Here is a 72089-nt window from a genome sequence, read left to right on the forward strand (position 1 = left end):
CTTGCAATCGATAGTGGCGAAATACTTAGTCAACCAATCCATGCCCAACACGACATCAAACTCCCCGAGTTTATGCAAAGCTAGCAAGTCCACGGGCATGATCCAATCTCCAACGCGAACAGGGCAACTGGGGCAAAAGTTCTGAATGTCCAAAGAATGATCGGGTACAACAACTCGTCCCGGGTGCAACAAGGATACAAGTGGGATGCCATGCAACTCGGCAAACAGCCGGTCTATGAATGAATGCGATGCACCGGTATCAAACAAAGCTCTAGCTCGAATACCATAAAGTAAAATGATACCTGCGACCACATTCTCGGCTGCCGCCACTTTCTCAGTCTGGGCCGCGTACATGCGCCCGCTCAGGGCCTGTCGTGACCCCTCCACCTGTCGCTGAACTGGCGGCCGCCCTGCCTGGTGATGCGCAGAAGATGTCCCCTGACTAGGACCTGGCGATGCTGGTGCAGATGCCGAAGATGGCGCTGGCAATGAGCTCCTCGGGAAGTCCGACTGGAAGTGGCCCTCCTGGCCACACAAGAAGCACCTGCCCCGGCTGCGTGAACACTGCCGCGGGTAATGAGGACCGCCACAGATCACGCAGCGGGGTGCCTGGCGACGATCGAGTCCTCATCGCTGAGTAGACTGGCCACGTCCTCGTGACTGGTTCTGACTTCTAGGGTGCCTCGGCGGCCTCCGTGAGTGCGTCTGGCTCGCACCCTCAGCCGCGGGCCTCTTTCCCTTGCCCTTGTCTAGGGCCTCGCGTCGCTCCTGAAGGTCTACCGCTCTAGCCTCCACAATGAGTGCACGGTCCACAACCTCCAGATAGGTTTGGAGGTTGGAGGACTACACCAACCGAAAGATCGAAGGCCGCAATCCACGCTCAAAGATGCGGGCCTTGTCCTCATCGTCCCGGACCACAAAAGGTACACAGTGGAGTAGCCGAGAAAACTCTCTCTCGTACTCGGCCACTCACCACTCGTCCTGGCGCAAGCTACGCAAATTCTGCTCCATCTTCCTCTTGACGCTGGTAGGAAAGTGGTGCGCCAGTAGAAGCTCCTTGAATCGTGTCCAAGTAATTGCCGCCAAGTCGGTGTTGGGGTTGTCCTGGATATCCAGCCACCAACGATAGGCCTCGCCGTCCAGAAAGTGAGTGGCGAGCCAAACTCTGTCCCTCTCCTCGACGAAGGTATCTCGAAACAGCTTCTCCATGTCAGCAACCACTTCTCAACAATCCAGTGGTCGATGTTCTCGCCATCAAACGTCCTCGGGCTGTACCTCCTAAACTCACTGAGGCGATCCATGAGCCGATCCGGCTCGGCTCCCTCGGCCATCACGGGAAATGCCGCCTCCTTCGCTGGTCTCTGAACAGGTAGTGCTGCAGCCACCTCCTCCCGAGGTGCGGTCGCCGGTGCCGGACGTGAAGAACTGGGCGCGGGGGACTGCGCCCTCGGTGTGACGTCCACTACGGGTGCTGGCGGTGTAGGACCTTGGGTCTCCCTCGAAGCTGCTGCCTGCTGAAGTAGGAGGTCCTCAAGATGCTTCATTTGCGCCTCCTGCCGCTGAGCCACCTCAGCCTGTCGCTGCGCCGCTGTCGTCTGCTGCGCCAACAGATCAGTGAGAACCGAAAGCTAGGCCCTCAAGTCACGGACCTCACTAGATCTAGAAGTAGCGGAGGTCTCGACCTCCTCGGGATGTGCCGCATCATCCGCCCCGGCAGACTGGGAGCGTGTAATCGGCATCGTCACTACAGAACATAAAAGTGCAAGTTAGTAACCCACACTATCGAATCCCCGCTCAAAAGATAAAACTCAAATCATGCGAAAGTAAGGAAGTGTCCTTCACTACTAACTCCCGATGTTACGTTGTCGGCCGCCAACGTAACCCTCCGCGAAGTCAGAAGCCATACACTGATCAAACTCTAACTTTTTAGAGTTATAATAAACCGAATCGAAATACTTTCGCTCACAAGTCAATTAGACCTCGTCTCTCACGAGCCTAATTCCTATAGTCCAACCGGCCTAAGGTTCGCTAGGTCCACTAAGACTCAACTCTAGGCTCTAATACCAAATTAATCTGTCACGCCCCGAGACCGGCGAAGGCCCTCCCGGTAGCGCGCCCAGACCAGCCATATGTCTACACATATAAGGCGTCTACAACAAAAGCGGAAGTAAAGCAAGGAGTAGAACAAATAGCATAGTGATAACTAATGATATCAGAGCGAGTAAAGTTCTATCATCTAAATCAGAGTAAAAGAAACATAACTAAACAATAAAAGTAGCCATAAAGTAGTACAATACTGTCTCCTCAAAAGAAAAACAAAGATCCAAAAGAATGGTGGTCTCTATACATAAACGGGTACAACTCACAACCTCTCACAAAATAAAACCACGAGAGGTAGACCACCTATCAAATCGTCCTCGAAGGAAGCTAGCTCGAAGCAACTCCCTTCCCGCGGTCCCTAGCCTCTCCCGGCGTGGAAGGCTCTGAAAGAAAACATAAAACAGAGGGCGTGAGAACTATAATTTATAGTTCCCAGTGGGCAATTACTGACCTCAGCTCATTGCACCACTAGGCCCAAAAGAAAAGGGTAAGTCAAAAGCAATAGCAATAACGAGTAATTTGCATCTATGAAAGTATAATGAAAATGCTAAAATATTACTTGCAATTAAACATGGCATTTATGTAATGCACAATTATCTTGTCATGGAGAATATGTCTCTACTTAGCCATAAATAATGTCATGGTTTGCTTAATGAAATTATGAGGATTATCCTTTATCATAGCAACATTGTTTATATGAATGCAAGTAAGCAATGTCTCCTAGCATACAACATGTATGTATGTATACCCAAAGTCCAAATCTATACTAGAAGCAAGTCCGAGTAATCCAACTACTACTCTCTATTTAGTAGTGATTATAACAAACTCACCCCGTGTCGATTTCCATTTCCCATTAAGGACCTACCAAAGGTAGTCCAGCTTGTGCCGCCTAAGTGCCTGTGGTAGCCCAACATCCCTGCTCTTGGAATGTGTCTGTCCCACTCGACCGCGTAGGCTTATAAATACCGCACGAGCAAACATAAGTCCGTAGGCTAACTCCGGAGTGCCAGCTTGTAGGGAGCGACCCTCACGAGCATGTGCGAATGAGCACAAATGGCAAGCAAGCAAGGTCAAAGTCTCAAGTACTCTACGCTCATGCCTCTCACATAGCAAGGTCACTAGCATCCCAAGGATCTAGTCCAAAGTCTCAAAGTGACGCTCCAACGCACATACTTGCTTAGTGCCTCTTTATGACACTTAAGCATCACAACTAATCATGCCCAATTCATGTTCCATATTTCAATTAAAACAATACTAGCTAGGTTCACTTTGGCCCGGGCCCAATGCCTCTTTATGACATTGGCCCAATCTCTCAAATAGTCTAAGTCCTCAAGACTCTCTAGGCTTCCAAAAATCCCTAATGTCACAAGTGGCAAATAAGCTAAATGCATGAAAGCAAGGTCCATTTTCATAATAGGGATCTTAGTTTCAGTCTCAACCAGAATGCTATATCACACATGCATGCTCTCTACTACATAGAGGCCCAAAATTTTACTATATGCAACATAGGCATTTTAAGCATTCTAAAATTCACAATAAATACATATAACAAGAATATGCATGCTTTTTCATTTTATAACACTTAAATCATCAACAATGAGATTTTCTCATTGTGTGGCTAGGTCAAACCCACCGAACCGTCGCGTGCTCCTTCGATTCGCCGAACGGAGTTGTCCACGAGTCTCAAAATACCCTAAAAGTATTGAGCGAAGAGATACACGGGCATTACGATCAACTATAGGATCAAACATTAACCATCTCAAAAATAGGGTCAAAACTCACCTCTAGTGCAAAATCTCTTCCTAAGCTCCAAAAGAGAGCTAAATCCCTTCCAATCCAACCCAAAGGAAGGCTCTAATCCAAGTGATCAAGCTCCAAAAGCCCTAGATCAAAAAGCCCCAAAATCAACCCTAAAATCTCATTCTAGGGTTCCAACACAAGAAAACCTCAAATCCAAAGTCTAGATGGAGAGAAAGGGCTACCAACCTCTAAGAAGCTTCAATCCAAGCTCAAAGGGTGAAGATCTTCTCTCTTGCAAGCTCCAAGTCCAAGCACCAAGCACCAAGGAAGAAGATAGGGTGAGGAAGATGCTCCAAGTCCACTAGTAGCTCTCAAACTTCTTCTTCTTCCCTCCTTCTTCCCCTTCTCCTTCTTCTTCTTCTTCTCTATCAAGGGTGTAGAGAGAGTTGAGAGAAGAGAAATGGGGAGAAGAGAGAGTGGATGGGTCATATAGACCCTCTATTGTAACAAAATCCAACTAGGTCCCTCAAAATTCTAATATTGCAACAGCCCGGTCTGGGCAGTTTTCGCCCAGAGGGACCAGTCTTTCCCCAGCAGGGACCGGTCTCTCGCTGCGAACCCGAGAAACCAACGTTCGGGAACCGGTCTCTCCCTGCGCGGGACCGGTCTCTCACTGCGTAGACGCGCTCGGGGACCGGTCTCGCCCGCCAGGGACCGGTTGCCTCAGGGCTGCCACAACACTGCTCACTAGGGGGCCGGTCTCTCCTTTCAGGGACCGGTCCCCGAGAGTGAAAACTCTAAGGACTTGTCCAGAATTCAGGTTTTCGAACTTTTTAGGTCGAAAAGCATTCTACAACCCTCCACCAAGTGTGGAAAAGCTCGAAATACATCCAAGCACTCGAACCTCGCAATTGGCAGAGGTCCAGTGTGTTACAGTTTCTCACCCCCCATTTTCCCAGGTGATTCGGGCTTGGAGTTGGTACTTGGGCTCGACGAGAGGACGATCTAGCTAGTCTGGTATAGCGACTGTCACCCTGGTTATTTCATTCCTGCTTTTAGTAGTTTAAATAAATGGTTCAGTTAGATAATCCTCTGATTGCTTGACTGTTGTGAATTGGTTTTAGTTGTGGATGTTTTCGTTATTTATGCTTGTGATTGTGGATCTGAGATTGGAGTTTATGGATTCATGGTTCTAGTTTTATGGTTTTTGGTCCGTGGATTTGCGTATTTTACGGATTTATACATTGTGGATTTCTACCCCTCGAGGTAGCTGGTTTTCAAAATAGAGTTTCCGTGTGGGAAACAGTTTTCAAAAGATTTCGAATGGTTTTCATGAATGAAAGAATTAGATTTTAAAAATAACGCTTCCGGGTGGGGAGCACTTTTAAATAAGATGATTGTTGTACTGTGCATTGCATCATCCAGCGCCTAAGGAGTGCTTAGAGGCATGCATCATCTCTAAGGATTATTAGCTGTATGAAAATGCATATCATGAATTGGTTGTTGATTGGTAATTATAGATTGTAGTTGAGATCCTGTTGTATCGTTGGTACGCCGTGCAAATACAAGAGAGACTCTGTCCGAGAGGACGGAGGAAATTTGTATTTGTGGCGGATCTGTACATCGCCTGGGCCAAGTTGAAAAAAAAAAAAAGGCATGTCTTCCGCAACTCTGTTTTTAAAATGACTTTTAAAATCGGCCCCGGGGCGTGACATGATTGCAGTGCTTCCTTGGACCTATTAGTCGAGCTCTTCCCTTGGGTGGCCGTACCCACTAGAAACCATGGAGTTGGTTCTCACCCCACGTTGTTTTGGGGTGTTACAGGTTCGCACGTGAGCAGCGCGGCGGTGCTAAGCAAGGGCGTAGCTCCATAGATAGCGCCCTACCCCAGAGACCTGAGATAGCGGTACCCCGAGTCGGCATAGCCTAGGGGTATAGGGAAAGGGAAAAGAACACCATATATCAAACTTGTAATATTTATTGTAATAACCTAATTGCATTGGGGAGTTGAATGTAATGTAAAATGAAAGCTGTGATGAATGCTTGTAATAACATAGGATGTGTTATGTTGTTTGATACCTTCCTTATGCAATCTTGCTTGAATACTGTTCCTGGTTGGAACTTCTTATACTTGTATTGATTGCGACACCTAGGACGTATAGGAAAAATTCTGTCCGTTCGGCGGTCTGTCGACGTGCCCGAACTCGACCAAATAGGCAGGGCTCGTGGCGTGACAGACTCTGTCCACAATACAGGAAAAACTCTGTCCGTTCGACGGTCTGTCGACGTGCCCGAATCCGACCAAAGAGGCGGGCTCGGGGCGTGACACAAACGATTCTGTATCTTCAGCGGAGAGTAGGCCGCACCCCAACAAGATTGACTGTCCATGATGGTTAACACCAACGAAAGGAGCAAATGGCATATTGTATTTGTTTGTTAGATATGTCGAGTCGAAAGTAATTACATCTCCGAAACGTTCATACGCCGCTCTACTCCGAGCATCTGCCCAAAAGACATTTCAGAAGTTGAGAATCATCGTCTAGATCTATGGCAAAAAAAAAGTTTTCATTTCTCTCTTACATTTCTCTAAAATAATTACAAATTGCTTCGCCGTCACCGTCACGAAATCATAACCGACGGACTTTTTCAATATAATTACGAGCGTCCTTCTCTCCAAATGTTAAGTTTTCATATTCACCTGCCTCAACAGCGATAGAATTAAAATTTTTATTCAATCTGATTCCAGCACGATCATTAAGATCAAGCCACCTCTTCACGTTTCGATCTATAACTCGATTGCAGGAAAAAAATCGAGATTTATAAGGACTTAGGACATGATTATGCTCAAGTATAATTTTGCTTATTACACAAGATGAATCCGCATTTATTACCATATTTATCCTCGCAAGACAGTTCGTTTTCACTGCCGATGGACGAGGACGAAAATTCGTCAAGCTCCGATGCATTTTTCCATGACGAGAGCATGCGATTATTACATATATATCACTACAACAAAATTGCCTTTTAGCGGCAATTATCTTATAGATTAGCGGCGATTTTAATCACCGCTAATCTCTTTATTGGCAATTATAATAATTGCCACTATAGATGGGGCCGGTAAAGTTTAGCGGCAATTATATTGGAGGCCGATAAAGAGAAAAACAATTGCCACTAAAGATTACTCTATACCGGCAATTAAAAAGGCCACTAAAAGTAAAATACATTTGCCCACAAAATATCTAATATTAATCACAAATGCCAACAAAAATAAGATAAATAGCCACTAAAATTAAAAATATTAAATCATCTTTAAAGTCATACATTCAATTAATCACTATAAAAATTTCAAAAGATAATGCATAGACAATAAAAATTAAAAATCCAACATTTCATGAATATCAAATAAGCTGAATATAAAAGTTTATTACATTCTCAAAAGTGTCGCGAGTAACAAAGATTTTTTGGGGCCACTGAAGATCAAAAAAGTAATTCAACAACATAAACATTACTGAAGCATTTCTATTTCCCTACCCGCAAGGAATCAAAAGGAACAAAGGCAACCGTAAATGACTACCGCCATACTGGAGGCACAGCACCACGAGCAGGACCGCCACGACCAGCTGCTTGAGCCTGCATGGAGACATGACGGGAAATGAGAAAGAGTTCTGAGTACATTCATCCTCTAATCTTCAATGAGCTACTTACAAAGAGAGTAACACAATTAGTACCCGGTTGATATCATTTCCAAATGAAAAGGTCTCATCATTTTGGAGGAACTCTGAAGAGCCTCTGTGTATGTGATGATTAATGTCTTAAAGCAGCAGTTAAAAAAAAAAAAAAAAGCGGAAATTAAGATTGTCCAAGTGCTCCCTCCAAAGACCCTACTTTGGTGAGACAACTTAGTTAATGGCTTCTTGTTTGTACTTAAAACTTTCAGAAGCCTGCTAGTTGACTTTCATTACTTCTCTTTAACACAAAAGTTTAGTTCCCACAAAAGCATAGAGAAGGTCCGACGTCCATAAAAACAAAGTATGGCCTCTAGAATGTGAGCATTTCTATTTGATAACTGGACAACTTACCACATAGAAAAGGCTGAGAGTTGATCTGAAAATAAATACACATGAAATCCAATCCTTCATGATAGGGAGCATAGCTCTTCCAATCAAAATTGACTTGCATTTAGCAGGGCACATACTAAATTGTTCTTACTATATAGTGCTAAGAATCAGATGCAAAAGAGTTCCAAATCTTGCTGATTAAGCCACCATGAGGGGATGAATCATTACAAACTTTGCTCGAAAGATAGCATTATTCAAATAAAATAAGGAATTATTGGGGATGGTCTTTATAACATGCTAATAGTAATGCACCAAATTCAGTTGCTGGTAAAAGTGCTTCTGTTCCATCATGCAAACTCAACTAACCAGGATTATACGACATCATAGGGGATCAAATCATTATTTTCGAATCTAATAAGAAGGATCGAACCACTCAACTAAACCATAGTATCTCTACTGCGATGGTAATTTCGTACAGTTCATTATTCAACTAAAAGTTCTAAACTAGAGACAAAGGAAAAGAGGTCGTTCAAATGCCAGCAACTGCATGAAGAAGCCCAACCTCATTCATGGGGATCTTAGAGGAAGACCATTACCAAGATGAACTCATGAAATTGTGACTCGAATTACTCTTACCTCTTAGTTCTGTGCCTTTTGACAATGCAACTTCAAAGAAATGAAAATTTTTACATGACAAAATAATAAATATATCATGACCAACATGGAAAAAAATTGAAGTTTAAAAAAGCAGTAAGTAGAGATAGGACAAGAATATGGAAGCAAATATTTTGAGTAAAAGCTCAATAATAAGAGACAATGACGACAACCTACACGATTGACATATAAGAATGAAAGACCTACTACATATCATGATAATTTTGCAACTGTATTTACATGGACAATTTATGTAAGCCTTTGAATCTCCAAAAATACTATCAAAACAAAGGCTATCTAGCAAAAGATAGGGGCTTACATTTTCCTTTCAAACTGAATATGTTGAAAAATTATGCATTGATCATAGTAACAGAAAGGAACAATCAATTGAGTAAATAGACTTACCCTAGCGCGCATAGCAACAGCACGCGCGTCCACGGCCGACTCCAATAGCTGAGCCTTTTCCCGGAATCACTAAAAAGTTTAGAGGAGCCCTACGATCTATCTAGATTGTATCAAACACCTAGAGGAGAGGGGTGAATAGGTGTAACGGCCAAAAAGCACAAATCTCAATGCGATAAAAATAAATACGAAAAATAAAAATCACACTAAGATTTACGTGGAAAAACTCCAACTTGGAGTAAAAAACCCACGGGACTAACACGCGAAAAAATAATTTACTAAGAGAAAAGATTACAAGGTGATTACCGACTCCACGGACTTGACCTCTCTTAACCTCCTATGAATCTCGCGCAATCCTCCGGGTTGTCCACGCCCTCACGTTTGAATCCACGAATGCCTCGCACACGTCCGAGTCCACGAACGCTACTCGAATCCACGAGCCCACGATCCGAATCCACCAACCGTATTTAATCACGCCGAATCCACGACGCCATCCATGAAGAATATTATGAATCACGTCGAATCCACGACGCCATCCATGAAGAACATTATGATTGTGGTGATTCTTCGCTTAGAGTATCGATGAAAACTAGGAAAGAAAGCTCCAAGCGAAGAGTAGGTTAAATCGACATATAGATATCAATTTTCAATATCTCGATTTGACCTAAAAGAGGCTAATTTGAAGAAAATAGATTTTAGACGAAATCCTAACCTCCAGGGTTTCTCAAACATGTATTTTCGTGATGCTTAATAAGTTAGAGACCCCTAATACCTTATTTATAGACTTTAGAATCTATTGGAGTCGGATTAGAAAGTTTTCAGATTTTTATATTGTGTACCGGTACAAAAATAACGTATTACCGGTTACACGATAAAGGAACAGAAAACTAATAAAGCCTCAGAACCTGTTACAAGGTCAATATTGTACCGGAACAGATCTGTACCGGTACACTTTCAATATTGTACCAGAACAGATCTGTACCGGTACACTTTCAATGTTGTACCGGTACACAGTGCATTTTCCAGATTTTGCACTGTTTCGGATTTTACAAAGCTCCGAAGCACTTTCTAATCCTCTAAACTTTGATTTTTATGATTCTAATGCCTATAACTAAGTATGTACGAGACAGAAAACTAATAAAGCCTCAGAACCGGTTACAAGGTTAATGTTGTACTGGAACAGATCTGTACCGTACACTTTCAATATTGTACCAGTACACAGTGCATTTTCTTGATTTTGCACTGTTTCGAGTTGTACAAAGCTTCGAAGCACTTTCTACTCCACTAAACTTTGATTTTTATGATTATAATGCCTATAACTAAGTATGAATCACCATAACATGTATTAAAACTTTCCTGAGCATCGTAATTCATATCGTGAGTTATTTCTGAGTTCTTCGAGGCCTTGAATTCTTCGATCTTCGACAATATGTACCTATCACGCCCTCGTCCCGAAACCACTATCAATTTGGCACGGTTCGGGCGCGCCGCACCGAGCCGAACAGACAGGATCTCCCCTGCCCGCCCAAGGCTCAAAAACCTGATCATGTACAAGAACTTGCCCAGGATAATTAAATTCGTACATACACAATCAACAGGGCACAAACAGTGCCAACAACGAAGAGCAAGTAATCCACGAGTAATATAAGTGAAATAAAGAGAGTTTTACTAACTATTACATCGCATTTGCATTCTTTATACAATTACATTCCTTTTTCCAAAATGAATACATGTTCATTCAAAATACATAGCTCTCCAAATCCTCACCTACATGAATCTCTCTCGAATACATCGGTGTACTAATACAAAAAGGAAAGCTACTATTCTACCAATAATCCTTACTGGTCGGGCGCGATGCCCTTGCCATGGCCCTCGCCCGGCAAACCTGTACCTAGCCCTGGAAATAGAGTGGAGTGAGAACTATCTTCCATAGTTCCCAGTGGGCTCGGCCGCCGACTCCGCCGATCTCCCCACTAGGTCCAAGTGGACACAAGTAACACTAGATAGATAGATATATATCAAAGCTGTAAAGACATAATAGGAAAACTATGCTACTATGCCCATAATCATGTGTAATGAATGCATGCATCATATAGTAAAAGTGTACTATCATGCTAACAAATTCGATCCATGTTCGATAAGCAATATTTGATGACAATATTTACTTTCCATTTACCCAATCTGTGGCAAGACCCTTGGGCTTGCCTACGCCTCACATATCCATCTCATAGAGTAAGGGAACTCCATGTGCCCCCGAACCCGGGACTGTCTGCAGACATCAACTCTGTCCTAATCGCCCGACACTCCGGAGTACTCGACGACAATTCCTCTACATGTGAGGATATGGATGGCTTTACCATCCCGAATAACAGACCGTGAGTTTGATCTATCCTCTCCACGTGAGGATACCCTACGAACTAGGGCCAACATTCTCTCGGAACTCATCTATTCCGATATTCATGCATAATTACTTAGTTATACTAAGTTCATTGTTTGCGAGTCATTTACTAGGGAATCCACCTATCCCTAAGTTCACAAACGTCTAGTGTCAAATACACTACATTAATGCCACTCGTTTGTTTACATATCAATTATATGCCACTCTCTATGTCACTATTGTCAAATACACTACATTAATGCCACTCGTTTGTTTACATATCAATTATATGCCACTCTCTATGTCACTATTGTCAAATACACTACATTAATGCCACTCGTTTGTTTACATATCAATTATATGCCACTCTCTATGTCACTAAATAACCATCGAATTCATCTTTTTTCTTTAGCTCTATAGGATCCATGTTCCGACCCAATCCTTACCTATCTATTTTCACCAAGCGTTCCATGTACGCTAGGTTAACATTTAGAAGCATGAGGAAAAGATATTACGATGCAACCCTACAATGCAACATGCAAGAGATGAAAATCATATGTTATTCTAAGACATAATAAAGAGTTCGATTTCTTCGGGATGACACCCCCTACCTTTCGAAGGTTCCCGACGTTGTAGATGTCCTAAGAACACTCCTCGGCACTTGCTTTCTCGATGTCTCGGCCTTCTAGGTCGAAACGAAGCTCAATCGGCCTTATTTTGCCGATAGCTTTCCACCAACTCGACGAATCGCGAATCCGACTTCGCCCTCGCGTTTCATTACCTATCAATTAGGTTTAGATGCCCTCAAATGAGATCAATCTCATACTTTATCAAAAACCCCAATTTGGAGCCCTAGGGTTCACATCTTGCAATACTCCAACAAACCCTAGATTCTAGCTTTAATCCACCATTAATGGTGCTAGAGGTCCATTTGACCTCATTTCAAAAGCCAAAAACCCAAAACCCTAGGTTCTACAAAGCTAGGGTTAGTAGCTTACCTCTAGGTTAGCTCCAACAATGAGGAGAGGAAGAGGAAGATGCTCCAAGCCTCCTTTAGCTTGCTCTCCTTCTTCTCCTTCTCCTTCTTCTTCTCTTTTCCTTCTTCTCCTTCTCCTTTCTTTTCCTTTCTAGAGAGAAAGAGGGAGAGAATATGTAAGTGGGAGGGAAATAAGGGGAAGAGAGAGGGGAATGGTCCCCTATACCCTCTATTGTAACAATATCCACTCTAGCCCCTCCACTTTTGTCTCTGTGCACTGCCCAGACTAAGCAGTTTTCACGCAGAGGGACCGATCCCTGGTCGAGAGGACCGGTCCCTTAGGACCTTCCCAGATTTCACGCGTACGGGAACCGGTCCCTGTCCGAGAGACCGGTCCCTAGGAGACCGGTCCTTGCCTGAGAGACCGGTTCCCGAGAGTGGAATTTTTAGGACTTAGCCAAATTTTCACTTCTCTCGCGAACTTCACCTACGGGGACCGGTCCCTCTGGCCTGAGACCGGTTGCATCAAGCCTCCCCCGCAACCACCAGGTACGGGGACCGGTCCTTTCCTGCCAGGGACCGGTCCCCGAGAGCAGAATCTGTCATGTCACGCCCCGGGGCTGCTGCCAATTTGGCCCGACCCGAGCACGTCAAACAGACGCCGGACGGACAGAGTTTCCCCTATCCGCCCAAGGCTCATCACATGTACATTTTCATCAATAGAGAAAAGCACTAGCGGAAACATACACAAACGGCTTACGCGAGGGTAAGCAATAGCCATCAGTGAAAGAAAGNCCGGTCCCCGAGAGCTCAAAAACTGCAGCTTTGCAGAATTTGATTCTCTAGCTCTCGAAAACCTCCCGTAACTCACTTTTGATCATTTTAACACCTTCGGACTTTCCGAAGTATTCCGTCCTCGCACTTTGGTCAATTTGACTAAAGTTCGATACTTTTATTTTCCGAATTTTCGGTATATTACATGTCAAGTGCAGATTTTTGAACTGTCTGCTCTCGTGGACTCGACTCCAAAGCACTTTTTGTATTTTGGACATCTTTAGCTTCTCCGAAGGATACCCACTCGACAGTTAGTCGATTCTGAACGAAGTCCAACCCTCGAATTTTGAGAATTCACTTCCTTACAGTACCGATCCTTCAAGACTCCGACTCAATTCACGAAACTTGCCAACACACAAGACTTAACAATCTCCCCCTTTGGCAATTTTGTGACAAAACTCAAAAACTCACAAATTACATCATAAAAGAAAACGAAGTTCAATTGTCATCACCAAAACATTGAACTCCTCGCGTGTAATCCATATACAATTTGAAATTCAAAATTACATCAAAACTCCTAAAATAGACTCTATAATTTGCATGCAACTAGGAGTCTTGAAGTCTTGATTTCCTTCAAAACAAATTATCCAAAAATGATGTAGAAAATTTACAATTTTGGATTCTTATACCTTCAATGTCATTGTCCTCGATCACTTCTCACCCTTTGTTCTTGAATTCATCTTCTACTTTGATCAATACCTGCTCATCTATGTTCTCCCCCTTTTTGTCAAAAATTGCCAAAACAAAGCATATAGAGAGAAAACCAACTAGACAGCAGAAAAGTTGTCACGCCCCGCTACCCGCCAATTTGGTCGGGTTCGGGCCACGTCAACAGACGCCGAACGGACAGAGCCTCCCCTGTCCGCCCAAGGCTCTAGCAACAAGTATAATTAAACAAACAACAAAAAGATTTGCAATTATACAAGGCTTGCACGAGGGCAAGCAACAACGGAAGCAAAAGCTCTATACTAAAACATACAACCATACATGATATTTGATTAAATTTAAATCAAATACAAGTAAACTGAAACTATTACATCTTTTAATTCAAAGTTCTTTTACATCATAACCATTCCACCAAAATACATGATTTGTTCTCAACTTATACATCTATAGATCAACAAAATAAAGTTGATACATGTACACAAAAGGAATGACTAAAATGTATAACTCCGGGGCCACTAACTATGGCGCAATACCCTTGCCTCGGTCCTCCGCCGCCCCGCTCGCGCTCGGACCTGTAGGGTTAGTGGTGTGAGAACTACAACGAAGTTCCCAGTGGGTTCGGCAACCGACCTCGCCGACTTACCCACTAGGTCTATTTAGACATAAGTATTTCAAAGGAAAGGAAAGTAGTAAACAAACTAATGCTAATACTATGTCTGCAAAAAAGCTGTCAAAGGATATATAATCAAAACAATATTGAATATGCATGCATGCTTATTTCATAACTTTACTTTGGCTTTTAACCCAATCTTATCGGTTAACCTTGTTAACCCCAATAATCCACAACCCAAAATCCCTTTTGATCGAGGAGGCTCCACGTACTTCCACTCGAGGGACCGTCCTTCGGGGCCACTATCCCCATGGTGACCTACTCTGGAGCGCACCGCTTGAGGGGGAGCTACCTCTCTCAAGCCATGACTTATCGTGAGTATTGATCCAATTCCTGACTTGGGAATGTATAGCCACTAGCCACAATGCCACTATAATTATAGGTTTTCTACCTATTTATTCATGCCACTCTCTAGGTCATTCTTGTCACAATGCCACTCTTTGTTAAACTATGTTTAACAATCACTCTCATAATACCAATCTTGTCTCTATTGTCAATGTCACCCTTGTTTACTATAATCAAAGTCCAACTCTCACATTCATACAACTTTAGGGTTCTACATACACGTTCATTATGGTTCTATCATTCTCTATGTTCAACTATGTTAGAAGCATATAAATGAAGTCAAACCAAGGTTCACATGTAATGAACCCTAATATGCATGAATGACTATATACAAGTATGCTCAAATGAAAAGCAACATAGACATAGAAAGGAATCCAATGATTTCGGAATGCACCCCCCACCTCTAATAGTTGTGAAGGTGTTGCGGTTCGAATCTCGTAATTTTTGGACGCTTATCCCATGTGCTGCGGCGATCTGTTACATAACGAAGCCTAATCAGGCTTTTTATTTAATATCTTTACATAGACACTTCGTTTCGACAAACCGAGTGCACCAACGCGTCGAAAATACCCCCAATTAAATTTCAAAGAGGTCAATTTACCTCGGAATCACCCTAGGGCAAAAGCCCCAAAATCCATGCCCTAACAGTGCCATAATGAGATTTCTCCTAGATTGATCTCATTCCTAAGCAAAAGATAGCTTAGAATCATCTAGGAAGCATTCTAATATCATTACTAAGCCATTTGAACAATTCCTAGGGCATCTATTGTGAACTTTAACAATCCACCATGAGAGCACCTCAAGAAACCATGGATTTTCACGGTGTTCTAGGCTCAACAATGCTTCTAAACACGAAAGAAGCTTAAAACCTTAGGTTTTATAGTGAAAATCCAAACCCTAGAGTTCTACTTGCAAGATAACTCACCTTTGCCCAAGTTCTACCAAGCTCCTTCCTGTAGGAGAGTTTCTAGAACCACCAAAGCCTTCAAATCCACCTTCTCCAAGCTTCCTCTCCTTTTCCTCCAAGCTCTAGGTCAAGCTCTCTAGAGAGAGAAAGAGAGAAATAAGGTGGAGCATTGTTTGCTGCTGTGAAGGGGTGTTTGGGGATATATGGGGTGTGTTACAATTGCAACTAAGCCCCCCAAATATTTCTATTTGCAGCAAACCAAACCTGTGATGCGGATCCAGAGTGTACCGGTACACTTTTTGTCTATTATCAGTTACACGATCGCGCAGAGGCTAACCCGAGAGCAGCTCTCTCTCGGGCAGCGTATTTGTACCGGTACAGATACTCTCTTGTACCGGTACACTTGCTCGAGACTTCAGTCTTTTGCGTCGTTTCGATTCTACTTCGCACCGAACAACGCTAAAACCTTTCTAACTCTTTTAAACTCATCTTTAGCCCTTCCAACCCAGTTGGAATTCTAAATGGAATTTATCCAACCATTTCTCTCGACACTTTAACCAATTTGGTTAAAGTTCGATAATTGCTATCGAGTTTCAATATGTTACATTCTCCACCCCTTAAAATTAGTTTCGTCCGCGAAACTACTTAATTGAAATCTAGATTCATACCTCAATCCAGATTCTCGAAGAGATGGGGATAATGCTCTCTCATTGAGCTCTCGAGCTCCCAAGTAGCTTCCCGATCGCCATGCTCGCACCAACGGACTTTAACATACGAAATTTCACGGTTCCGTAGTTTTCTCACCTTCCGATTAATGACATACGCCGGGAACTCCTCGTAAGTCATATCCTCTTGAAGCTCCATCGGTACATACGAGAGAATATGCTCTGGATCATGAACATACTTGCGGAGATTGGATACATGAAACACGTCATGCACCCTCGCAAGCTTCGGTGGTAATGCTACTCTGTAAGCCACCGCGCCCACGCGCTCCAAAACCTTAAGTATTTGAATAGTCCTCTTCGATTGACCGTCACTTTGAGAATGGAATGCCATACTAAAGTCGAGCCGTGTGCCCAATGCATCTTGCAAGCTCCTCCAAAAATGTGATGTGAATCTCGGGTCCCGATCAGATACAATAGATACCGGATCACGATCTTGAGATCAAACCCTAGGTTTTGATCTCTAAGAATAGCTACGGAGTCGCAGAATTCCTAGGGTTTGGTGTATGTAAAGCTAGGGTTTGATCTCAAATCCTAGGGTTTAGAGATCAAGACCTTGAATCAGGTAGTTCTTTTGCTTATCTTAGAGATCAAACCCTAGGTTTTGGTGTATGTAAAGCTAGGGTACCCAAATTTGGGGCTTTTGCTTGTAAGGGTTTCAAAGTAAAATTGACCCTTTAGAAATCTAATTGGGGACCAAACGAACGCGTTGGTGCACTCGGTTCGTCGAAACGAAAAGTCTATGTAAGGCTATGGGCAAAAAGGCCTAATTTGGCTTCGTTTTGCCACAGGTGAAGAATGAGAGGTCTATAAATCCCAAGAAAATCACCGTAGCACCTAAGGAAGCCTACGAGGTGGGTGGTGCTCTCCAAACTCTTTGAACTTCTTTCTATGTCTAATGTGTCACTCATTGAGCATACATATATATATTGTTGCATGCATAGTAGGGTGATTAAATATGAGAATGTTGTGAATGTTTGCATTTGAGAGTTCAAATTGCATTATGTAATGATAGAAAACCTAAGAACCCTATGTATGCATGAGATGTAAAGTGAAAACCTAGTTGAGGTAAAGAACATAGTGATACGATGAAACATAGATCGAGTGGCATTAGTAAAGGTAAAGAACGATGAAAGCTAGAGTAAAGAACACTAAAGTTAGTGTATGACATCAAAGAGAAAAGTGTGGCATTAAATAATGAAGGCTAGAGTTAGCATCAAGTAAGTCATAAAGAACAATGGCTAGAGTTAGCAATTAATGTGAGGCAAAGAACACTAGAGTTAGTGTATTGACATGGTCAAAGATAAAGAATGCAAAGAACATGAGATTGACATAATGACATTCAACCTTAGAGCTAAGGGTCATTTGTGCATAAACTTCTTAGAGTTAAGGAACAGATTGAACTGAATATTCTTAGAGTTAAGGATTGATCATACTCGCTATAAGTCCTTGCTCGAGGGTGGTCGCTCCCCCTCGGGCGATGCTCTCCGGAGTTTGTCATCACTGGGTTGAGTTACTCAGAGGACGGTCCTAGCAGGAGGAAGCTGAGGGCCCGCAATTGTGGACTTTGAGTTGGTGAGTTAATGAGGCGATACCCCCGGGTTAGCCTTGAGATTGAACGAAAGAACAAGAACAAAGAATAAAGTACAAAGAACAAAGATCATGCATTCTTCATGAGTTATATTGAGCATCTTTATTGATCGCATTGTTCAGGCATATTAGTTGCATTTGTATAGTTGGTTACTTATCTGCTTATTCTTTCTATTATGCCTGAGTTAGACCTAGTAGAAAAGTCGGTGAGATTGGGGCCGAATCCACTGGGAACTTTGTTGTAGTTCTCACCCCACTATTTCTACAGAGCCGGGACCGAGCGAGCCGGCGAGCGACCGCGGAAAAGGTATCGCTCCATAGTCAATGACTACCCGAGTCGGGAGTTTTATACTTTTGCTAGTAATTTACCCTTATATCATCTTTTGTATTTGAAGATGTTTATATGCAAAGAAAAGAAAGAAAAGAATGTAAAGTTTAAAGGCATGTATGTGATCCAAAATGAATCATGATACTTGTGTAGATGTTTAGTTTCCTATTTCTTTCACTCATGGCTGTTGCTTACTCTCTTGTAAGCTGATTTGTATGCTTCTGCATCCGCACTTCCCTTGATCGAAATTGTACAGGTGATGAGCCTTGGGCGGTCAGGAAAAACTCTGTCCGTTCGGCGTCTGTTCGACGTGCTCGGGCCGGCCCAAATTGGTATCGGTCCTGGGGCGTGACAGGTGTGCCACCTGCGGCATGGTCAGGAGAGCGGCCATTGAGGACGATGAAACCGGACGATTCGCAGCGAGCGCCAAGTGGCCATGGATACGCGACTCGAGTTGTGGAGCTTGCCGCTGCTGATGACGTCAGGGCAGGTATGAGTTAATTGAGCAAGCATATGCTTCTACATGATGTTAGTTGATGCATAGCATCCATTTATCATATGGTCAATTACTACTAATTATACATTACATAGTAGGGACCGAGTAGGCGGGTACGTAAAGATACCCGAGCATGCGTATGCGGTGAGAGTATAGTGCCTGCTGGAGCAGGTAGAGAGCCAAATAGCACTAGCAAACTGCTAGTAATGATTCTTGGATAAGAAGTGAGACTCCTGGTAAGGATGAGATGGTGGAGCGACTCTCAAGGCAATGGATAGTAAATTGCGAGAGTTGAGCTATGATACGTGAGGATACCCAAGTACTCCGAGAAGTTTCGGATGTCGTTCCGGTAGATCGAACAGTGAAAGTAGAACCACTATTGAGAAAGCGATTGGTTGGTGGCCAAGTACCGGCACGTTGGCCTAGTAGTACCTCGAAGTGAGGTGGGCGAGTCGTGCTTGTGGCCAGTGCGCTTAGGCAAGATTGCCTAATGTGGGACATAGTGCAGTAGAAGCATACGACGCTTGAGCGTACGACGCTTGAGCGTAGATACTCATAGAGTGCGGTTTTGATTCAGCCGAGTGAGTGTGTTGGCAGTAGCACTTGAGCATTGCTGGGTGTGAAGCGGGCCATGGATCACTCGTAGGGCTGGTGGCTCGCACTACGTGCTTAGGAGCCGATAGTGATGTGTATTGTTCAGATGAGCATGTCGTGTAGGACGACGTTGGCGGGTGTTGCTTGGGGATGACCCGTGCCTGGACCACTTGTGGACTGTGGAGCTTGGGCCCTTCGGGCAGGCGCAGTCAGCTGTGAGTGATAGCGGCCCGGTACCTACGGGTAGGGCAGAGTTTTGGTCAGGACGGTAGTCCGAGCTTAGACCCGGGAACGTGGAATGCCACGTATTAGCGCATGAGATTCATGATGCACCGTGTGTGTAATGACCCAACCCGAGGATTTGACGTGGTTTGGGGTCATGGTTGCTCCTGGTTGGAGTGTGTACGAATTCCCAAGTGAGAATTTCGTCCGGCTGTGATTGGGTCTGCGCTTGCGAGCGAGAGACGTTGCGTGTATCGAGACAGGCTAGGCAGTAGGCCTTCGTAGTATTGGTGGTCTTTAGTCCACCCGTGGAAACCAACGTAAACAGTATCGCTAATAACTCTGTTGATGAGTGGTGATTAGATTCACGAACGGAGTGTTCGTGTGAGTTTGTTGCGAGAACGAATTAATGATGGTCGTGGCAATCAAGGGGAAGGTAAAGTGGTCTCTAGGAGACACTTGGATAATGGATAGCCACGCGGAATTGAGGGTTGAAATTGGTAAGGTGCCGGAGTGTGCCACCTCGTAGTAGAGCAAAAGTCCAATTGGGATTAGAGCACTCGCGATTGGCCGATGCACCAACGATATAGCTTCTATGCAATGCCGGTGATCAAATCGGAGTGAATTCCCCAATTGAGTGTGTAATGCACTTTTGGAGTTATATTGGGCAAATGTGAGTGAATTTGGTCTCACATCCTATGTAGTGGGCCTTGGAATTGGTTCAAAGAGTGGAAAAGTGCATGGGTACCCTCAATAGCTCGGTAAGTCGAGTTGAGGTGTGGTTTGAATTTCGTGGACGAAATTCTTTTAAGGGGAGGAGAATGTAACATACCGAACTTCTAAGTTATGAAATTACAAGGTATGTTAGCTTGGAAAGCCATTTGGATCGTCCCGATAAAGTTCGGGAGCATTCGGGTGCTTCGGGGTGCGTAGGGCGTGAAAACGGAGCCCGAAAAGCTATAATTGGACCTTTGCCAAAAACTAGCAAAGCGTGGATGAAAAGATGGTTTGAACGCGCTCGAAAACATGTTTGGGAGTTCCGGTTCGATTTGAAATGAATCAAAGGCCTAACGAGCGAAAACGAGCGAAAACGGAGAAGAAAGCTGAAAATGTTGAAAATTTGGCTAAGTCTAGGAAAGTGTACCGGTACAGATACGAAAGTGTATCGGTACACTTCTGAAAAATCCGAACAGCAGCTCTCGGGTTTGGTCATACGCGATCGTGTAACCGGTGACAGCCCAAAGTGTACCGGTACACTTTGGGTCTGGCAGCAAAAATGAGTCTGCTGCAAATATGGGATTTTAGGGGGCTTAGTTGCTATTGTTGCAACCTATATTGACCCAAACCCCTCTCCCCTTCAAAGCAGCTGGGAAAATTCCCTCACCTCTCATTTCTTTTCCTCTCTCTCTCTAGAAACTCCCTCTCAAGGTGGGAAAGGAGGAGATTTGAAGGTGGATTTTGAGGTTTAGAGGATCAAGAAGCTCTCCAACAAGAAAAATCTTGGGGATAGCTTGGGCTAAGGTGAGTTTTAATGTAAAATCTCATCTAAGGTTTGGATTTCCACCATAGAATTTAAGGTTTTGAGCTTCTCTCATGTTTAGAAGCATAGTTGAGCCTTGAACACCATGAAATCCATGGATGCTTCAAGCCCTCTCATGGTGAACTTCTAGGGTTAGCCCTAGATGCCCTAGGGATGTTTCGAATGGGTTGAAAATGAGATTAGAGAGCTTCCTAGATGATTCTAAGCTAGCTTTTGCTTAGAGATAAGATCAATCTAAGAGAAATTCTATTATGGCATTGTTAGTGCATAGATTTTGGGGCTTTTGCCCTAGGGTGTTTTCGAGGTAAATTGACCTCTTGAAAATCTAATTGGGGGTATTTCCGACGCGTTGGTGTGCTCGGTTCGTTGAAACGAAGTGTCTACGTAAAGATATTGAGGAAACGGACGTTTTGGCTTCATTACCGCCTGTAGGGCCGAGACGATGTCTAAAAATCACGAGAACGGATCCGGAGCACCGTAGTACAAAACCGTAGACCTTTTATTTCCAGATCGTGGATTGGTGGCCGTTCGGGTGGTCGCGTGAGAGTTCGGGCTGAACCGGGCCGCGGGTGCTGCGGGAGGCTGATTGCAAGTGACTACAAGCAATCGGAGTGCGAATTGAGGTAGGTTGTGCTTACCGAAGCGACTAGGTCGCCTCTATGTCTAAGAGTAATGGTTTCAAATTGATGCATATAATGGTAGCTAATGGTAAATTATATGAATGCAATACAGTGTGCTACAACATATTGGGATGTAACCTAACAAATCTGATAGTTAAGGTTCGTACCAAGGTTACACTTCAATATGTTGCAGCACATATATTACATGATTGAACAAACTCTATATATTTGTGATTGGCAAACTGTACAGTACGTCCGTTTCTACAAAATAGAATTAGGAAACTATAAGTTACAATTATCTGTATGCTAACTAAGTAGCTGCTTTTCAACACCAAATAATTCTACTATCTTCGCAAATTTTGCCTAACAAAATCGTGTAACCCCTTCCTTGGCAGCAAGCACCGATGAAAAAAAATTAAAAGAAGGATTCAATAAACAGATAAGATTGCTTTGAGGAATGAGAAACTCAAATGCATAATCTGCATTGTGTGTACATCATAAGTATCTGCACAAAATACTTATAAAAAATTATATTTTCGTGCATCAAATTGCCAATTTACAAAAAAGGTATGATTCCCTTGACCATTCTTGGGTTTATAGTCTGGTTAAACTTAACATGTGCGCCACTTTTGAAAATTAGTATTTCCCAACAATATTAAAAGATTACTTTATTAGATACTACCCATTAAACAATAAAAGAAAAACTGAAAAATAAAATTTACATATTAAGAATTATTAAAAAATATACTGCACAGTTGTGCAATTTACATTTGATTACAAAATTAGACAGTTGTGCAATTTACATTTGATTACAAAATTAGTTTTTTATTTTCATAACTAACTGATTTAATAATTAATTTAATAATTAGGTAATTAATTCACAAATTTAAATTAAAGAAAAAGTTATTTCTTCTGTACAGATTTTATTATAGAAAGAAATGTATATTTGCATAATTAATCAATTTTATATTTAGATTATGGATTCATTATTTCAAACACTGAATAATTCCCATGCCTTTGTTAATTTTTTTGGCACTAAATAAGTGCGGCATTGGTGCTCTGGCAGCAAGCGAGTGCGCCTATAATGAACTGTATAATTCTCGAGCAGTTCCTTGAAGGCTGCGATAGTTAATGTGAGCGGTATAATCCCCGGGCAAGTCTTATCCCAAAAGAAATTTGAAATGGCACCTGCTGATGCTGCAAAATATAGGAAGAAAAAGAAGCTTTTTCAAAGTATAAATTAAGAATTCAACAAAAAAACCTAAATCAGTGAAGGAAAATTAACGGATACTTAGCGGATCAATAAAAACGTCATGTATGATCTTTTATCACCACAAACCCGAAATATACAAAAGAATAACCATAGATGAATAGGAGGGGTAAAAATGTGTAAAGTAATTTCGGGAAAATACCTAGTTGAAATCTAAGAATGGGACATTCGGTTAAATCGAATCAGGTACGCCCATAAGCGGGTTCGATCCGACGGATATTATGTTATCTAATTGGATTAGGATTAATCTCGCTTTCAAATTGGAAAGCTAATTAGAGATAAATCTAATCATATTAGGATAACAAATAATAACCGATTTGGCATTATCTCTAACGCTATTAGGATCTTAGAATTCCTTATAAATAGACGGGCGATCCCACATGAAACGATACACAAAGTACAAAAAAGAACGGAAAAAGAGAGAGAATAAGAAAATAATAGAGAGAAACCACATCCTCCATTAACCTATTATTCTAGAGGGACTTGAACGGTGGATTTGCGATCGTGCTCGTTTGTAGTTCGATCCACCACGAGTTCGGAGCGCAAGAAGATTTTCAAGGACGATCCAAGGACACGTTAACCAACCTCTATGATCCGGGCTCATCACGTTCTAGCGCGAATCGCTTCCGCAAAAAGGTACGAACCGAAAACTTCCGCTGCGTTCTACAATCTTTTATCACCACAAACCCGAAATATACAAAAGAATAACCATAGATGAATAGGAGGGGTAAAAATGTGTAAAGTAATTTCGGGAAAATACCTAGTTGAAATCTAAGAATGGGACAGCGAGAAATCAGCTTAATTGTTAGGGAAAGCCATCTAATACATTGCATACATACAGTTAACCTAATTTCAAACTAAAGAATTTGAGGAATTTATTGGGTAAAGCGAACTATTTACTTAAACAGTTTTTAAACAAACAATAAATTTGACAGTAGAGGGGAGCCCGTGCAGATGCCAGTACGTCCCACCGTCATCTAATCCAGCATATCGCTTTCTATTTTAGCAATATCCTTGAATTATGGGAGGACAGACAGCAACACCAGCTCAAATCCTCGAACTCTCCATAACCTGCAACAAAACTCGAGGGTTTCCAAGGAGTAGGACGCCATGGTGTGGAACAAAAGAGGCGGAGGTGAAGTCTTGAGGGAAAAATAAGTACATATAAAATACACCCAAAACCCAATGTAAAAAAGGCTAATACAAAACGAAGAATAAATTGAAAGCTAAGAATCTTGGGGAAAAGAGTAAATAAAAAAAGGGAGGGAATGAAGAGCGAAAATAGATATAGTTTGCTCAGACTCATATGGCCATCGTGATATTACCCAACCAACAACGAAGGCTACCAGATTAGTACAGCTCACTGACTTAGAACCCACATGCACACCCGAAAAATTCCTGGAGTGAATAAGGGCAACTGGCTGCCTACGAAGTAAGCCTTCCAAAATGCTCCCATCATCAGCCTAGAACACCCGGCGCACTCGCAACGGCGCAAGCCTTAATTATCGCAACGATCCAACATTAAAGAGGCCAGTTATCATAGCATGGGATAAGAGAGGTCAAGTTAATACAGTTCCAAAACCAAGCTGAGTATTCCAAGGAAAAAAAAACGGGGACCAATTTGCGTAGATGAAAAACAGGAAATGAACAGTGTCAATACTGACCGAAAATCCGAGAAAAGAAATTATGGATGAAAATTTTCGTAGAACTTATGATAACACATTAAACCAATGAGGACAACGCAAGCCCAGAACCTCCCAATGGCAAAGAAAACAAATCCCAAGAAAAGACTACGGAAGAGAACGATGCTGAAGCCCAAACAAATCAAGGTAAAATGTTAATATACATAAGACCGAACGCACAATCTTTAAAAATTTTAAACCACTTGTAAATGGGATTTTGACATACGTAATCGAATCATAATAGAAATGGGATAAAACCATTCATATATATATATATAGAAGGCAACTAAGGAAAACCGAATAGCGAAAATAAATATATTTTGCTCAGACTCCCCCCGATTATTGAACATCATTAGATTGGCGCGCTGAACGCTGGGCACTTAGCACCGGGGATCGAGTCACAACCGAAATGTATACCGAAAGTATTCTCAGCCAAAATAAGAGGAACAGGTTGCCTAGGGAAAAGGCCATCCAAAGTCCCCTTTTTACCAGTGAAGAAGCAGCTCAGCTGGTTAGCTATGAAGCAAGCCACAGAAAGCACGTTCAGGACCAGTGGAGTAGTAGGACATCTTAAATAATTCAACCATCAAGCAAGAAGGCCCAGCGCATCCTCAACTATTGCAAGTAATTCACATTCAAAGGGAAGGTCATCATAGCATAGGACAAAAAGGAATCAAGTGAAACTTTTAAAAATAGAAGGCCTGAACTAAAAGCAAGGAAAGCAAAGTAACCCAAAAGCTGGAAAAATCAACGAAAGCCACGGCAACCCGAACTCAACATATGCAGGACTAAATCAACACATGCCGCATTAAGGATTCAACAAATTGAATTCTTAAACACTCTGGCAAAATCTGATTGTGAATGATAGTAAGCCAAAGCACAAAGGTATAAAGTAAAAGCATTTAATGTCACATTGCAAATTTCAGCACATTGAAGAGGACAAAGTAGAAAAACAGAATCAACTGTAAAGGCTAGCTTGCCACTTTTTTTTTCTCGGATGAGGGCTAGGAGCATAATGACATCCAATATTCCACAAACTGAACCTCGCCGATAGTTTGCTAGAATTCAGATTCATGAATCCCAAAACGGTTGTGTATGTAGAATCGTTGAGGCAGTGTACAGGAATTAATCAAACAGCTCAAATTAATCAAACCGCGGAGCTTATGCATGTTTTAAAAAGCATGACATATCATAGAGGCAGATAGAACCAATCGGCAAAAAGTATAAATGAACCCACGAAAATGCATATTTCATGGACAAACTTGTAGTGGATAAACAGATATAGAAGAACATAGAAAACTTTTGGTAAAAACTTTTTTTTATCGTTAGTAACTAAGGGCATGATTTTAAACCTTGCAACGAAACCAGAGTCTAAATTTCAGGGAGTAAAAAAGTTTGAAACTCCAAGGCGAACGGTAGAAAAGAACGTAACCAGAAACTCTTTACGAATGTTGAGGTGGAGCAACAAAATTAAAGCTATTGAAAACTCCATGCAGTTTTAGAAGAACTCCAAACTTTTAGAGGACAAATGAAAACATAAAACCAAATAGAGGGATTCCCAAGCACACGGCGTATTTTAAGGCCAAAAGTATGCATGAACTAAAGCAACAAAGGCTAGTTTATAGTACATAGTCTATTTTACAAATAAGGACAAAGTTGAAACACGAGAATTGAGAAATTTTCTGTATCTTATTCATCTAAATCCATTCTCTTATATAGAGAGAGGAAAAAGCTTTACATGGAAGTACAGGATTGTATCCTGTTATACAAAGAAATAAATAATACTATCCTAATAAGAAAGTAATATACATAGTAATATATATAACATAAATGGTAATATATATATATTATATATGGTAACATATATAATATATATATGGTATGTAATATATATGGTAACAAAAGTAAAGCATTATAAGTTATGGCCATCAACCCTGGAGTACAAAAAGAGCTGAGGAAACCCCTAGGCACGCAAGGAGAACAAAAAGGGTATGGAGGAAGGCAGCAGCAGCAAGTACGCATAAACTAAAGCAACAAAGTCTAGCTTATAGTACATAGTCTATTTTACAAATAAGGGCAAAGCAAAGCATTATAAGTTAAGGCCATCAACCCCGGAGTACAAAAAGAGCTGAGGAAACCCCTAGGCACATAAGGAAAGCCAAAATGGCACGGAGGTAGGTAGCAGCAGCAAGAAGTAGGTGCAAGCCTGAAGTACAATATGAAGACCAAGGGAGGAGCACAGGGCTAAGAAGCCGACCCTGATTCAGAGGAGTCAGTCGCCATAGCAGCACGGCCCGCGCGAAGGCGATCGATGGTCGCGCGGTATTCGGCAATTGTACGGCTCAGTTTTTGGTTCTCATCTATATACCTAATTCTTTCGGCAACAAATGAAGCGTAACAATCCCTGAGAACACTGTGTTCGCGCTTCAATTTATTTAACTGTCCATGGAAGTCATTAAACTGAACGGTAACATTGTCGTACATGCTTTTATACATTATGCAGTCGTCATAATTTATATCTTTCATGTGAAGATCGAGCTCACACTTCATTCGCTGGATAGCCACGCGAGCTGAATCATCCTTAGCTAGAAGAAAATCAGGGGAAGCAGCACCCCATCAGCGGGCGATTTCGACAATCGCCCCGTTGCGTGCGATAGGAAGATCTATATATGCAACGAACCAGCCTTCAGCACCGGCTGTGGCAACACAATCAGGGACACGGAAACCCAATTTCTGGCATATTCCTTCAAGTATTTTACTAAAATAGAGTTGAACAATCGACATCCTGACAATTGTGGTTAAAAGGGAAATGAGAGAATGAAGCAAACAATTTAGAAGTGTGAAGAGATAAATTGTAAAAATCAGCAGGCACAGGGACCTCAGAAAACATTTGTTAAGAAATCACCGAATTATGTATATCATAATTTATAGGGAATAGGCTGATCCTTTTTTGTTTTTGAAAATGCATTGGTTAAATACAAAGGAATGCGCAGGGACCTTAGTAAACACCAAAAGTGATCTCAAGTCTTTAAAAAATTTCGTATGTTCATTGTAATTTAGAGTGTGTAGACTCAGACATCACTCACCAAAAAGAGCCTAGAGAACAAAAGTTCAATTATAGGCAAGGCGAGCCGGGCGCCTAAAAGGGCACAGCAACACACAACCTAGGAGGGAAAAGCCAAATCAGTGACATCAGGCATCCCAAGTTTTGTATAAAGAATTTAATAAATTTGAGCCCTCAAGCCTTACTCCGGAACAGGGGACAGCAGTAGAGAACCTAGGAGGTAAAAGGCAAAGCACTGACATCAGCCACTCGAAACTCCGTATAAAAAATTTAACAAATTCAATTGTCCAAACCTCAGGAATAAGCCAGCCACCTCAGAGTACAACAAGTATTATAAGAGGGCCCAGTAGAGGTAGGTGGCCGATGGAATCTAAAGCAAGAATAGTAAACGGAGGTAGAGTATAGGGAACCAAAAGGCCAAATCTTAGAAATGAAGGCAACCAACCCGCGGCACCTCCACATAGATGCATGAGTATTTATAGGTCCCTGCTGCAACTGGGGAGTAAGAAGGAGATGGGGATGCGGGGGAGTGGGGCAGGCTTCCCTGGGGGCCCAACCGTACCACCACGTGAGGAGAGAGAAGGGCGGCGGAGTAGATCAGAGAGTGGGAGAGCGCCAATCACAGGCGAGGGGACACTACGGGCCTGAGGGAACCCATATCGGGCGGCCACGCAGAAGAAAGGGGTGAAGCCCGGACAGGGAAAGGGAGGGGTGTTAGATTGTAGGGTAGGGTGAATAATTACATACCATAAACCTTACGCCCATCAGGTAGCCCATATCTGGCGGTGGTGGGGAGAAGGACGACGTTGGACATTGCAAAGAGAGGGGAGGCGGGTACGGCGCACGTGCGGAGGAGTACGACGATGCCCACCGCAAAGAGAGGAGTTGGGACACGGTGCACACCGGCAAAGCTAGGGCTCCTGCCACACGGTGCGCCCGCACGTACGGGGTGAGCGACAACGCCCCACATCCTGCGGCACCTGCGAGGGCTTGGCTTCGTGAGAGAGGGATCGGGAGAGAAGGGATCGGGAGAGAGGGCTTGGGGAGACAGGTTTCGGGAGACGCGGGTAGGACGACACGTAGCCCTTCGGAGCACCCACGCGTACCGAGCGCGGAAGAGAACGGTAGAGGGGGGGCGCCGAGGAGGCGCCACGTAGGGCACAGCAGAACTGAAAAATTAATATATCTATAGATATAGGGAGTTAGGTGTACGCACAGCACTGCTCCAGATAATTTATTCAATCCCGTTGCTCCCCTCTCTACAGTATTCGGCCATCTTGCCGGCGGCAGTGAAAGCGAAGTATATTGAAGCGGCCCCACCACGATGCAAGGTAGATGGGGGTTTTAGCACTGTAGCAACGGCAACAGCATGTGAGAGAGAAAGCGAGCTCTGAACAAGACACTCTTCTTCCCGACTCTAGTCCCTCTCTGCCTCTCTCTCTCTCTCTTTGATTTCCATCCATTTCATTTATAGAAAAAGGAAACTCCAAACATCTTCTCTCTCTCCCCTCCATGGCGTCCCTCTCCCCTCTCCCCACCGCCCTCTCCACTCTATCCTCCTTAAACCCCAATAATAATCGTCTTCCCTCCGGACACCGCCACCACCTCTCTCTTCTCCCCAAGAGAACCCTAACCCTCTCCGCCACGAGGTCGACGGATGCTGAGGGTGGGGCTCTGGATTCGGCTTCTGCGGTGGTGGAGAAGAAGCCCAAAGCCGCCGTTTCTGCGGATCCTGAAGGGAAGGAGAAGCAGCAGCCGGAAGCGGTAGCTGCTGCTGCTGCTGGTAATGGAGCTGCGGTGAAGGCGGAGATGCCCAAGTTTAGGGATCCCAGGTGGGTTAACGGGACATGGGATTTGAAGCAGTTCGTGAAGGGTGGCGGAACCGACTGGGATGCCGTCATAGATGCTGGTTAGTCCCCTCAAATATATTTGAGCATTTCAATCGTCTTCTCCGCATTTTTATCTGTTTGATCGTTTCCATGTTTGCTATGGGTATCTCTTGCTCGATTGCTTTGTAATTGTGCCTCTTCAAGCGATGTTGCACGGAGTTGGCCTAGGTTTCAGAGCAGACAAATACGGTGAAATTACATATGGAATGTACTTCTTTTTTTTTTTGTGTCCTAATTCAGTGTGTAAAGTGCCCCAATATCGCTGTCAATCGATTTGAGAAGAGAAGACTGAATTTGCAAACGAAAATGTTATTTTGTTTTTCTGTCTTCACATTGTTAGAAAAAATTTCAAAAGTTTGGGAAGAAGTTCTTGGTTATGAATCAGTACTTTTCATTGGCATTCTTTTCTAGAGCAGTTTTTTCGGTTCTTAATTCTACTACAAATTGCAGTTACCTTTTTCAAAATAAAACAAATACCTACTGCAGCAACTTTTCGAATGCCAGTATTGCTATGAAAGTTTTTACAAGGCTTCGCAATGAGAATGCATTTGTTCGTAAGCAACAAAGGATATGTAAGCAATTCACGGATTATGGATTCTATTCTCTTTTGTGTCTAGCTGCTGGTAGTAATTAATCTATATTGTGACTAAGAGAATATCGCCCAAGTTAGGGCATGGCATTATTTGACTTGCTGACCTCGCAATAGGAGGAGGGCAACCTCCTTTCTTTTGTCCTAAGAAACAGTGAGGGGAGAGAGCTGGGATAATCATGGATTAGATATCTGTAAACGCTGCGACAACCGTAAGCTATCGACATCCTGCATAATTTTCATATGAGTATTGAATTCTCCTTCAAACTTTTTACTGCCTCTAAGAACAAATTTTAATATTATTTGAACAGTGATGGTTCTTTTAAGCTGATCGGGTCGGTGGATTGCTACCTTGCAAACGCTTTATGTTGTGGTGTGAAATCAACACCATCTCTTTGTAGCAAGCAGATTCCTCCTTATGATCTGGTGCTGTAACAGTGGCATTAAAGTCTCATTTCTTGCATAATATTTTTGTCCTCGAAGTAATAAACCCAATAATTCAGTTACATGCGTAGTTGTTCATTCCTTTTCTGGATTGGTCAATAGTAATTTATTTTTCCCCTTTTTCTTTCCAATCTGCCCATAGGATTGTTGCCTTCTTTTCACAGAATCTCTTTCAGTTTTTCATTGCTTCGTTTGATGGCCGAGTCCATGAATATACTTCTGCTCTTTATTTGACTAATTGGAGATTGGCTATCATGATTAGTTTCTCACATTCATCGGTTGTCTAGTCTTGTTATGAAACTGTGACGCCCTAATTCCTAGGTGGGTTACTCATCCCAGAACTACTCTAGCCCTACACGCTTTATCCTATTAGCCTTTTGGGCCTAGTCACCACCCAAAATATTATAGCCGGATTAAGAGATTTAACCTTGTTATATCTTATGTATAGGGGATGTCACATTTCTCTCCCCTTTAAGCCCTTACGTCCTTATCAGAGTCAAGCACACTCACAAGCACCAGGCGATGTGGGACTCGTCTCGCTAGCCATGTGGATTCTAGCTTAGCTTGTAATTCCTAGATCCTGGCTTGGCTTGTCATTCAGACCTTGATTCAGTTGAGACTCATCTCACACTTTCGGCTATTGATTGGCTTTGGTACCAACTGTGACGCCCCTCTTCCCAAGGGTGTCATCTATTCTAGAAGTACTCTAGTCCTAGCATGCTTAATCCTCTTAACCTCTTGGACGTAGCTACCACCTAAAATACTAAAGTCGGATTAGGAGGTTTTACCCTATATTATCTTTACATATAGGGATGTCATAGAAACACTAGAAATAGGTTGAAATCTTGTCGAGCATAGGCAGCTTGATAGATCAGTTTGGTGCCATTGAGAGTAGAAGTATGACTTCTGAAGCATTGACACACTTGTGCGCCAATTTCTCTATCTTCTTGTCAAGTTATTTTCCTTTTTGGTTAAAACTGCACCAAAATCTAATGTACAGAACATTTGATCACTGTGGCAGTAATGCTTACTTTTATTAACTTAGGCCTCAATACTATTTGTGAGTTCCACTCAACATAGCATCCTCAAAATGCACTTTTAACCATTGAAAAAATGCAACTCAGCGTGTTGCTGGTCTTCATTATTACTGTCACGCCCCGGGACCGGCGGAGGCCCTCCCGGTAGCGTGCCCAGACCCGCCATATGCCTACACATATAAGACGTCTACAATAAAAGAGGAAGTAAAGCAAGAGGTAGAATAAATAGAATGAATAGCAACTCATGATATCAGAGCAAGTAAAGTTCTATCATCTAAACCAGAGTAAAAGAAACATATCTAAACAATAAAAGTAACCATAAGTAGTACAATATCTGTCTCAAAGGTACACAAAAGGGTGGTCTCTAGTACACTGGTACAGCTCTCAACCTCTCCAAAAAGAAATACATCGAGAGGTAGACCACCTAAACTCGTCACTCGCTGAAGGGCTAACTCAAAGCAACGCCCTTCCCACGGTCCCTAGCCTCTCCCAGCGTGGAAGGCTTTGAAAGAAAACATAAAACAGAGGGCATGAGAACTATAATTTACAGTTCCCAGTGGGCAATTACTGACCTCAGCTCAATGCACCACTAGGCCCCAAAAGGAAAGGGTAAGCCAAAAAGAACAATAGTGACGAATGAATTGCATTTATGAAAGCATAAATAAGATGCCGAATAAACTACACTGCAATTAAACATGATGTTTATATAATGCACGTTTACTCTGTCGTAACCAACATGTCTCTACATGGCCATAAGTAATTGTCATGATTTGCTTTGTGGTATTATGAAGATCATATTTTAATAAGATAGGCAATGTTTACATAAATGCAATAAGCAACCTCTCCTAGCATGCTACATGTATATATGTATGCTCATATGTTTCAAAACTATGCTAGAAGCAAATCCAAGTAATCCAACTACTACTATCTATCTAGTAGTGATTATAACACACTCGACACTGTGCCGATTGTCGATTTTCATTTCCAACTAAGGACCTACCAAAGGTAGTCCAGCTTGTGCCGCCTAAGTGCCTGTGGTAGCCCAACATCCCTACTCTTGGAATGTGTCTGTCCCACTCGACCCCGTAGGCTTCTCAATACCGCACGAGCGAACATAAGTCGCGTAGGCTAACTCCGGAGTGCCGGCTTGTAGGGAGCGACCCTCACAAGCATGTGCGAATGAGCACAAATGGCAAGCAAGCATAGTCAACGTCTCAAGTTTTCAATCATCATGTCTCTAACATGGTATAGTCACTAGCATCCTGAAGATCTAGCTCTAAGTCACAATGTGAAGTTCCAACATTCACTACGCCTAGTGATCCTTGATGACACTTAGACAATTTAATGTTCAACATAATCCAAATCCCTTAATGGCCCTAACCATTAGGTTCAATCATGTCCCGAGCTCAATGCCGCTTGATGACGTTAGCTCTCTAAATCACATAATAACCAAGTTCGGTGCCTCTATAAGGCAATTTTGTTACCCTTCAAGTTTCAAGTAAACTTAAGTTTGAATGCATGTATCAAGGCTCATTTAGACAATGAAAACATGAACCAAGTCTCATATAGAACGCTAATGCAACCCTATGTCTCTCAAGCAACTCTCTACTGCATAGAGGTCCAAAATTTCATTACATGTAACATAGGCATTTTAAGCATTCTAAAAATCATAATAAATGCACGTAACATGAATTTGCATGCTTTTTCAATTAACGATACATATATCAGTATATATGAAAATTGTCATATTATAGACTAGGTCAAACCCACCGAACCGTCGCGTAGTGTCTCATTTCGCTGAACGAAGTTGTCCACGAGTCTCAAAATACTCTAAAAGTATTGAGCGAAGAGATACACGAGCATTACGATCAACTATAAGATCAAACGTTAACAATTATAGCAAAAGGGCTAAAACTCACCTAATGAGTGGAAAATTTCTCTCAAGCTCCAAAAGAGAGCTAAATTCCTTCCAATCCAACCCAAAGGAGGGCTCTAATCCAAATAATTTAGCCCCAAAAGCCCTAGAATCAAAATGCCCAAAATAAGCCCTAAATCTCCAATCTAGGGTTTCATCTTGAATCTATCAATAAAACTCGAATCGAAAGGGAGAAAATAAGTAGATTACCTCTTAGAAGCTTCAATCCAACCTCTAAACTCTCTAAATGCCAAGATCTCCCCCCAACAATGCTCCAAATCCAAGCCCCAAACTCCAACAATGGTGGAAATGCCTCCAACAAGCAAAAAGAAAAGTTTAATCTCTTTAAAACCCAACAAAAAAAGATCCAAACCAAAGAGAGGCAAGGTGGGGCTCCTCTAACCTTGTCTCCCTGAGTTCTCAGCTCAAAAGAAGCCCCAGGGGGCGTGGGTGCTGATATAAGAAGCCCACAATTGTATAAACACCCCTACAGTCCAGACTGCACGAAAAATGCCCCCTTGTACCGGTACACGGGCTCTTGTACCGGTACAAGCCCTACGAAAATCACAACCCGAGGCTCGGGTTGGCGGGTTCAGCGGCTCTGTACCGGTACAAGCCCCTGTACCGGTACAACCATCAACCCTTGTACCGGTACAACCATCAACCCTGTACCGGTACAAGGCCTGCTGAAAGCTACCCGAGGGCTAACCAAAAATCCGATTTTTCAGGTTTTGATGCACAGCTTTAAGCCTCACCTCTCGGGATGCGAGTTATAGGTCGGAACACTGTTAACGACCTACCAGAAAGTTCGGAATTGCTCAGCACACAACCAACCACTCGAACCTCGCAATTTGCAAAGGTCCAGTGTGTTACATTCACCCCTCCTAAAAAGGAGTTTCGTCTGCGAAACTCAAAAGCAAAGTACCTCAAGCATCCATTTGAAAAAGATCGGGATAGCGCTTCCGCAGTGCGCTTTCCAACTCCCAAGTGGCCTCGCGCTCGTCGTGGTTGCTCCAAAGCACCTTTACGTAGGGGATCTCACGGTTCCGCAGTCTCTTTATTTCGCGAGCCAAAATCCTTAAAAGTTGCTCTTCAAAACTCAAGTCATCCCGCAGCTCCATAGGTATAGCATCCAACACGTGAGCCGGGTCGTGGTTGTACTTCCGAAGGATCGATACATGGAATACGTTGTGTAAACTCGATAGGTTCGGCGGTAGAGCGAGTCAATACGCTACCGGGCCTACACGCTCCAAAACCTCATACGGCCCAATGTATCGGGGGCTCAACTTACCCCGGATTCCGAATCTTCTAATTCCTCGGGTCGGCGAGACTTTCAAGAAGACGTGATCTCCAATCTGAAACTCCAAATCTCGCCGACGTTTGTCGGCATAACTCTTCTGCCTACTCTGGGCTGTCAACAGTCGCTCCCGAGCAATGCGAACCTTGTCCTCTGTTTCCTGGAGCACATCAGGGCCTAAAGCCAATCTCTCGCCAATTTCACTCCAATGAAGTGGCGATCTACACTTCCGTCCATAGAGTGCCTCGAACGGTGCCATCTTGATGCTTGCTTGATAACTGTTGTTATAAGCAAACTCTGCCATCGGTAGATGCTGCGACCATCCTCCCTGGAAGTCAATCACGCAGGCTCGAAGCATGTCCTCGAGAGTCTGTATAGTACGCTCCGACTGCCCGTCACTCTGAGGGTGGAAAGCTGTACTGAAGTCCAAACGCGTACCCAGAGCGTCCTGTAAGCTCTTCCAAAAGTGGGATACAAAACGGGGGTCTCGATCTGAAACGATAGAAGTAGGTACCCCGTGCAATCGCACAATCTCATCCAAGTATACCTGTGCGAGTCTCTCACCAGTCCAAGTAGTGTGGATAGGTATGAAATGTGCTGATTTCGTCAATCTATCCACAATCACCCAAATAGCATCATGCCCGGCCTGTGAGCGTGGCAATCCCATCACAAAATCTATGGTGATCTTTTCCCATTTCCACACTGGAATCGGTAGGTTCTGCAACTTTTTCGCAGGAACTCGGTGCTCAGCCTTCACCTGTTGACAAGTTAAACATCTAGCAACAAACTCACCAACATCCTTTTTCATCCCGGGCCACCAATAAAGTAATTTCAAATCCTTGTACATCTTGGTGCCTCCCGGATGTATAACATACGGTGCTCGGTGCGCTTCTTGAAGAATGTCCTCTTTAATGCCCAAGTCCGTCGGTACACAAAGTCGTCCGCGGAAACGTATCAATCCATCACCGTCTAAAGTGAAGTCACCGGTGCAATCATCAACCATCTTAGCTCGAATCCTTTGCAACTCCGAGTCGGAAGCTTGCTTTTCTTTTATCCTTTCCAAAAGTGTAGGTTGCACCACTAAAGTCATCAACTTCAAAGGTATATCAGGAGCCACCACCTCCAACTCCAACCGCTTCATCTGCTCGATCAACGGCTGTTGAGTAACCATAAGCATCGCTAAGTTCTCCGTCAATTTCCGACTTAGCGCATCCGCCACCACGTTAGCCTTGCCCGGGTGGTAAAGTATCGTCAAATCATAATCCTTGAGTAGCTCCAACCATCTGCGCTGCGTCAAGTTCAACTCCTTCTGAGTGAATAGATACTTTAAACTTTTGTGATTCGTATATACTTCGCATCGCTCGCCGTATAAGTAGTGGCGCCATAACTTCAATGCAAAGACCACGGCCGCCAACTCTAAATCGTGAGTGGGATAGTTCCTTTCATATTCCTTCAATTGGCGAGAAGCATACGCGATCACTTTCCCGTCCTGCATCAAAACACAGCCCAATCCATTAAAGGAAACGTCATTATAAATCACATACCCTGCTCCAGCAGTCGGCAAGATTAAGATCGGGGCGGTCGTCAATCTCTGCTTCAACTCTTGGAAGCTTCTTTCACACGCATCATTCCAAATAAACTTGGTGCCTTTATGCGTGAGCCTCGTGAGGGGAGTAGATAACTTTGCAAATCCCTCAACAAACCGTCGGTAGTAGCCGGCCAAACCAATGAAGCTCCGTATCTCGGTCACGCTCGTCGGCCTCGGCCAATCCTTGATAGCCTTAATTTTTCTCGGGTCCACGGCTATGCCTGATCCTGAAATCAAATGGCCCAAAAACGCCACCTCTTTAAGCCAAAATTTACACTTTTTCAACTTGGCGTAGAGCTTCTTTTCCAGAAGCACTTGAAGTACAAGTCTCAAGTGTTCCTCGTGATCCGCATCACTCCGGAAATACACTAAGATGTCGTCGATGAATACCACGACGAACCTGTCTAGATAAGGCTTAAACACACGGTTTATAAGATCCATAAAGGCTACCGGGGCATTAGTAAGTCTAAACGGCATAACGGTAAACTCATAATGTCCATACCGTGTTCTAAAAGCCGTCTTCGATACATCCTCAGGTCTGATCCTCAACTGGTGGTATCCCGACTGCAAGTCGATCTTGGAATACACGCTGGATCCCTGTAGCCGATCAAATAGATCGTTGATCCTCGGCAATGGATACTTATTCTTGATCGTGACTTTATTAAGTTCATGATAGTCCACGCACAAATGAAGTGATCCATCCTTTTTCTTAACAAAAAGAACCGGTGCTCCCCAACTTGACACACTCGGTCGCACAAAACCCTTGTCCAGAAGATCTTGTAACTGTGCCTTCAGCTCTCTCAATTCTGCTGGTGCCATCCTATAGGGTGCCTTTGAGATTGGAGTAGTTCCGGGAACGAGATCTACCACAAACTCAATCTCCCTGTCAGGTGGTATGCCTGGAAGCTCCGCTGGAAACACATCACCAAACTCCAGCACTACGGAAATATCCTCAACCCTAGGGGCGTCATCCTCACCCCGGCACACAACAGTAGCCAAGTAGGCTACGCAACCTCTACTAATCAACTGCCGAGCTCGAGAAGAGCTAATCGTCATCGCAAACAGCGAACTCTGGCATCCTCGATACACAACCTCCGCCTGCCCCGGCTCTCTAGACGTCAACGTTCGATTTTTGCAATCGATGGTGGCAAAGTACTTGGTCAACTAATCCATGCCCAACACAACATCAAACTTCCCGAGTTTATGCAAAGCTAGCAAGTCCACAGGCATGGTCCAATCTCCAACCCGAACAGAGCAACTGGGGCAAAACTCCCGAATGTTCAAAGAGTGATCGGGTACAACAACTCGTCCCGGACGCGACAAGGATACAAGTGGGATGCCATGCAGCTCGGCAAACAGCCGATCTATGAATGAATGCGATACACCGGTATCAAATAAAGCTTTAACTCGAATACCATGAAGTAAAATGATACCTGCGACCACATTCTCGGCTGCCGCCTCCTCCTCAGTCTAGGCCGCGTACATAGGCACGCTTGGGGCCTGTCGTGACCCCGACACTTGCCGCTGAACTGGCGGCCGTCCTGCCTGGTGATGCGCAGGAGATGTCCCCTGGCTGGGACCTGGCGATGCTGGTGCAGATGCCGAAGATGGCGCTGGCGCTGAACCTCTCGGGCAGTCCGACTGAAAGTGGCCCTCCTGGCCACACAAGAAACACCTGCCCCGGCTTCGTGAACACTGTCGCGGGTAGTGGGGACCACCACAGATCACGCAGTGGGGAGCCTAGCGACGATCAGGTCCTCCTCGCTGAGTAAACGAGCCACGTCCCCGCGACTGGCTCCAGCTCCTAGGGTTCCTCGGCGGCCTCCGTGAGTGCGTCTGGCTCGCACCCTCAGCCGCGGGCCTCTTTTCTTTCCCTTTCTCTGAACTCTCGCGACGCTCCTGCAGATCCGCCGCTCCTGCCTCTACTATTAATGCTCGATCCACAACCTCCCGATAGGTCTGGAGGTTGGAGGACTGTACCAACCGAAAGATAGAAGGCCGCAATCCGCGCTAAAAAATGCGGGCCTTGTCCTCGTCATCCCTTACAACAAACGGTACACAGTGAAGTATCCGGGAGAACTTCCTCTCGTACTCGGCCACTGACCGCTCGTCCTGGCGCAAGCTGCGCAAGTCCTGCTCCATCTTCCTCTTTGCACTGGTCAGGAAGTAGTGCGCCAGAAGAAGCTCCTTGAACTTCGTCCAAGTGATCGTTGTCAAGTCGGTGTTGGGGTTGTCCTGGATATCCAACCACCAACGGTAGGCCTCGCCGTCGAGAAAGTGAGTGGCGAGCCAAACTCTGTCCCGCTCCTCCACAAAGGTGTCTCGAAAAAGCTTCTCCATATGCATCAACCACTTCTCAACAATCCAGTGGTCGACGTTCTCGCCGTCAAACGTCCTCGTGCTGCACCTCCTGAACTCACTGAAGCAATCCATGAGCCGATCCTGCTCGGCTCTCTCGGCCATCACGGGGAACGCTGCCCCAGTCGCTGGTCCCTGAACAGGTAGTGCCGCAACCACCTCCTCCCGAGATATGGTCGCCGGTGCTGCACGTGAAGAACTGGGCGCGGGGGACTGTGCCCTCGGTGCGACGTCCACCACGGGTGCTGGCGTTGTGGGAACCTGGGTCTCCCTAGAAGCTGCTGCCTGCTGAAGTAACAGGTCCTCCAAATGCTTCATCCGCGCCTCCTCGCGCTGAGCAACCTCGGCCTGTCGCTGCGCCGCTGCAGTATGCTGCGCCAACAGACCAGTGAGGACCGCAAGCTGGGTCCTCAAGTCACGGACCTCGCTAGATCTGGAAGTAGCGGAGGTTTCGACCTCCTCGGGGTGTGCCGCATCATCCGCCCCGGCAGACTGGGAGCGTGTAACCGGCATCGTTACTACAAAACATAAAAGCGCAAGTTAGTAACCCACGCTATCGCATCCCCGCTCAAATAGATAAAATCCAAATCATGCGAAAGTAGAGAAGTGTCCTTCACTACTAACTCCCGATGTTACGTTGTCGGCCGCCAACGTAACCCTCCGCGAAGTTAGAAGCCATACACTCCGATCGAACTCTAACTTTTTAGAGTTATCATAACCCAATCATAATACTTTCGCTAACAATTTAATTAGACCTCGTCTCTCACGAGCCTAATTTTCTATAGTCCAACCGGCCTAAGATTTGCTAGGTCCACTAAGACTCAACCCTAGGCTCTGATACCAAATTAATTGTATACGGCCGGGACGGCGGATGGCCCTCCCGGTGTAGCCGCCAGACCGCCATTATGCTACACATATAAGGCGATTATTCATAAAGCGGAAGTAAAGCAAGAGATTGAATAAATAGAATGAATTAGCAACTAATGATATCAGAGAAGAAGTTCTATATCTAAACAGAGTAATGAAGACAACTATCTAAACAATAAAAGTAACATTACGTAGTACTTCGTCTCAAAGGTACACAAAAGGGTGGTCTTAGTACAACTGGTACATGCTCTTCAACCTCTTCCAAAAAGAGATACATCGAGAGGTTAGACACCTAAACTCGTCATCGACTGAAGGGCTAATAAAGCAACGCCTTCCACAGGTCCTAGCCATCTCCGGCTGGAGGCTTGAATGAATATAAAACAGAAGGTTGAGAACTTAATTTATGTTCCCAGTGGGCAATTACTGACCTCAGCTCAATGCACCACTAGGCCCCAAAAGGAAAGGGTAAGCCAAAAAGAACAATAGTGACGAATGAATTGCATTTATGAAAGCATAAATAAGATGCTGAATAAACTACACTGCAATTAAACATGATGTTTATATAATGCACGTTTACTCTGTCGTAACCAACATGTCTCTACATGGCCATAAGTAATTGTCATGATTTGCTTTGTGGTATTACGAAGATCATGCTTTAATAAGATAGGCAATGTTTACATGAATGCAATAAGCAACCTCTTCTAGCATGCTACATGTATATATGTATGCTCAAATGTCCCAAAACTATGCTAGAAGCAAGTCCAAGTAATTCAACTACTACTCTCTATCTAGTAGTGATTATAACACACTCGACACTGTGCCGATTGCCGATTTCCATTTCCAATTAAGGACCTACCAAAGGTAGTCCAGCTTGTGCCGCCTAAGTGCCTGTGGTAGCCCAACATCCCTACTCTTGGAATGTGTCTGTCCCACTCGACCCCGTAGGCTTCTCAATACCGCACGAGCGAACATAAGTCGCGTAGGCTAACTCCGGAGTGCCGGTTTGTAGGGAGCGATCCTCACAAGCATGTGCGAATAAGCACAAATGGCAAGCAAGCATAGTCAACGTCTCAAGTATCCAATCATTATGTCTCTAACATGATATAGTCACTAGCATTCTGAAGATCTAGTTCTAAGTCACAATGTGAAGTTCCAACATTCACTACGCCGAGTGCCCCTTGATAACACTTAGACAATTTAATGTTCAACATAATCCAAATCCCTTAATGGCCCTAACCATTAGGTTCAATCATGTCCCGAGCTCAATGCCGCTTGATGACGTTAGCTCTCTAAATCACATAATAACCAAGTTCGGTGCCTCTATAAGGCAATTTTGTTACCCTTCAAGTTTCAAGTAAACTTAAGTTTGAATGCATGTATCAAGGCTCATTTAGACAATGAAAACATGAACCAAGTCTCATATAGAACGCTAATGCAACCCTATGTCTCTCAAGCAACTCTCTACTGCATAGAGGTCCAAAATTTCATTACATGTAACATAGGCATTTTAAATATTCTAAAAATCATAATAAATGCACGTAACATGAATTTGCATGCTTTTTCAATTAACGATACATATATCACTATATATGAGAATTCTCATATTATAGGCTAGGTCAAACCCACCGAACCGTCACGTAGTGTCTCGTTTCGTCGAACGAAGTTGTCCATGAGTCTCAAAATATCCTAAAAGTATTGAGCGAAGAGATATACGGGCATTACGATCAACTATAAGATCAAACATTAACAATTATAGCAAAAGGGCTAAAACTCACCTAATGAGTGAAAAATCTCTCTCAAGCTCCAAAAGAGAGCTAAATCCCTTCCAATCCAACCCAAAGGAGGGTTCTAATCCAAATAATTTAGCCCCAAAAGCCCTAGAATCAAAATGCCCAAAATAAGCTCTAAATCTCCAATCTAGGTTTTCATCTTGAATCCATCAATAGAACTTGAATCGACTTAGAAGCTTCAATCCAACCTCTAAACTCTCTAAATGCCAAGATCTCCCCTCAACAATGCTCCAAATCCAAGCCCCAAGCTCCAACAATTCTGGAAATGCCTCCAACAAGCAAAAAGAGAAGTTTAATCTCTTTAAAACCCAACAAAAAAAGATCCAAACCAAAAAGAGGCAAGGTGGGGCTCCTCTTACCTTGTCTCCCTGAGTTCTCAGCTCAAAAGAAGCCCTAGGGGGCGTGGGTGTTGATATAAGAAGCCCACAATTGTAAAAACACCCCTGCAGTCCAGACTGCATGAAAAATGCCCTCTTGTACCGATACACGGGCTCTTGTACCGGTACAAGCCCCACGAAAATTACAACCCGAGGCTCGGGTTGGCGGGTTCAACGGCTCTGTACAGGTACAAGCCCCTGTACCGGTACAACCATCAACCCTTGTACCGGTACAACCATCAACCCTGTACCGGTACAAGGCCTGTTGAAAGCTACCCGAGGGCTAACCAAAAATCCGATTTTTCGGGTTTTGGTGCACAGCTTTAAACCTCACCTCTCGGGATGCGAGTCATAGGTCGAAACACTGTCAACGACCTACCAGAAAGTCTGGAATTGCTCAGCACACAACCAACCACTCGAACCTCGCAATTTGCAAAGGTCCAGTGTGTTACAATTACATATGTTGCAAATTTGAATGAGCCAAATAGAACAGGTTACTTGAGGGTTTTTGCAGTTTTCTTACAAGCAGCAGCTTTTAGAGCCCTACTCTTGTTTGACATCATTTTCCTATGCTTTTCAGAGGCCAGGAGGAGGAAATGGCTCGAAGATTTTCCTGAAGCAACTAGCAACGATGAGGCTGTAGTATTTGACACATCAATCATACCATGGTGGGCGTGGATCAAACGGTTTCACCTCCCTGAAGCCGAGCGACTTAATGGTTTGTTTTCACATCTTTCTTTTGAAAACTAAGTTGAAGTGGTATTTCTTTGGGCAATTATATATGCCCCATTTAAATTTATCTATATACATATATAGTGTATAAAATCAGAATTCTAGAATGTTTCCCTTAGGATTGATTGTCATACAAAACTATCCTTATCTTAAGTTAGGGTGTCATTCAATTCGAGAGGAAAGTTGGTTTACTGACAGAAAAATGATGTGTTAAGACGGGCATTTCCATTACTTGCTACATTCATCACTGGGTGTCTGGCCCCACGCATCTTACATTCTTGATGTCTCTATCTGGACGATCATATCGACTAGTGACCTGTCAGTTCATGGATTATCAGTTTTGTTAGGGTTTAGTGGGTTCTAATCTCTTGCCTAAATTCATTGTATTTTGACTCTTTTGATCGTAAATCTAGTGTCACAATTTGGGAGTGCCTATTTTCGTTTTGATAACGCTAAATCTTAGATAATCAGGTTCTTTCATCTTTAACTAGTGACATACACTATTGCATATAATAATAGCCAACTCCATGCATAAGAAATAAAGTTTTCAAAAGGCTTGTAAAAATGCAGATTGCGCCTGGATATATATGTAAACAGATGTTTTTGGAGGGGTATAGATGTAAATATCTCCTCTCATTTCCCATGAAGTGCGCCTCATGTCCTTTGTACCTTCGTAGGTCGAGCTGCCATGGTCGGCTTTTTCATGGCTTATTTTGTCGATAGTTTGACGGGCATAGGGCTTGTCAACCAGATGGGGAATTTTTTCTGCAAGACCCTGCTATTTGTTGCTGTAGTAGGCGTGCTGCTGATTAGGAAAAACGAAGACATTGAAAAGCTGAAGAAGCTTCTCGAGGAGACGGTGTTGTATGACAAGCAATGGCAAGCAACCTGGAGAGATGATTCTCCTACTGATTCCAAGAAGTAAAATATGGGAGATACACTAGTGTTATGCTTTGCCTTTTCGTTTTTATGAGCTTTTCTTAATCAGTAATAAGATTTTAGTCAGTAATAAGAACTTGCAAAATCCGATATGCCATGCTCCGGTTACAGTTGGTCTATTAGTGTTCCGCCTTTTCCCTATGTTTGGCCTTTTGCCCTGATGTTCCGAACTACTCTATTCTTTTGTTTCTTAATGATGTTTGTGAACAATTGAATCTAGCGATTGATTCGTTCTTTCTTCTTGCTTCCAGTTAATATTTTGGGGGAAGGGCAGGAACTATGTTTCAAACCACTCTATTCTTTTGTTTCTTAATGATGTTTGGGAAGAATTGAATCTATCGGTGATGATGTTGATGTGCATGTGTTGGTAGTGCTACTATTTTTCACATACTTTAGTATTAATAATTTGGACGGAATTGCTCACAAGCTTTATCAGGCTCTCTTTTCAATCTCTAATATGCCCATTTGGGACTTTGCCTTTTCCTTTGTTCCCCTTCTATTATTTATTTATTTATTTTTTGTAGGTTAAATGGACCTAGGAGTGCTGTGGTCTTTTTTTTCTTTTTTTTTTTTTTTTTTTTCATTTTGCAGCTATCAGATTGTTTATAAGCTCCATATATTTGGACTTTCTGTGCGACTCGAAAAATACAAATGCTACAGTATAGCCTCATTTGGCTACAATTATGTTCTTTGTCTTTCCTCAAAATTCGGTGCTCTACTGAATACGTTGGCTGATAAACTTGTCTAATTTTAATTCCACAAGGCATGAAAATGCGTTAAAACTGTGATCTATTATTGTTGGATGTCTAGAAAACTTTTGAAAGGTTTCTATTTTTGTGTCCAACATTTTAATTCGCATGAGCCATATGATGACACTTTTGGAACAGTTGGGTGTTGCCAAATTCATGTACATCTTTATTTAAATTAAGCCATTTTTTGACACGTTTTTTTTTGCATGAAGAAAAGGTACCATAGCTTAAGATAATTGCCTTATATATATATTTTTTAAAAAAAGTTTTCCTTGTTTAGCTAGCCGACTAATCTATTTTAATAGAAATAAAGTTAATAGTGTTACAAACAAGGATGTGCAGTTTGCAAAAGAATCCAATCCGCCGTGCGAATTGTTTAGTGAAAATGAAGTGATATATATTGGGCTAAATTACAGAAAATTCCCATGTAATAATCCACTTTTTCATTTTTTTTCCCTAATATTTAAAAACCTATACTTTGCCTTTTTGTAAAATGAAAAATGTACACTTCACCTCCTACCGTTAGGGTTCCGTTAGGGTTTCATTATAAAATAATTTTTTATGCCGAAAATACCCCTCCGCCCTTTTTCTTGTTGCTTCGCCTCCCTCCGGCTCGCCACCTCGCCGCCGCCTCGCCGTCTCGCCGTCCTCCGCTGCCTTGCCCTCGCCCTCGCCCACATCCCTTTCGCCCTCCTCCGCCGCCTTGTCTTCGCCCTCGTTACCCTTGCCTACCTCTCTATCAACACCCACCTCGATTTTCTCCCTACTATCGTCGAAATCTAGGGGCGGCGAGGGTGCAGGAGGAGAAGGGGAGTAGGTGGAGAAGAAAATAGAGAGAAATTGCGGCTGATTGAGGTGGGAATCACGGCCGATCGAAAGGGCGGCTGAGGAAGATGAGGAAGAAGACGAAAATGGCGAGGGGCAAAATGGTCATTTTACACACCGTAACCCCCCTGTGAATATTTTTCATTTTTATTTTATAAGACGGCAAAGTGTAGGTTTTTAAATATCAGTGAGGTAAGTGAAAAAGTGGGTTATTACAGGGAAATTTTCTGTAATTTAGCCTATATATTGCTACCATGTTGAGCAGGCTTAAGCTTTCTTCCCAAGTCTTGTGGTACTGAAGAAAAGGCGTTCTATTCCTTAATTACATGGTGTTCAACAAATCTTGCCGTTTAACTTTTTGCCTACGGCGTTGAATGGTGGAGATATAATCATGGGACAATTGCCTATATACTTCTGAAAAGTTTTCGATTTTCTTATTTACCTCTCTTAGAAAGCTAATATTAAAAATACCCTTATTATGTTCAAAGTTCTTTCTAATAAACCTCTAGAGTTAAATTCCGTTAGTGAGGTGCTAACAGTTGCCGTTATCTCTGAAAAATTACCATTTTGCTCATTCCAATATACTCTTGTACCGTAACTAACTTTTCTTATATATCCTTTATATAGCAAATACTTTTCTTATTTGCCCTTCAAATATCAATTAATTAATTAAGCACGTCGGGAGCGAACAAATGAACGGATGAGATCGATCGTAGCTAAACCAACCTTGGTGGTCGGAGGCAAAGTCAATTAATTCGGATTCGGCAAAAATTCAGTACGAATATAATTCGGATAAAATTCATCTTTTAATTTTTAAATTCGTTGAAAAATACGACTAAAAAACGGATTCAGCAATTATTCGGATACGTGATTTATAGGGATACTATACGTTCACCAATTAAAAATTCAAAATAAAAAATTAGCTATATAATAAATATATAATAATTAATATACTATATATATTATTATTATAATTTTTATATATAGATTAAATATATTTAAAATTATAATAAATAAACATATATTAATATATAAGAATTATATAATTAAAAGTATTAATAAATAATTACTATAAATAAAATAGTATATAATAATATTTCTATATAAAAATAAAATACTATATGAATATATATTTATAAATAAAATTTTATATATATATATATATATATATATATATATATATATATATATATATATATATATAAGCACGTATTTCAAATTTCGGTCTGTCGACAGACCCATTTTTTGGCGGGACATAAAATGAATTCCTTTTTCCTTAATGAATTTCTTTTTCCTTACGTAACATTTTAAATATAAGAATAAGAATAGAAATAGAAACTGGAATGAATACGTAAGTTTTTTATAACAGATTACGGGTGTAAAAATTCTACAGAAACCGGAATAAATACGTAAGTTTTCTATAAGAAATTACAGGAGTGAAAATCCTCTAAAATATATTTCCTATTTAATTTCAAAAGTAAGTTTTCTATAACAGATTACGGGTGTGAAAATCTTATAAAAGATATTTTCCTATTTAATTTTCAAATTTTTTTTAAGATATTTTACTATTTAATTTCAAAATATATTTTCTTTTTAAGATAACGGATTTTATTTTTCTATTTAATTTCAAAATATTTTTTCTTTTTTATATTAATTCCCGAATTTCAAAATATCTTTTCTTTTTAAGATAACAGATTTTATTTTTCTATTTAATTTCAGAATTTTTTTTTTTTTTACATTAATTCCTGCATATATTTTTCCACTCTCTCATCACATTTCCTTCCCTCACTTTTACATTGATTCCCGCTCATATTTTTCATTTTTCGTTTCTCTCCACTCTCTCATCACAAATAAATATAGATAATCAAGATTTATTCATCTTCAAGCAATTTGGAGCATATTCTATTTGTCTTCAAGTAATTGCAGGAAAGGAGAGTATAATCAAGATCTATTCATCTTTAAATAACTGGGCATGGGATCAACGATTGAATCATTCTTCAAGAAATTGGAAAGAGAGAGCATATTCTATTTGTCTTCAAGCAATTGCGGGAAAGGAGAGTATAATCAAGATCTATTCGTCTTCAAGTAACTGGGCATGAGATCAACGATTGAATCATTCTTCAAGTAATTGGGAAGAGGAGCTAAGTAAGTTATTTTATGAATTTTGAAGTTATTCTTTTTTTTTTTGTGGTGAGCATGATGGATGGTCTATGTTTTTGCAACATCAATCATACATCGATTTATCCAAATTACAAAGCAACAGAAATTCCTTCTCCCCTAATACTTATATCATATTTTATATTGCTATCAACGGGAATATAATTTTACTAGGTTTAGAGCTTAGAGTCTAAAGACTGCAACATTAAAATATTGATGAACACAAATTAATACATATATATGTAGATTGATTCCCATTATCACGGCCTGAGTTTGACTCCATTGACTGATCAAAATATTAAATTGAGTATCTAGCTAGGTAGCTAGATCGATATATAGACCCTTCCAATTTGAGAGATTGTGTTCTTTTTGTGCATGTTATAAAGTTATCAGTACTCTATAAAGTCACCTATCATTAAGCCATCCTAGGGCAACATAAATGACAAACTCATAAATTCTAAATTATTAACAGAAAGAAAAGTTATCAGTACTTTATAATTCAATCCCAACTGATGAATTATTTATAGGATCATCAAACAAATGAAAGGGAGTAGGCAAGATAACAAGAAAGGAAAACAAGGTACCTATTATTGCATATTAAATGATGAGAGCTCTTTGTAATATAATGATTTTTAGTTTAGTATATTTAATTATTAATTATACAAAATTATCTTTATTGTAGTAGCGCCCGCTAAAAGAAAACGTCTATATAATCGTCAAAGATATGCTCGCATGACAGTTGAAGAAAAAGAAGATAGACTAAGAAGGAGACGTAATCTTCGTACTGAAAGGAATAATGCTGAATCAGTTATCATAGGTGAATCAGAAAATAGTACAAATGAGACCAGGGCAGAAGGTAATATAGAAGAGAAAGTATGAATATTATATTCCAAAATTATCACTTAGCATGCAATGATTTATTATAATATTAATTTGATGCAGTAAGTTTTGCTCAGAAGAAACATATGTATAATCGCGAGAGATATACAAGTATGACAAATGAAGAAAGAGAAATAAGGCGTAACAAAAGGCGCGAAACTTATAAAAACTGTCATACTTTTATAAATGTGCCTTTGGAGAATCAAATTGGGGAATCTGGCGTGTCACTTGAAGCATCAAATAGCAGTCATTTAGAAAAACCAAGCCTTGCCCTTGAAGGTATTGTAACTTTTTTCATGCAATATATAAATTTATAACATATAATTATTTAATTTTATTAATAATTTAGACTTAATTTTTTATATTCCACAGATAGTGCTCATGAATTTGAAGATGATTGTGACGAAGGAATTAACTATTTAGTTGATACAAATGACAGTGCAACTGAAGGTAATATAATATAAATAAAAAATCCAACTATATTTGCGTATAACAACTAATTATCGTAAATGATTTTGATAGGATTGGTTTTGAATATCCCGACATAGCCGTCATTGATGTCAATTCCAACAGTGTTGAAAGTGAACAAAATCTCTCTGGTGGCTGCGAGGATAATGGTATTGACTATTCTGTATATCATAACTTACCCACAATGCATCATATTTTGAAGGCACACGAAATTGCTTATATTGTGGGGCAAAAAAATTTCAATATGAGTTTCCTACATTCTGTTGCATGAACGGAAAGGTTAATTTAGTGCATCCAACAGTTCCGGATGAACTATACCAACTTTTCACAACTCACAGCAGTGAATCAACTCAATTTAGAAGCAATATCCGAAGGTATAATAATTATTTTTCCTTCACGTCAATGGGGGTTCGACTTGATAAAGACTGCATCTATGCGAGGTGGTATACACACTTTTCGTGCACAAGGACAGATATATCACTTTTTGGATTAGTTAGTTCCAAAGGAAGATGGCCCAAAGTACATGCAATTATACTTTTATGATACTGATTATGACATCAATCATAGATTGCAAAGAACATCTTATCCTGATGACAAATTGGTTAGCAAGCTTGTGCGCATTCTTTCTATAAATCCATATGTTGCAAGTTTTAGGAGTCTTGGAGACATTGGAACACTTGATAATTATAGGATTACTTTAAGCATAAGTGTTGAACTAGATCAAAGAGTATATAATGCACCTACTGCATCACAAGTTGCAGCTATTTGGGTGGAAGGCAATGATGTCCTCAATTATACAAGCGGAGCATTGTTATCTATGATAGATCCAACTATACTCATTTTATTCAACCATATTATGGATGTTATGATCCATTATCCTACCCTCTATTATTTCCAAATGGAGAGCCAGGATGGCAACCAGATATACCTATTTCAAGAGAAGGGACATCATCTACAAACCATGTAGACTGCAGCAGTATTACTACTCTAACATCACAGCAAAGTGAAAATATCATTATAAATGATAATGAAGGTGATTAATTAGTTTATACTTTTTATTTGTGTATCTTGATAATTTGTATAGACTAAAGAACTTTAATAAATTATAAACTTAACAAATAACTAAATTTTTTAAATTTTTACAGGAGTTGGTAAACGTTACAGGAAACAAATTTCTATTAGAGAGTACTATTGTTTTAGGCTTCAAATTCGTCCTGCTGTGAAATCTATATTGTTATTATCTGGAAGATTATTACAACAGTTTGTAGTTGATATGTATATTAAGATTGAGTCAACGAGACTGGATTTCATTATTAAGGACCAAATAAGAATTCGAGCCGATTTGTTTCAAGGCATTGTTGATAGTGTAGCATCTAGTGAAGTGCATAGTAGTATGGCTGGCAAACAAATTGTACTTCCCTCTTCTTTTATAGGTGGTCCTCGGCATATCCGTCGGTGCTATCTAGATGCTATGGCATTAGTTCAACGTTATGGCAAACCTGATATATTTCTTACAATGACATGCAATCCGGATTGGGATGAAATTAAAGCAGAACTGAGGCCTGGAGAGCTAGCACAAGATCGTCCAGATTTGACTTCAAGAATTTTTAGAGCTAAACTTGAAGACTTAAAAGACCAATTATTCAAAAGAAATACATTGGGTCAGGTTGCCGCGGATGTGCATGTAATAGAATTTCAAAAGCGTGGATTGCCCCATGCACATTTTTTGATTATATTAGTGTCACGCCCCGGATTACACGTTCCCCGGGCACGTCGACAAATTCGCCGTATATAAAGAAAATTTTTCTGTATACGAAGCGACAGCTGTACCTGTAAAATATACAATACTACAAACAGTAGTATAGAGCTGCTAGAAGAACTAGTAAAGTAAAAGAAACCGAGTTCCATATACATACACTGAATCCCAGAGTACAAAACTACTCGCGCTGGCGAGTTAAAAGTCTGTATGTACATGAAACGAAACCAAAACATCTACCTGCAGTAGGGGTGCCTCTAGCTCTGCTCCTCGGGTAGGGCTCTAACTCGCGACGCCCTTGCCTAGATCCTGATCAGCAACAGCAGCAACTGAAGACGAAGGCTCTGCAAAAACGGGGTAACAACTGGGCGTGAGAACTACTGTAGAAACAAGTAGTCCTCAGTGGATGCCGCCCTCAACAATCATCGGTCCACCCACTAAGTCTACAAAAGGTAACAAGGCTAGCAGAAAAAGCTGGAAAGAAATCTACAGCTACATATCACTACACTAGCATGATCTACACTAACCAACTGTAGTAAAAGTCACAACTGACTCAATCTCACTAGGGACTGTGAACACAACCGTCCTGCCTGTCGAATCGAACCCGTAACCTACTCCAGGAGTAGCTGGTAGAGAAAACTCTCTAGGGACTGTGAATATACCCATCCCGTCTAATTAGGTGACACCATAGCTCAAGAGTAACCGGCGGAGAAGACTCTCTAGAGACTGTGAATACACCCGTCTCGTCTACTAGACTACACCATATCTCAAGAGTAACCGGCGGAGAAAACTCTCTAAAGACTGTGAATACACCCGTCTCGCCTAATTAGACTACACCGTATCTCAAGAGTAGTCGGTTCCAGAAAAGGTCCAACAGGACGGCTAAGACTCCACTCACGTCACAACCTCACTAAAGGTAGGGAAAAGCGTCACTCACTATCTCACCCGGGCTGCCCAAAAAGGACCCATCCTGCCTGTATCTAGCTGCACCGTACACCACCCCGAGGGTAGCCGGCTCAAGAACTGTCCAACAGAAACTGCGACACTCATCGCACTGAAACCTTATTCTGGAATGGCATTCGTGGGCGCGACCCAACCGAGTTTACAAGTGTCTCTGTCAAGTTCGTACTGCTCTCATAGGCTAAGGTCAAGTAACCAACTTTAACTGGTCTAACAACTAACAGATCACGTGCCCTCGGCACAATCCGTCGCCAAAAAGGCGATACGGGTCCACCGTCAATCCCGACGGCCCTCAACAGTTTGGAACAGCCTGAAAGCTACTATAAAAAAATTCACTCAGCATCCCAGCACGAGCGTAAATACATTCTAATCAACCTAGGATACTCACTATGATGATACTGCAACAGTATAAAATCATACAACGGCCCCTAGGGCTAAATCAGGTAGTTTAACATATAACGATTAATATCGCAAGTTTTCTCTTAAGTCTTATCCAAGTCCAACATGTATTTATATCCATAGATAAATAGACTAAGCTCCAATTCAGATTATTACAAAACTAAATCAATGAACCGAGCAATTGCGACACGCAAAAGAATTCCGCTAATACATGTTGACTATATAGGCACTTAGGAGTAAGCCGATGATTAACCCACCTCGGTCGCTAATCCCTAGTAGCACGGAACTCCCTTGGCTGCGGAACAACCTGCTGGATCGACTGAAAATGTCCGAGTCCCGAAATTGATCTATCTCCAACTATAAACATCAAAAATCCTCAATTCAGTCCAAAATCCACAGCAGCAGAGTAAAACAGAGCTTCGACCAAGTTAACCTTCACCAAATCCCACAAGTAAGGGCTTCATGGATTCCTCTCGAAGTCCTGAATCCAGCTAACCAAGTCTCGTCAAAATCCGATGCTCCTGCTTCGAGTACGAGCTGAAATACTAACAATCGACGATGAATTTCAGCAAAACAGCATCACTTGAGTTCGAAGTAGTAAGAACTTGCCCAAAAACAAATGGAAATGCTGAATTACCCACCTCGACAACGCCAAGCACCGATGCGACAACAAGAACGGCGAAAGCCCACGCTCGCCCGGCCTCCTCGCGCTACCCCGGCGTCAAAAGTGTGCTCGAATGGTCCCACGGCGCGACGTTGGCGACAAACCTTCCAACCGAGCTTCTTCCTTGCCTTCAACTGGATGAGAGTGAGAGAGAGATGAAGATGAAGCAAAAGGACTCCTCTCTCTCTCTACACAAAGTTATATAGAGAGAGGGAGAGCTGCTGATACAAACGAGGTGGAGATTTACTCAAATACCCTCTCACCTACCCCCTTGTACCGGTACACGGGCTCCTGTACCGGTACAAGAGCCAACCCGAGGGCAACCTGCGCGCAGCCTCGCTGGTTGTACCGGTATAGCCATGCTGGTTGTACTGGTACAGCAAGCAGAGAAATCTGCTGTTTTACAGATTTCTTCGCTATAAGCTGCCCTCGCGTCGCACGGAGTCCGTTTTGCGTCTATTTGACGCCAACGCGACTCGGACTTGTCCCGATACTCTCCAGAGCTGCCGACAAGCCTCCACAACAGTATACCAGGGATCTCACAATTAGCCTCTCATAATAAAATAATAACACCGGATCAGTATAATAAAATTGTGTCACCTGAAATACTAGATCAAATCAAATATTCTTTGCTCCACCAATTAGTTGTCAAGCACATGATCCATGGACCTTGTGGAGTATTGAAGCCACATAACTCATGCATGAGAGAAGGAAAATGCAGATTTCAGTACCCTAAACAATTCACTGAGAATACTATTCAAGGAAAGGATTCATATCCTATATACCGAAGGAGAAAAAATGGTCGTAGAGTAAAAGTAAGAGGTGCCATTCTTGATAACAGATGGGTCTCACCGTACAATCCATATTTACTAATGCGATACAATTGTCATATAAATGTTGAAATATGCTCAAGTATTAAAGCCGTTAAGTATCTATTCAAGTACATATACAAAGGTCATGACAGGGGAGCAGTGAATGTCGAGGTATCATCGAGTAACATTGAAATTAATGAGGTTCATTTATTTTGAGATATTCGTTGGGTATCTCTGCCGGAGGCTATGTGGAGAATTTATCAATTCAACTTAAATGAGATGTATCCTCCCGTAAAGTCATTACAATTACATTTACCTAATATGCATTTTGTGACATTTAAAGATTTTGATGATTTACAAAGAGTAATTGACAGGGAGAACAGTTCAAAAACAATGTTGACCGAATACTTTCGAATGAATTTTATCGATCCAGAAGCAAGGAATTATTTATATCGAGAGTTTCCAAAACATTATGTGTGGTGTAGCACGGGAAAATATTGGAAAAGAAGACAGAAGATGACACACCTCGAACCCAGACCAATTTGGCCGGTTCGGACCCGTCGAACAGACGCCGAACGGACAGAGCCTCCCCTGTCCGCCCAAGGCTCAAGAACAAGTATCAATAGAGTAAAATTTGCACATGCGGAAGCATACACAATGGCTTGCAGGAGGGCAAGCAATAGCCAAAGTGAAAGCACTAAACAAAACATCACAAGTAATATGATTAAATTTAAATCACATACATGCATTCAACTTCGAAGTTCTATTACAATCCTTGCATCATTTCTTTTATAAATCTCAAATCTCCAAAATAAACCTTTGCATTTACATCATAAAGTATCTTTAATACATTTGTTCTAAACATCCATAATCATCATCAAAGTATAAAAGATGATATATATATATATATATGTATATATATATATATATATATGTATATGTACATATAATATATTAATATTATATATTTATATATAGATATGAATATATATATGTATTATATATATAATATATTGTATATTAAATATACAATTATACTACATATAGTATACATATATTATATAACGTATATATATGTAGCATATACATACATAATATATATAATAGATAATCTAATATAAGATATAGATTATATATTACTATATATATAAGTATATATATATATATATATATATATATATATATATATATATCTATGTAGTAATTATAGGTATATTGTAATGTATAATTATATATATGTAATGTATATGTAATATATAGTCTATGGTATGTATATGTATATATATGTATGTATATTATATATATTATTATAGTATATATATATATTATATATATATATATATATGTATGTAATATATATATTGTATTATGTATATATTATTATATATATTATGTATGATGTATATATATATGTATATATATATAATATATTATGTATGTATATGTATATGTAATGTATGTAATATGTATATGTTAGTGTATGTTATGTATGATTACTGTATATGTAGGTATGAGCTGTATATGATTATGTATATCTATATATGTATAGTATATATATTGTACTGTATAAATATATATGTAATGTTATGTATATATATATAATTAGTATGTATATATAATATATATTGTTGATATAATATTATAATAGGTATTATATATAGATTATCTATTATGTATCCGTATATATAATAGTAGTATAATGATATAATGTATTATGCTAGATTATATATATATGTATATTAATCTAGATACATTAGTGTATAACATAGATATAATGTAGTTATATCATAATATATGTATGTATAAGATAGATATATGTATATATATACAGATATATATATATATGTATATATATAGATATATATATGTATATATATACATATATATATCTATATATATACATATATATATATATATGTATATATATAGATATATATCTGTATATATATACATATATATATCTATATATATACATATATATATATATCTGTATATATATACATATACAAAATATGAAACCATCTCGGGTGGTCTCTATCTAGGGCGCGATGCCCTTACCGCGATCGTCCGCCGGCTCGCTCGGTCCCGACTCTGTGAAAATAGTGGGGTGGGAACTACAACAAAGTTTCCAGGTGGTTCGGGAACCAACCACGCCGACTTTTCCACTAGGTCTAAATCAGGCAATATAGAAGAAAAGAGATATAGATAGTAACCAAACTATACAAATACAGCTAATATGCTTGAACAATAATCAATATAATGCTCAATAGTATGCTCATGATGAATGCAAGATCACAATCTCATTGCCCAATCTCTTGGTTAACCCGTAGGTTTCGCCCTCAACAACTCACCAACCAAATCCCTACTATCCGGGAGATACTCGCTACAACACGACGGGACCGTCCTTTTGGGAGATACTCGCTACGACCCAGTGATGACAACTGCGGAGCACATCGCCCGAGGGGGAGCTACCACCCTCGAGCAAGGACTTACATGTGAGTATGATCCAATCCTTAACTATAAGGATGTCAAGTTCAATTCATTCCTTAACTATAAGGAAACAATACATATATGACCCTTAACTCTAAGGTTGTTATGTCATAATGTCACTACCTTTGTATACTTGTATTCGTTAACCTTTTCTAGTGTCATATACACTACTTGTTCTTTGTACTCATACAATGATGCCACACTTGTTCTCTAAGTGTTCAAGACTAGTAGGTGCCACTCTCTACGACTCATGTCTACATGTCATATTTGTTTACTAAGTCCACTAGGTTCTTGTCACTTGTCATGCATACATAGGATTTATAAATTCTCATTGTCTCACTAGCAATTCACATATATCTGAACCCACAACATGCGATAAGAAGCTCACAATTATCCCTACTATGCAATATGCTCAATACATACATATGCTCAAATATGACACTTTAAACATAAAAGTAATTCCGAGGTCTTTGGTATGCACCACCCACCTTGTATGGTTGCAAAAGTGCTACGATGAATTTTTTTGAATTTTTGAAGTCCTACTTTATCGCCTGCGGCAAAACGAAGCCAAATTAGGCTTAATACTTAGAACTCCTAAATAGGCTTTTCGTAACGTCAAACCGAGTTGCCCAACGTGTCGGGAATACCCCCAATTAGGTTTCTAAAAGGTCAATTTGTCTTAGAAACTCTCTAGGGCAAAAGCACGAAATTTGGTGCCCCAACAACACCATTTGCTCAAACATTGGTTTTGATCTCTAAAACAAGCAAAAGAGAGCTTGTCCAACATCTAGAAGCTCATTTAGAACCATCTAAACCATTTCTAGAGCATAATAAGCAAACCCTAGAAATTCACCATTAGAGCACATGAAGAAAACTAGGGTTTTCATGTGTTCTAAGCCATTACCAGGTTTCTATACATGAGAGAAGATCAAAATCTAGTTTTCTAGGGCATAAAACCAAACCCTAGACCTATTGTCACAAAACACCTCACCTTAGCCCTCCACCTTGTAGAAGAGATCCCAAGCCTTCAAAACTACCAAAAATCCCTCCAAAGCCTTCTCCTCCTTCACCTCCTAGCTCTTGGAAGTGATCTCTAGAGAGAGAAAGAGAGAAATGAGAGAAGAGGTGTGTGTTGGCTGTGGGAGAGGAAGAGAGAGGTGTTGGGTTATTTTATAAGGTGCTACAATTACATCTAGGCCCCCCATTTTTTTTTATTTGTAGCAGACCAAATTGGTGCTGTCAGACCAAAGTATACCGATACACATTGGATTTGTACCGGTACACGATTGCGCAAAGGCCAACCCGAGAGCATGTTTCTCGGTTACGCAGGATTTGTACCGCTACACTTTCAAAGTATACCGGTACACTTCTGATTTTTCTCTCAAACCCGAGAGCAAGCTTTTCTCGGTCTACAGGGCTGTACCGGTGACAACTCGATGGTTGTACCGGTACGCTTTGCCCAGAATGCAGGTTTTGCGCCGTTTTCGATTCTATTTCGCGCTGGTCAATGCTAAAACCCTTTTAACTCTTTTAGAACTCCTTTTTAACCCTTCCAATATTGTTAGAACGTTTAATGGAACATACCCAACTATTTCTTTCGCATTGTTCACTTTTGAATCGCGCCGAGCAATACTAAAACCTGCTTAACACTCTCGGGACTCGACTTTGACCCTTCTAACATTGTTGGAATGTCCACCGGATTTTATCCATCCATTTCTCTCGGCACTTTAACCAATTTGACTAAAGTTCGATAATCGCTATCGAGATTTCGATACGTTACAGAAGAAGTACGAAATAGGTAGAGTAGTAGCTGCTAACCCAGTTGTAACACACTGGACCTTTGCAAATGGCAGGGTTCGAGTATTTGAACTGTGTTCTGAGTTTTTCCAGACTTTCTCATGGGTCGTTGACAGTGTTCCGACCTATGGCTTGCATCCTGAGAATTGTAGTATTTTATGTAGCGCTAAGGTCACTAAAGAGTTGGACTTAGCCTACCATCGGATTGCATTCTGCACATGGTGAAACCGGTGACATGTCTATGGTTGTACCGGTACACATTTTGTACCGGTACACTTTGATGGTTGTACCGGTACACTTGTACCCGAGACTCGGATTTGCATTTTTGTAGGATTTGTACCGGTACACTTTCCCGTGTACCGGTACACTTTGGCAGATTTTGAGCAGTTTGAACTGCAAGGGTGTTTTTGCAATTGTGGCTATTCTATATAGCACCCCACGCCCCTAGGGCTCTCCCTGAGCCATCCACCAGCAGAGGAAGAGGTAGGAGATTTCTCCATTTGATTTCCTTCCCTATTTCTTGGATTATTAGAGGAATAATCACCTTTTTTTGCTTCTTTTGGTGCTTTGGTGAACTATCCACCATGAATGAAGCTTGGACTTTGGATTTGAAGCTTGGGTGAGGGAAGATTCTTGAAGTTTGAAGACTTTGAGCTTGGATTGAAGCCTCTAATAGCTTAGTAGCAAGATCTTTTCCTCTAGATTTGATTTTTGAGGATTTCTTTGAGATGAAACCCTAGAATGTGATTTTAGGGTTAATTTTGGGCATTTTGAATCTAGGGCTTTTGAGGCTCAATTTTTTGGTTTAGAATTTTCCTTTGGGTTGGATTGGAAGGATTCTTGCTCTCTTTTGGAGCTTGAGAGAGATTTTCTACTCCTTAGGTGAGTTTTTGCCCCTTTGCTTGTGGTGGTTTTGCAATCAAGTGCTGAATGTGGAGATCGATTTACCAAATAGTATGCCGTAGAGATCGCCTCTACCCAAAAACTCTTGGCTAAGCTAGCATTAGAGAGTATACAACGAGCCATCTCCAAAAGAGTTCTATTCATCCGTTCGGCCACTGCTGTGGATTATGCCTAACGGTCTTATGTCGAACGATCCCTTCCTTCTTGCAGAATTCTTCAAACTTTGACGAACAGAATTCCAAACCGTTGTCGGTCCTTAATCTCTTAATCTTCTTTTTAGTTTGCTTCTCAATCATGACCTTCCACTGCTTGAAATAATTGAACATCTCATTCTTACTTTTCAGAAAGAACACCCACACTTTACGAGAATAATCGTCAATAAAAGTCAACATATATCTAGCACCACCATGAGTAGGAGTACGAGAAGGTCCCCAAAGATCAGAATGGATGTAGTCCAAAGTACCTTTTGTTCGGTGAACTGCGGCCTTAAAGCTGACTCTTTTTTGTTTGCCAAAAACACAATGCTCGCAGAAATCCAACTTTTCTAAACTCTGACTACCAAGTAAACCTCTCTCGCCCAACTTCATCATACCATATTCACTCATATGGCCTAGTCGCATATGCCACAATCTGGTGCTATCCGAATCTGACATGGAGGAAGAAGTCACCGCTGCTGAACCTGTCACAGTGAAACCCTGTAGAACATATAACATATCGGACAACTTGGCCTTCATCACTACAAGATTCTCTTTAGCGACCTTCATTAATCCATCAGCTGAAGAATACTTAAAGCCTTTAGTATCAAGTGTACCCAATGAGATCAGATATTTTCTCATATCCGGAACATGCCGAACCTCAGATATAGTCCTCACTACTCCATCGAACATCCGTACCCGAGTAGTACCAATTCCAATAACTGTGCACTTAGAGTGATTTCCCATCAATATATCTCCACCTTCAATAGGCTTGTACGTCGAGAACCATTCTTTATGTGTACAGATATGAAAAGAACATGCGGAGTCCATAAGCCACTCATCCTGTCTGTGTGTCTTATCTGTAACTGTGAAGACGATATCATTTTTATTTGATTCTCCTGCTGCAACACTTGCTTCTGCTTCAATATTGGTGTTTTTTTTACCTTGATTTTTATCACCGTTATTCTTCCACTGCTTTTTATTTTTCAACTTGAAACAATCAGCTTTTATGTGACCCTTATTCTTACAATAACCACAAATCAGATTCCTGTGCTTTGACTTTGATCTAGATGTACCTCTATTACCGGAACCCTTCTCCCGAGACCTCCCTCTAGCGACCAAACCTTGTCCTGAAGCTCCACCTGTCTCGTTGCTTATCTGCATGTCAATTCTCTCTTTTGAAAGTAAAGAGGATTTAACATCATCGAGACATAGAGTATCTCGTCCAAACAAGAAAGTCTCACGAAAATTCTTATAAGAGGGCGGTAGAGAACATAATAATAAAAGAGCTTCATCTTCCTCCTCGATTTTAACATCTATTGAGCGGAGATCCATAATAATAGAATTGAATTCATCTAAATGCGACTTAATAGAGGTACCTTCCGCCATGCGCAACATGAAGAGACGTTGCTTCAAATATAGCTTGTTGGTGAGAAACTTCGTCATATAGAGAGATTCCAATTTAAGCCAAAGCCCTGCAGCGGTCTTTTCATCTAAGACCTCGCGCAATACCTCATCGGATAAACATAATTGTATTGCCGTAAGAGCTTTATCATCAATCTCCTCCTTCTGCTCCGCCGTTAACAAATCGGACATCTTTTCTTTTCCCAACAGTGCCTTCTGCAATCCTTACTGCGTCAATACAGCACGCATCTTGACTTGCCATAATGCGAAACTGTTGGTTCTGTCAAATTTCTGAATCTCAAACTTCGTTGTCATCTTAATCCTCAAAGGAAATAGAAAGGCTCTGATACCAGTTTGTTAAAATCGGAACGACGAAAAATAGATCCAGAAAATAACTTAATGCAAGAAAAGAAAAAATAAGGAAAGAACACACCGATATTTATGTGGTTCGGCCAACGGCCTACGTCCATAGGTGAAGACGGAGCAAATAATTTATAATGTCGAAAAGGCGGAGTACAAAGAAGATCTCTCAAAGAATCCGATAAATTAACACGCACAAAGTATATCCAATTTAAGCACGTCCTTACAATCGAATTGGATTGGATGGATGGGCTCACCCAAAGAAGACGTATGGCCCCTCCTGCTAATTGACTTAATTAATTAGAGAATGCCTCTAATTATCTCTCTCCCCGCAATGCATGTGCTGCCGCTGTGTTTGTGACCATCAGCCCCAAGAATCGGTTTTCTTGGATTCAACACAGGACTTAATTAGGCACTTAATTAGAGATCCGGCTTCTCCATCCGTACAACTACCAACATGCTCTTAATTAATTTGCATGGCTTTTCAAATTTGGTCGCGACAAGATTAATTTGGCCGTAGCATGTATTTATAATACATGTCTCCTAACTAGAGTCTAATTCTAATTCAATTAGAAATTAGATTCTGACTCATAATCCATATATGCCAAATTAAATCTAAATTATATTCAATCCCAAATAAATTAGGATTTAACTCCAATTTAGATAACTACAAATCTAAACCAAATAAAACACTTTGATGTTTAACTAAGGGCTCCCACCTGTCAGGTGCATTACAGACGTAGTGAGAAAGTATTCTGTTGTTTGTGAAAGTGATATTATTATGCTCATTAATTCTAACGAATGATCTTGTGATTTCTAATAAAGCAATCTATAGTCTATAATAACTAAAATTTAATCTTCAATTCCTTATACATATAACATACTCAGATTGATTTGGGGTCGTGGGACCCACGCAAATCCTTTTCATCTATTAAAAGTTACTGTTTGAACCCGGTTTGTAATCTTATATATACACTGAATTATTTTTTTAATAATTATTATTATACATTTAAAAACTAATTTAATAAATACAATTTAAATCATATAAAAAATCTATATATGAAATAGGGGCAATTGCTTACGTACCCCTGAAAAGTTTCCGACTTTTCGTTTTACCCCTCTTAGAATGCTAATATTGAAAATACCTTCCAACCTATTTCTAATATACCCCTAGAGTTAAAATCTGTTAATTAACTCTGTTATATCTGTAAAATTACTATTTTGCCCTTTCAAATATACCCTTCCACCATAACTGACTTTCTTATTTGCCTTTAAAGTTAGGGGCATAAAAAGTATTTTGACTTTTGGTCTTTTCCAACATACTCTTCTACCGTCATCAACATTTCTTGTTTGCCCTTAAGTTAAGGGCAAAATTGATATTTTAATTTTTTTTAACTGTGGTAAATATTTAACTTACGTTTAACCCAAGTTAACTTAACAGGAGATAATTGCGAGAGTATGTTGCAATAACAGTGGAACATATGAGAAGTATTTTAGAAAGAAAAAAAAGTAAGGGTAAATAAGATATTTTCAAACGTATGAGGGGTATATAGGCAATTATCCCTATGAAATATTTATAGTGATGTTTAAGAATTGTTGTGTATAAAATATACTTATACACACGGTTTTTTTTTTCCTTCCCTTTTTCTCAACTTGTCCCCTGCAACTTTGAAATTATTTAGTGCACACGGTCTATTAGTGCACTGCATGCACCAAATAATTAAGTTTTGATAAATATTGTAAAATTAAATCCAATTCTACCGACGTAATCTAAACTATCTATACACATACATTATTTCCTATAAGCTTTTGCCACGTGGCAGCATCATAGTCTCTCCTTTTCAAAATTTCTATTCTCCAATTATTGCGATCGCTCGCCTTCCTCGTAACGTCTGCCTCTTCAGCTTTCCGTCTCATTAATTCCTTCCCTATAACGTCTGTTTCCGTCTCATTAATTCTTCCCCGTAACGTCTGCCTTTTCGGCTTTCCGTCTGATTAATTTCTTCTCTGTAACGTCGCTGCTTCGACTTCTCGACTCATTAGTTTCTATTTTCTAAGAGGCAACTGCGTTGCCCGAGGATCCCGTGGGCATGACATACGGCGTCCTCGACAACGACCTTGCCTACTACCTTCGCTCCAACCTCAAGCCCCGCAGGCACGCCGCCCTCGCCCTCGCCGTCAACGTCGGGTGAGTCGAACTCTAACCCTAGCCCCTAACCCTCCTCTCTTGATCTCGATCACTTAAATTTGTAATGTATAGTTATGTAAAAGGTGTGTATCCCTCTCCTCTAATGGCTTAAGAGGATGAGAAGTATCACGTAAGATATGGACTTGTCGAAAAGGAGTTGAAGACACTGTGGTACTTTACGAAATTGTCAGTATTAGTAGAGAATACCCTAAATGAAGGTACAAAGGGGTCTGATTTCTATGTAACAAATTTTTTTCTTCTATAGTTTTTTTTTTATCGTTCGTTATTTTTCATTGAGTTATAATTCTATTCTAAAAATTTTAAATTATTTTTTTATATTATTAAATTTAATCAAATATGATTATATCTGTCGCATCGCGCGAGTTCCTACACTATTTTAACAAGTTTTTGTATAAAATATTACAAAATAATGTATATTCTTATAATATCCGGTGGATGGAGCAATTTCTTCTCTTTTTTCTATTTCTATTTATTTTTTTTAATTTATTTGAATTAATTTTTCCTAATGCTTTTTCATATATTCTTTTATATATAATAATTTAATTTAATTACTAATAACCATCATATTTCGCTTTTTTCTTTTTTTAAATCATCTTTATTAATTTTTTTTCTCTTTGAATTTTTTTTTCTAATTTCTCCTCTCTTTCATCTTAACCATCCATCAAAATTAATGTATAGCTAAAAAGTTAGGAGCACAAAGACTCCTATGCTATTGATAGCACAGTAGCCCTACTCTTATTTTTAATTATTTTAATTGTTTAATACCGACACTATTAACCATTCACACACACACACACACACACACACACACACACACATATATATATATATAGTCTGGCTATGGTGTTTGTAAAAGTACCAAGCACTTGGTGCTTATAAATTTTTTACCGTTAAATCTACGTCTTTGATCATTTTCATCCGTTAGATTATACTATTCAATAAACCACTCACTCAACCCTAGGGGACCCACATTATCCTAACTACACATCCCTTAATCCAATGGCCAAAAATCTATAAGCACCAATAACTTGATACTTTTAAAAGTATAGGAGCTCAATTTTATATATATATATATATATATATATATAAAATTGAGCTAGAATACTTTTACAAGTATCACCCCTTTGGTGCTATTAGGTTTTTAGCCCTTGGATCTACTCTTTGATTACTAATAGTCCTTAGATCAAACACTATTCTACTTACCACCACCTACCACCATCATCTCAACCCTACATTTCTCCATCCAATGGCTAAAAACTTACAAGCACCACCCTCTTGGTACTTTTAGAAGTATTCTAGCTCAACTGTCTCTCTATATATATATATATATATATATATGAGTTGAGCTAGAATACTCTCGATAGTAAATGGGACGCTTTACTATCGAGTTGTTTTCGATGATAGAGCTTCCAAATTGACGATCGGCTCCGTTAAATATGATCTAAACCATTTAAACTACCTAGAAATCAAATTTCACGCACTTTCGATATTGTTCTTTTATCCATCTAGTGAACAAAAAATGAATGGCTGAAAATGAATATTCTTTAAAAAATGATGATAGGAGTCTTGTAATCAAGATCAAAAGTATAGATCTTGTTTTAAATAGTTTAAAGAATTTTCTAACAAAAATTCAATTGATTTGAATATCTTTACACCGTTAAACGAGAAAACGTCTCTTATCCACCATTAAAATTACAAATTTTGAAACCCTTTGATCATTAGGCAAATGATGTCGAAAAGATTTGAAATTTGATTTCTAAACACTTCAAGTGGTATAGATCATGTTCAACGGAGCCGATGTCAATTTGGAAGCTCTATCATCGAAAACAACTCGATAGTAAAACGCCCGTTTACTATCGAGAGTATTCTAGCTCAAATATATATATATATATATATATATATTATATATATATATATATATATATATATATACTATATATATATATATATATTAATATATATAGTACGTAGAGTCCGACTGTGATACTATCGATAGCACCAAAAACCAAGCGGTTGGTACTATCAAGTTTTCTATCGTTAGATTTAACCCTTGGACTATTTTTATCCGTTAGATTATACTATTAAACCAATAACTCACTCAACTCTAGGGGGCCACATCATCATAACCGTACATTTTTTCATCCAAAGGTTGAAACCTAATAGCACCAATAGCTTGGTGCTATTGATAGCATTCCAGTCTAGTTATATATATATATATATATAGCTCTTTTAAAAATTTATATTGAGCATATACCGATATAATTTTTTAATTTTAATTAATTAATTAATTATTAATCCGGCTAAAAGGTTCTTAACTAGTAAGCAATTATATTCCACCGAAGTTATTCATATTTCGCACGCACTTATTTTCTTACTTTTTTTTAAAAAAATCATCTTTATTAATTTATTAATCATATTGTTTTTATTTTTTTTTATAATTATTGTCTTATATAATTGTCTAATTACTAAAGGTGTCCAAAATATCCGATATCCCATATCCGATCCGGACCCTACCCGGACCCGAACCGGACCCGATAAAAAATGAATAGTACACGGATAAAAAAAATTACCCATTAAAATTTCGGGTATAGGTCCGGATATTTTATACCCATACCCGATTTGGACCCGACCCGAACCTAACTTTTAAATGGGTAGGGTCCGGAATAGTTTTCAAATCCGGACCCGGACCCGGACCCGATGAAATATCCGATAGTAAATAAAAAAAAATAAACTTTTGAAGTTGAAGGATCAATTTTAATATGACTTATAGATGATGAGTCACTATGTATTTTCATCCTAATGAAACCCTAGCCGTCTCTTTTACTCATTACTTTTTTCTAATTTTTTTACTCTTTGTTTTCTACTCTTTTTTTTCATTTCATTTCCGCCAACAATATTTCATTGTCAACAATATAGTTTGTTTATTGACTATTTAATAAAGTTTATAAAAAAATATATTTATACGGATATCCGTACCCGATTTAGACCCGATCCATATCCGATTTTGAACGGGTAGTATACGGGTAGTCACTATCCAGACCCGCTCAAATGGACCCGATGGGTATATTAGAAACTTTAGTACCCATACCTGGACCCGACTCGAAGTTAAATGGATAGGGTATATATATTTTTTTATAACAATTTCTTTTTAGGGTATGGGTACAGTATATTAATTACCCAGACCCGACCCGGTCTACGGACATCTTTACTAATTACTAATTAGATCCAACAAAACTTTTTATTTTTAATTATTTTAATTATTTAACACTGAAATTATTAACTACGTATATATATAATAATTAATTAGTTCTTTAAAAAATTATATTGAAGATATACTGATTTAAATTCTTTTATTTTAATTAATTAATTATTAGTCCAGCTAAAAAATTATAGAAAATATTAAAAAGATAACTAAGTTTATTATTAAAATATAATATATTCATTGCATCCTGCAGGTTCTTGTAATACTTCGTTATCGAGGATTTGGCTTAATCACAGAAGTGGTTGGTTCAAAGATGCATGGGATCGGCTCCGTTTGGTTCGGAAATTAATAGGAACTAGTTATACCGGGAATAGATACAAGTATGAATTTTTGTAGGAATAAGGGTATTTTTTTGTTTGGATGAAATTGTGAGTATAAGCTGGAATTAGAAAAATTGTGTTTGGATGGTTTTTGGGAATAAGAGGAATAGTTGGTAGTTATAAATAGAAAATAATAATATTATCCCTATAATTGAATTTTAAACTTATAATTTTAAATTTAAAATTTTAACTTTTAAATTTAAATTAGAAATTAAAATTTTAAATTTTAATATTAAAAATATTAATTTTAAATATCAAATTTTAAATTTCAGACCAAATTTAAATTTCAAAGATATAAAATAACATATTTAAAATTTAAAAACTAAAAATATCAAATTTAAAATTTAAACTTTAATAAAATTTAAAATTTTAATTTATTAATTTTAATTTTAAAATTATAAATTTTAAAAATTTAAATTTAAATTTAAAATAAAAATCTCTCTCTACTCAAGTGGGTTGGACCCAAGCTTGTACCGGGTACAACCCGATATGGGTGGGAACACTTGTTCCCACCATCCCAAAATCTCGTTTGGGTATAAAGGGGGGAATATCCCCCTTATCCCTCCCTTTATACTCATACCAAACGGGGTGTAAGAGAATTTGCACCTCCCGAGATAAATCGGCAGATCCTGTAGACGTGGGCTAAGAAATCGACCCGGTCAGAGTAGCATCCATTGATGATGAATTTTTGCTTAGACAAGGATGGTTGCGGTGATGATCGGTGTCATGCATTCATAGGATCAAGTCTACATCATCTATGAATGGCGGAATCGAGCTTGGTGAGGAGAATTGAGAGAAGCTCGGAGGAGATGGGAGGAGGGAGAGAGAGAGAGAGAGAGAGAGTAATGAGGTTTATTTGAATTCCAACTAGCTAACTAACTTAGGTACATGAAGGTGTTTATAGTGCGGGAATAGGACTAAATATAATAACAGTAAGTTCAAGGACCAAAGGGTTGTAAGAAAACTAGAATTAGGCTAAGTAGGCCACCTTCTTGTTGGTACCTGGGCCTTCCTACATTGGGCGTAGCGGGCCGATCCTTCCCCAATTCTTGCACCTCCGCCTCTTTTTGGTTACTTCCTAAATACGCTACCTCCACCTCCCATTTACCTCCCCCCAAGTACCTATCAGTGAAACTTCTCCAAGAAGCTACCGGAGCCTGTAGTCCTCTTTTGCTGGAGCCTAGGTGTGCTGGTATTAGTTGTTTGTGGAACTTTCTTTTTCCCAAGAGTCTCGAACGCTAAGTATTCTTCGTTGTACCCATGTCTATAATGGTTTGGTTTCTTATCCTCAAGATCCTCATAGTTTTTTTTTTTTTTTGGTTCCCACAGGTATTACAACCTCTCCCTCTTTAAGCCAATCCTTGTCCTCAAGGATCAAAATTTGGAAATTGGCTTTTGAGTGCCCAGTAGTCTTGCCAAGTTGCAGAATCCTTAGGAAGGTTACTCCACTTCACCAAAACCTCCATAACCGCTCGATTTACCCCGCTTAATCATCCGCCTCTCAAGCACGATTTCAGGTTTGGCTAGGAACTGGCTATCTTCCCCCAATAGTGGCATAGTTGGCGACAACTTATCCTGTGCTGATGGACATGGCTTAAGCAGAGATACATGAAAAACGGAGTGTATTTGAGAATTCTCAGGTAATCTCAGTTTGTATTCTACTTGCCCCACCCTTTTAGTGGTTTCGAATGGACCATAATACTTAGCGGCTAATTTATAATTTTTTCTTGCTGCCGCTGAGATTTGTCTATACGATTGTAACTTCAGATATACACAGCTACCCGCAGAGTACTCCTCTCTCCAGTGCTTATCTGTTTGTTGCTTTATGTTGTTCTTGGCTAGCTGTAACTAGTCCTTACGTTCCTTAGTCAGGACCTTTCTTTCCTCTACCCACTCCTTAACCCCCTGGATAGTAGCTGTTCCAACAGCGGCCACTAGGATTCTGGGACAATCCATCCTATAGAGAGCTTTATACGGCATTTGCCTAGCGAATTGTGGTAGTTAATATTATACTACCACTCAGCCAGTGACAAATATTTACACCATTTATTAGAATGCTGGAAGCACATGCACCTTAAGTAGGCCTTCTAACATCTAATAACCTGCTAAGTTTGTCCATTAGTCTCAAGATAGTAAGAACTACTCATCTTCAGTTGTGTTCCCAGAAGCTTGAATAATTTATGCCAAAATTGGCTAGTGAAAATTTTATCTCTATCAGTCACAATACTATTAGGGCACCCACATAATTTGTATATTGTATCCATAAAGACTAGCTATATCAGTTATTGAGAATAGGTGCCTTAAGGGAATAAAATGAGCATATTTGGTCAATCTATTAACAACAACCAAGATAGTGTCCTTCCCCTTGGATCTAGGTAATGATTCAATAAAATCCATGCTAATGTTCTCCCAAATTGGGTTTAGGATAGGGAGAGGCTTGATTATCTCCTTTGTTTTGAGCACAAACCCCACATCCATGTACCATCTCCTCTATTTGCTTCTGCATCACCTTCCAATAGAAATGCCCTTTTATCCGTCGATAAGTATGTAGCACTTCAGAATGTCCTCCCATAGTAGAGTCATTGAACAATTTCATCAACCTGCCCCTTAAATCTCTAGATTTTCCTACATAAATCTTCCTCGTATACCTCAAAATTCCTTAGCTGTATATATGATCCTCGTGTGTCTTCGGTTGCAAGGCTATCTCCTTAATAAGTTGCTCACAACATGTACCCCCTTAGTAACTATCTTCTAGCTCCGGGACCCATGTTGGCACTATTGTTGTGACAATTAAAGATGCGCTAGTATCCACCTCTCTTCTAGATAGAGCATTCGCTACCAGATTCCCCTTTCCTTCTTATATGCTATTGTATAATTGAATCACATGAGTCTCAACATCTCTTTTTGCTGCATAAGGGTAATTATCTTCTGCTCCAGGAGGTGCTTGAGGATTTCATGGTCGGTTCTAATGACGAAACTTCTTGTCAGCAAGTCGTGCCTCCACTTTTGGGTGGCTATTAAAATAGCTAGGAATTCCTTCTCATATGTAGATAATCCTATACCTGAGATAGAACAGTCCCTGCTAGCATCTACCTTCAAGACAAAAACCTTACTAAAATTAGCCACAGCCAGAATCAGGGCAATAGTCATAGCCTCCTTTAGTACTTCGAAGGCTTGCTGAGCCTCTGCTGTCACGTCCCGCAACCGCTAATTTGGTCGGTTCGGGCACGTCAACAGACGCCGAACGGACAGCACCTTTTCTGTCCGCCCAAGGCCCAACACCAGTATCAACATGTATACAATTTGCACAAGCAAAATTGTAGATATACATGGCTTGCACGAAGGCAAGCACCAACCAAAAAGTGAAAGTTCTACAACTATCATCACATTCATACATGTATCTTGATTACACGAAATCAAATACAAGCATACATTAATTTACATTCACTTTTACAAAATACATTTCATATCCTCTAAGCATATGCCGTTTGTACTGTTAAGTCTTGTGTGTTGGCAAGTTTCGTGAAGTGAGTCGGAGTCTTGAAGAATCGGTGCGTAGCGTCGAAGATTGAAGAATTCAAGATTTCGAAGAAATTGAAAAATAACTCACGATGTGAATCACGATGCCCAGGTAAAGTGTTAATTCATGTTATGGTGATTCATACTTAGTTGTAGGCATTAGAATCATAATATCAATATTTACTGGATTAGAAAGTGCATCGAAACTTTACAAAACCCGAAACGGTGAAAATTTGCAAAGTGTACCGGTACAGCATCAGAAGTGTACCGGTACAAAATGTGTACCAGTACAGCCATCGACATGTAACCGGTTTCACTGTTTCGTCAGTTTTTTCGTTCCGTCATCGTGTAACCAGTGACAGCTTAAAGTGTACCGGTACACTGTGTAAAATCGTGAAAACTTTCTAATCCGATTCCGATTGATTTTAAAGTCTATAAATAAGCTATTGGGGTTCTCTAACACATCAAGCATCACGAAAATATATATTTGAGAAACCCTAGAGGCTTGGAATTCATCAAAAACCTATTTTCTTCATAAAGCCTCTTTTAGGTTAAATCGAGATATTGAAATTTCATATCTATATGTCGATTTGACATTCGCTTCTCTTGGAGATCTCTTTTCTGGTTTTCATCGATACTCTAAGCGAAAGATTACCATACACATGATGTTCTTCATAACGGTGTCGTGGATTCGGCGTGATTGACAGCAGTTCGTGGATTCGGATCGTGAGCTTCGTGGATTCGGAGCGGAGGCGTTTCGTGGATTCGAAACGTGGCGTTCGTGGATTCGAACATGAGGGCGTGGACAACCCGGAGGATTGCGCGAGATTCATAGGAGGTTAAGAGAGGTTGAGTCCGTGGAGTCGGTAATCACCTTGTAATCTTTTCTCTTAGTGAATTATTTTTTCGCGTGTTGGTCCCGTGGGTTTTTCTCCAAGTTGGAGTTTTCCTACGTAAATCTCGGTGTGATTTTTATTTTTTGCATTTATTTTTATTGCATTGAGATTTGTGGTTTTTGGTTATTACACCTATTCACCCCCCTCTAGGTGTTAGATACAATCTAGAAAGATCCTTGGGCACTCCAAAACTTTCAATTGGTATCAGAGCGGGATTTAGATAAATTGTTATCTAATGGCCGAAGGCGGAAATATTAATCGACCACCGCTTTTCGATGGCACAAACTATGCCTATTGGAAAGTTCGCATGAGAGCTTTTCTAATTGCAATCGATGAGCGCGTTTGGCAATCTATAGAATTTGGATGGAAACATCCTATTGAAAAGGTCGAGAATGTTGAAACGCCTAAACCACGGAACAAGTGGACAAAAGATGAAAACGAGTCATCTTCGTTTAACGGTAAAGGAATTAACGCTTTATTCAACGCTTTATCGCAAACGGAGTTTACTCGTGTTTCGGCAAGCGCAACGGTAAAGGAAATTTGGGATACTCTACAAATTACGTATGAAGGAACAAGCTTAGTAAAGGTCCAAAAATTACAAATGCTAACAAGCAAATTTGACTCGATTTTTATGGAAGAAAACGAGACCTTTACCGAGTACTACACGCGTCTACAGGACGTAGTCAATACATGCGCTAACTTGGGAGAGAAAATCCCGGATGCTAAGGTTGTTAGAAAGATTCTTCTAACTCTTCCGGAACGCTTTCGGGCAAAAGTTGCCGCGATCGAAACCGTAAAGCATCCGGACGAGATGAAAGTCGAAGAGTTAGTAGGCGCTTTACAAATGTATGAGATGACTTTTCCTACTAACCCATCTTCTTCCAAGTCGTTTTCTAAAAGTACAAGGATTGCACTGAAATCAACAAAGAAAGAAGAAGATGATTCGGATTCCGACGGAGATTTTTCGCTCGCCGATTTCAAACATCAACTTGCTCTTCTCACGAAGAAGTTTCGACGGAATTTTCGAAAGAAGAACAATTCAGACAAGGCTTCATCTTCGAAGCATAAATCTTTTTCTAAACACTCTTCAAGTTCTAAAACTAAAGATAAAAAACTTGCAAAGTCTTCAAAAGAAAAAGATGAATTTGAAGGCGAAATTCAGTGTTACAGATGCAAAGGCTACGGCCATATTGCAACGGATTGTCCTTCAAAGAAGGCTTATAAGCAAAAGGCTTTGCAAGCTAAGACTTGGGATGATTCTTCTTCTAGTGAATCATCTTCAAGTGATGAAGAAAAAAGTGATCATGTTGCTTTATTTACTAACACTTTTTTACCTTTATCTAACGTTGTTTGTTTAACCTCTATTGCTACTAATTCCGATATTTCT

General features: G+C 40.6%; 2 protein-coding genes across 3 annotated transcripts; one reads left to right on the forward strand and one right to left on the reverse strand.

Annotated features, from left to right (window-relative positions):
• LOC109713234 lies at positions 16399–16785 on the reverse strand. Its single transcript, XM_020237230.1, has one exon. It carries the CDS (start codon positions 16783–16785, stop codon positions 16399–16401), a length of 387 nt encoding a protein of 128 aa, XP_020092819.1.
• Positions 29102–43898, forward strand: LOC109713333 (light-harvesting complex-like protein 3 isotype 1, chloroplastic). Of its 2 annotated transcripts, XM_020237359.1 has the most exons (4): positions 29102–29766; positions 29891–29950; positions 42589–42726; positions 43418–43898. In XM_020237359.1, the coding sequence occupies exons 1-4, from the start codon at positions 29370–29372 to the stop codon at positions 43663–43665; spliced, it is 843 nt and encodes a 280-aa protein (XP_020092948.1). In that variant the 5' UTR covers positions 29102–29369; the 3' UTR covers positions 43666–43898. The 2 variants fall into 2 exon arrangements, with proteins under 2 accessions (XP_020092948.1, XP_020092949.1); XM_020237360.1 differs by lacking the exon at positions 29891–29950 and having other exon boundaries at positions 29116–29766.

This window comes from Ananas comosus, linkage group 7, assembly GCF_001540865.1.
Source record: "Ananas comosus cultivar F153 linkage group 7, ASM154086v1, whole genome shotgun sequence".
Classification (NCBI taxonomy): domain Eukaryota; kingdom Viridiplantae; phylum Streptophyta; class Magnoliopsida; order Poales; family Bromeliaceae; genus Ananas; species Ananas comosus.

What these genes read in the sequence shown, in the direction of transcription:
- LOC109713234 (XM_020237230.1), bottom strand. Translation starts at nt 16,785, where the DNA reads ATGGCATTCCATTCTCAAAGTGACGGTCAATCGAAGAGGACTATTCAA.
- LOC109713333 (XM_020237359.1), top strand. Translation starts at nt 29,370, where the DNA reads ATGGCGTCCCTCTCCCCTCTCCCCACCGCCCTCTCCACTCTATCCTCC. An exon ending in GGATGCCGTCATAGATGCTG is followed by an intron (nt 29,767 to 29,890) that starts GTTAGTCCCCTC and finishes TGCCTCTTCAAG; the next exon opens with CGATGTTGCACGGAGTTGGC. An exon ending in TGAAGCCGAGCGACTTAATG is followed by an intron (nt 42,727 to 43,417) that starts GTTTGTTTTCAC and finishes GTACCTTCGTAG; the next exon opens with GTCGAGCTGCCATGGTCGGC.